The sequence below is a fragment of the Artibeus jamaicensis genome, unplaced genomic scaffold, assembly GCF_021234435.1.
Source record: "Artibeus jamaicensis isolate MK-2021 breed Jamaican fruit bat unplaced genomic scaffold, CSHL_Jam_final scaffold_833, whole genome shotgun sequence".
NCBI classification, from domain to species: Eukaryota; Metazoa; Chordata; class Mammalia; order Chiroptera; family Phyllostomidae; genus Artibeus; species Artibeus jamaicensis.
Window position 1 is genome coordinate 8,695,716 of NW_026522056.1, and position 58,474 is coordinate 8,754,189.

The 58,474-nt window shown below is 54.4% G+C and overlaps 2 protein-coding genes across 2 annotated transcripts; one reads left to right on the plus strand and one right to left on the minus strand.

Moving 5' to 3' along the window:
- The first annotated feature begins 5,119 nt into the window (after positions 1-5,119).
- Positions 5,120-8,925, plus strand: BRF2 (BRF2 RNA polymerase III transcription initiation factor subunit). The gene is made up of 4 exons (XM_037166893.2): positions 5,120-5,388; positions 6,123-6,182; positions 6,638-6,959; positions 7,798-8,925. Exons 1-4 carry the CDS (start codon positions 5,235-5,237, stop codon positions 8,507-8,509), a joined length of 1,248 nt encoding a protein of 415 aa, XP_037022788.2. The 5' UTR covers positions 5,120-5,234; the 3' UTR covers positions 8,510-8,925.
- An 81-nt stretch (positions 8,926-9,006) lies between these two features.
- Positions 9,007-46,966, minus strand: ADGRA2 (adhesion G protein-coupled receptor A2). Its single transcript, XM_037166894.2, has 19 exons — positions 46,301-46,966; positions 34,020-34,091; positions 21,067-21,138; positions 20,713-20,784; positions 20,478-20,549; positions 20,019-20,182; positions 19,391-19,604; positions 18,677-18,841; positions 17,925-18,123; positions 17,052-17,201; positions 16,761-16,922; positions 15,811-16,035; positions 15,409-15,625; positions 14,542-14,750; positions 13,783-13,910; positions 13,340-13,463; positions 12,743-12,888; positions 12,145-12,234; positions 9,007-11,887 (listed from the first exon to the last, which is right to left on the minus strand). Exons 1-19 carry the CDS (start codon positions 46,561-46,563, stop codon positions 10,618-10,620), a joined length of 4,014 nt encoding a protein of 1,337 aa, XP_037022789.2. The 5' UTR covers positions 46,564-46,966; the 3' UTR covers positions 9,007-10,617.
- Positions 46,967-58,474: the final 11,508 nt, after the last annotated feature.

Here is a 58,474-nt window from a genome sequence, read left to right on the forward strand (position 1 = left end):
CCGCTTCTGTCCTTGCATATCAAATACTCATTTCCAGGCTGAACCTTGACTGCAGAAGGAAGGCCCATTTATACAGTTCTCACCTTTCACTAAGCACATCCATCCCCCAACTTGGTCTGTAGATTTCTGTAGGTAATGTTATACATATTCTTGGGGGCGGGGGGAGAGAAATCCTACATTCCTCACTACCAAGGGGTAACTACTGTTTTATATACAAACAGATACATTTCTAAATGAAAAAGAACACGCAGTAGAGTGTTCAGAACATTTCTGCTTGCCTTTAGATAATCTGCAACAAGAACCAATAGTGATTCTGGGGGAGAACCCACCCCAGTGAAACACCCCTACCACAGAAGAGCTGTGGCAGCTGCAGAGATGATCGAAGTCACTTCTGCCTCAGGTTACTGTCACAGCCACCTATGGGGAGAATGAGGACTTGCTGGAGGGGCACCCTGTCTCCCACCCCCATGGAAAGCCGGCACAGGGTGTAGTTACCACTCTTTGATCTTGGCCAAAGTGTCAGCAGCATCAACCTAGTCTCTAAGCAAATGGATGCCATGCCTGAGGCTTCATCAGTTAATGTCTTTTTGTGATCTGTGGCCTTTTCTGTGCAGGGAGGGTGGGACCTGTCATTCAAGGCTGGCTTCCGTGTGCTCAGTGGGGCCAGCATATTCCAGAGCCACAGAACCTCCTGAGGGAGAATGTCCTCACTTAACCTTTGGATGTTCAACTATTTTACACAGAAACCTGTACCCTGAGCCCTGGAAATCGTCACCTAGGTGACAGTGATAGGCTCTGGCAGAGTGGAGAGAAAGCTGCTTCTGACCTTGCATATCAAATGCTCATTTCAGGCTGAAACTTGACTGCAAAAGGAGTCCCTCCTGTTCACTAAGCACTGACTTCGAATTCTCATCAAAGTAGATAAGATCTCCATTATGCAGATGAGTCTTAGGCCTCAGAACTTTCGTTTGCCTAGGGTTACACAGTGAGCAGTTAAGGAAGAACTTGAACTCACCTGTCTGACCTGGAGGTCTGGAACGGGGGCAGCACATAGGGCCTGTTTCCTGTTTTTGTACAGCCATCCAGCCAAGAATGATTTTTACTTTTTTTGTTGTTGTTCAAATGTAGGACAAGTAAGTCTAGAGATCTAATGCACACACGGATAACCACAGTCAACGCAACCCCGATTACTGGGGATTTTTACATTTTTTAATGATGAAGATAAATCAAAATGACGCTATTTTATGACAGATGGAAATTACATGGAATTCAAATTTCAGTGTCCACAAAGTTTTATTGGAATACAGTCCTGCTCATTTTCTTGTCTACAACTCTTTCTACGTAACGGCAACAGATTAGAGTAGTTGCATCAGAAACTTTATCATACTTTAGGCCAAACCTAAATATTTGTTATTTGGCCCTTTACAGAGAAAGTTTGCTGACCCCTAGTCTAGGATCACTTTGAGGGGTCAAGAAGATGATGTTCTGCTTCACTTGGAGTCCTGGACAGCTGGAGCAGCCAGGGAAAGTGAAGACCACACAACTCAATCCTCCCTCCAGAGGAGGCCAGATAAGCCTCCCAGGCTCCTTGAGGAGGGAGGTTCTGGATTAGGTGACTGGTGATCAGGCTGTCAGTCTATGCCGTGAATGGGGGTCCCCCATGACCACGTCCTTAAAGCTGCCAGATGCTTTAGTTCTCAGGAGTTCGAGAAAGTGGACACATAAATCCTCATCCCTGGAGAGGGCCAATGTATCGGGGTCACAGAATAAACAACGCAAGAGGGAAGAGTGCACGTGAGTGAGGGAGTGAGTGAGGGGAGTTCTTCGGCAGCAGGGTTTAGGAAGTCCTGGCCGTGCTCTGCACCGTGGCTGTCCCCCAGTGAGCGTTGGTGGAGAATGAGTGTCCACGGCAGAACTGAGGCGCCGGGAAGGGAATCCTGTCAGAACAGCGTGAAGGCCCAAGCCGACCGCCAGGCTGAGTGTGACAGAGCAGAGAGTGTTCTTGGGGCTCAGAGCGAAACTGGTTTAGAGTGATGTTTCAGGCAACTAAGCTGGGAGGAGCCCAGGAGCAAGGCCAGATTAAGGACCCGAGAGCAGCCCAACTCTCCCTAGTTACTTGCTCTGGATTGGAATGATTCTGCCTCTGAGAAAGCCTGTGTGTTGCCTCTGACAGGCCCGCCTAGGACAGCATTCCCAGGAGCTGAATGGCTCTTTCCTGGGCGCCAGCTCTCACTGTAGGAGGTGCTCCTGGGACCCAGGGATGAAAAAGCAAGATCATTTCCTCAGACTTGCAATCAAAAGGCCAGTCATACCGGCAAACAACAAACTAGAATACACACATCTAGCCATGGGAGGACCGGTGGAGAGCTTCCTTCGGGTCCCTTACCACCACTGCCTTTTTTTGGGTTTCCTTTCTAAGAAGAACTCTGGCCTTAAGGTATTTCCCATCTGAACCATGGCTAGGGTGGCCTTTCCAAAAGCCTCCCCTCCACAGTAGCTTTCTGCTCAAATCCAACCCATTCTGGGCACTCAGCATCCTGAAAGCCTGTGTATCAGGTACCAGCTGAGCTCTGGTGATTTGGAGATAAGAAACACGATTCAAGTTTCACAGATGCAGGTGGGGGAGCAGGGCTGAAGGAGCATTTGTTAAACAGATCATCTCTATCGTTGAATGATGGTAACTCTTAGAAGTGTCTGTAGCAATGGGAAGGGCACTGGGGGTGATGTATCTATCCTGGTTTTCCAGAGGAAGGCAAATCAATTTTCTAAATAAATCAATTTCTTCTTGGGAAAGTGGAGAATCCTGGACTTACACATCTTGGTGGAGTGCGCCACCTTCTGGCCTGGGTCCTGCTCGCCGCCCAGCCTGTCTAAGGGCAAGGCCCTTTTATGCTATCACACACTTGTGGATGGGAAGGAAAATCACCCCTCCCCCGCGACAGGTGCTGGTTGGTGGATCATAAAATTACTCTTCCACTTCACTCTAAGTCATGTGGGAGAAAGCAGAATTTTAAGACTTCTGTCATGTGTAGATGACTAATAAAATCCCACCCTTAAAAAAATGCAGTTATGTTCAAGATCTGTACAAAACTAAGGATGAGAGGAATCATATGCTGTTCTTGTCTGGTAATGTAAAGAGCTATTCTCATTGCCGATTATGTTGTTTTTCGGGACATGTTTGCTTCCTCAGTAAGAACGTTGACTGTACCGCCTAAAACTGACTCAGAAATCCTGAAGTGTGTGTGCACACCAGAATGCAAGTACATCTCAATGTTTATCTGCTGGACAGCCAGGAATAAATCCTCATCACATACATCACACTAGTGGGGGAGTCTATAAGAGAGGGGATTTGAAATGCCCAAGGCTGATGCATGGATTATAGACAACATGGTATCTTTTTTTGTCATGTAAGTTCTTGTTCCTCATTGTGGTCTAGGGAATTCACAGCCTCATCAGGCACTGATGGAGCCTTCTGTATCTGACTAACCACTGATTATAGCTTTTTTTCAAAGAACCTATAGCTGTCTGATGAGATGTCTTGAGGACTCGTATGCTGTTTGAGGATTAACTGGATGCATGGCCTTGACACCTCAGATGAATAAGCACCATTTTTCTTTAGCATTTTTTTCAGCTCTAGGATGCATGATAATTTACTGATCTTCTAAAGAAATCAGCTGTAACCTGTATCTCATTCCTCATGGGAGTGTGTAATCCCATTTGTTAAGGGGCTCACAAGACACCCTCACCTTTCGATTCACTCTGCATAAGTGCTGCTCAATGGTTTTCTGTTCTCAACAGGAAGGGATGAACTCGTTCTGTACCCCCAACTCCCAATGAAGATGGAAATCTCACCCAGAACATCTTCTACAATCTACTAATGCTAGAGGCCTCCCTGAAATTCTCCATTATTAGACTGAGAAACAGAAATGTTCCACACTTGCTGTAATGACTCCCATCTGCTTTCTTGGAGTCATTAGGACAGGCCTCTGGCTGTACTTTTCATTTAACTCAACTTCCTTATTTTTCAGACACAATTGATTCTAAAACTCCCAAGCATTAACATATTTATTATTAGAGTGCAATACAGATTTACTTCTAAAAAAATTAACTCTTTTTGATGACTTGATTTATACTCAAACATGACATAATTTTTAAGCTTGGTTGTTGTAACAGTATCCAGTTTGCTTAAGATTCTTTGATCTATAGTAGCAATTTTCAAACAGCGTGCTACGATAATTTTTAAAACATGCAACACCTGACTATTTAGTTAGGGCTGCTGACCTCTTTTCCCTTAGACTGTCAAATAAGACAACAGCCAACACAACAATAGCCATCCAGTGTGAATGAATCAAAATTATACCTATTTTTTGTTGGGTCGGCAAAAATATATTTCCTAGTGTGCTGTGCAGTTTTAATAATTCATTTATGTGTGCTATGAGATGAAAAAGGTTAAAAACCACTGGTTTATACTATACCAAGGAATTTTGGAGCCAGGATTTTGGAGCACCTTAAAGCTCAAGCTTTTAAAAACAACTACATCTGCTTGAACCCTTCATTTTGCCACAGGCTACACCACTCCATATTCTTTCATTCCAACTCCCTGACTCATTGCTTGCCTAGCCTCTGAAAACCTTTGAGTTCGCCACCCTGGATTTTAATATTATTTCCTCTTTCTACAGCTGAGAAAAAACAAACTGCAAAGAGGGGCAACAAATTGCTTGGGGAAGCCGCTCTGGAAAGTAGAACGCAATTTCCTACTCTCACTACACTACTCTCCCTTTTAGGGACTTACCGTACTTTGTTCCATGGTCAAAATCAACATTCATCACCCATTAGAAATGGAGAATCTCAGATTCCCCCAGCGTCTTAGAAAAAAAGAGTTGTTTGGGGACAGCAACAATTTCTTGTCTGTTATGTGGGTCCATGTAGGCAGAACATTCACCCAAATTCAAACCCCAGTCTGACCCGGCTCAAACCACCTGAAGATAACTGGGAACCCAAAGACATAGTCCAGACCAGGAACCTCCTCTCCCAGCTTACGTTTTCACCCGAGTCTTCAAAGGAACGGACCGGAAGTAGCGTGCCGTCCCAGAGTAGAGAGAACCTGTGCTGTCCGGAAAAACAAGGTGCAATACTTAAAAGGTTCCCCTCTTAGTTTCTGCTTCCGCACAGTTGCTGTTGGAGACGTTGGGCTGGGGAGGTGAAAGCTTTTGCGGCGCTGGGCAGGCTGCGAGATGCCAGGCGGAGGCCGCTGCCCCGACTGCGGTTCCGCAGACCTAGTGGACGACGCGCACTATTCGCAGAGCCAGCTGGTGTGCTCTGCCTGCGGCTGCGTGGTGACCGAGGGAGTTCTCACTACCACCTTCAGCGACGAGGGCAACCTCCGAGGTACCTGTGCTGTCTTTTCTAGGGCTCTGGGCAGTGGAGGGGATGAAATCAGATTTATCTCCTGCCCACTCCTTGTCACGTACACACTTAAAATACGTGAGAAAACAACCTAAAGTGAATGAGTGAGTTGCAGAAGGTTAGGGACTACCGTTCACGCGTGTCTTCCTAGCATCTAGTAAAATAACGGGCACGTATAGTAAATATTAAAAAGCTCAATAAATAAAACAAAGAGAAACAAAGTTCCGCTCAATTTATTCAGTCTGGTCGTGATGGAAATATTGTGGCTCAGCTCTACAAATACAGCACATGCTATTGCCCTGAAGTAGTTTTTAGTACTAATTGGGAAAGCATATTTTTTTTTCCCTTTAAGTTTGCTTGCCCAGTCCCTGATTAGCGCAGCCCTCAAGATCTGCAGCCAGGAAAATTGCCCGGATTGGATGTGTGGGAGGGTGCAAATTCGAACTGACGTTTACAAAAACTTGGAACTCCTAGAACTTCAGTACAGTCCTAATCATCCTCAGTCTCTGCGAGTTTGGTAGTGCTTGTGGGCACAGTCAACCAGGTGGACCTTTACTATGCGTAGATGGGCACCTTCTGTGAGACAGCAAGCAGATACCGAATGATCTGAATTCTGCTCCCTGGTATTGTGTAGTGGGAGCGCAGGGATCTGGTGGATAAAGGCTAAACAAGCTATTTGTTGTCCCCTGCCCCAACCCCCTCTTTTTTTTCCCCAGAAGTAACATATTCCCGAAGCACAGGGGAAAATGAACAAGTTAGTCGCAGTCAGCAACAAGGTAAGAATCAACCTTTTACGACACAGTGGCTTTAAAGCACATTTGCCTGATGTTCCTGCCCATGTGCTTGCTTTCCCTGATTTCAATGTTACCATGCGAGGTAAGAACAGAAGAGAGTGGTGATTAGACATAAAGGATGGGGATGGTTCTAGGAGAGGCAGTGTAAGTTTCGGGTTTGCTCAGGGCTTTGTTTGAGGTAGACTCAAGGAGTCTAGATCAAAATTTGCCTTGACCCTGAATTAAGCCAGCCTCTTGGATTTGGGGGGCTGAAACGTGACTTCTTCCCATGAATTTCGTTGTGCCTTTAGAGTGATCTACTAGGTGGTGTTCGTGTTATCGTAGGAAGGTACTGTGTTACTTGTGTATCGCACATCAGAGGTCAGGTTAGCAGAAATTGATAGGAGCTGCACAGTAGCTCCTTTGACCCCTCTTACTCTTGCTGTGGGCTTTCCTAGGTCTCCGCCGAGTGAGGGACCTCTGTCGGGTTCTGCAGTTGCCATCCACATTTGAGGACACAGCAGTTGCTTACTACCAACAAGCATACCAGCACTCTGGCATCCGTGCTGCCAGGATGCAAAAGAAGGAGGTGTTGGTTGGGTGCTGTGTCTTAATCACCTGCCGGCAGCATAACTGGCCCCTAACCATGGGGACCATCTGCACCCTGCTGTATGCAGATTTGGATATGTTTTCTGGCACCTACATGCAGATAGTGAAGCTTCTGGGGCTGGATGTGCCGTCTCTGTGCTTGACAGACCTGGTGAAGACCTACTGTAGCAGGTACCTGCTTAGTGGGAGATGTGGGGATGGGATGGGTCCTTAGACGTGAATCCTTTTACCTTCTGCTGTCTCTTTTTGACTAAAGCCCATCTAAAAGGATGCAGGAGAAAAATCTGTCCTCCCTCTCTTGTGCCTAGTACTACCAAGGTTAATCTATTGTACTTTTCTAGAAGGCTATAATTTTCAAAATCCTTTGTCCTCACAGCAACCTAATGATGTAGGAAAGTACAGACTGGCCTTGGCACAGGGCCCTTGAGTTGCACCACTCGTGTGTGGCCTGCGTGGCTGTAGGCAACACCCCTGCCTCAGTGGGGTCAGCTGTGAGTGGAGCTGAAAGAATATGAAGTAATATCAGTAGAGAACAGAGCTACAGTTAGAAGTTAATTCTGTTTTTGTTTTGTTTTGTTTTGTTTAGCAGTTGTATTCTTTCACTTTTTTTCTGACAGATGTAGTAGAAAGGAAAGGCTGTCAGGATCAAAATAGTCTTGGGTTTGAAGCTTGGTTTCTTCCTAGCTGGGTGACTGTGGGCAAGTTTTCAACTATAAATGCATATAACAAGGTGTAGAGAAGGCAAAAGAGCATCTTTAGAGCACTCAGAGGCTGACAGGGGTTGCTCAACAAATGTTAGCTCCCTTCTGCATTCTCCTGCCCTTGACCTCACAAGCAGGACTCACTCAGTCTACTCTCAGTGCCTGTATGAAGCTTGCTGCCCAGCAAGCTTGAGTGTTCCACAGAGGCCAGAAGGGCTTGTCCCTCTTGAGCAGACTGTTCTTCCTCACTTTGGAAGAACAGCCTCCCCATAGGCACTGAGACCAGACCCTTATGTTGGTTATTTCAGCTTCAAACTGTTCCAAGCCTCCCCATCTGTGCCCGCCAAGTACGTGGAAGACAAAGAGAAGATGCTGTCCCGAACACGGCAGTTGGTGGAGCTGGCAGATGAGACGTGGCTGGTGACTGGGCGGCATCCCTTGCCTGTCATCACTGCTGCTGCTTTCTTGGCTTGGCAGTCACTGCAGCCTGCAGCTCGTCTGACATGTTCCCTGGCCCGATTTTGCAAGTTGGCAAATGTGGACCTGCCCTACCCTGCTCCCTCCCGCTTACAGGAGCTGCTGGCTGTGCTGCTGCGGATGGCGGAGCAGCTGGCCTGGTTGCAGGTTCTGAAACTTGACAAACGGTCTGTGGTGAAGCACATTGGTGACCTGCTCCAGCACCGCCACACTTTGATCCGCAAAGCCTTTCGGGAAGGACCAGCAGAGGTGGAGGCTCGGGAGAAGGAGCTGCAGGGATGGGGACAGGGGCAAGGGAAAGGGGAAGTGGGCAGTAGTCCTGTAGATTTGCCAGCGGGGAAGCGACCAGCTAGTCCTGCCCTTCTCCTCCCACCCTGCATGTTGAAGCCCCCAAAGAGGGTTTGCCCTGCCCCACCTGCCTCCACGGTCACTGGAGATGAGAGCATTTCTGATAGTGAGATAGAGCAGTACTTGCGTACCCCTCAGGAAGTGCGGGACTTCCAGAGAGCCCAAGCTGCCACAAGTAATCCTAACCCTCCTTGATGCACTTTGGGGGTTGAGAGGAACACTTCACCCCATTCTGACAGCAGCTTGATAAAAGGCTGTCATATGGAGAGAAATAAGAGTGTACAAGTCCTTATGTGTTGTCTTTCCTGTTTGAAGGAACCAAGAGGGGCTCTGCAGCTCATTGGAGCCCAGGTCCTGGAGTAGAAGTCAGAAGGAATGTAGGGACACCTGGGCTGGGGAGAGTCCCGTTCTTGAGTGTGTATGTTCATACTCTGTGGGAAGGCTTTCCTCTTGGACTGTTGGGAGAACGGCAGGCTCTGTCCTGCTCCCGATTTGAACTGGATATGCTGCTGCTGCAGGGCTGACGGGCCTCCCGACTGGCGTGGAGCAGTTGGCATTTCCATTGTCCGCCCTCAGGGCAGGGACTGGGCAACTCGTGGCCCTGTGTCCTTTCCCCAGTGTTGGTGGGTTAGTGGGTATGGTATCAGGAGATCCTCTACCTCATAACAAAAGGACCGTGGGTGGACTAAGGCTATAGCTCAAAGGGCTTTGCAAAATTTTAATATATTAAAACAAGAGGCATCTGCTAGAAAACATTCTATTGTATAAAACCCGAGCTTTTAAAAACATGTTTTCTTTGGCACTTCTCATCCCCTCCCTCCCCTCTCCCCAGCGTATTGCAAAAAGCTCTCCAGTGCTAAGGCATTGGCAGGGTATGTAAACAGCAGCCAGCGTATGTGGAAGAATAATACAAAGCTTTTTTTTTCCTGTCTAATATCGTCTGTGCAGCAAGCATAAATAACAGGATCCATCCCAGGGCATGTGGGTTTCTTTTCCTCCCCTGTCTTGGTTCACCTTGGTGATCAGATCAGGCTGGGGAGATCTAGAGACTGCAAGGGGACCTGGACCAGGTCATGTTCTCATGATGCTGTTTACAAGGCCCCAGGCTCCCCCCACTTTCACTGGGTCCTGTAGTAAAAGGCTGGTGGTTGCTTTTCAAGTTGGGGGAAATAGGAGTGCTGGTGTTTAAAAGTGGAGGCGCAGGGCTCAGGGAGCCATCAGGACTGTGCCTGCCACCTGGAAGGATTCGGCCTGGGCTTCTGTGCAGTGGGAAGCTGGTTTGATATTTTGGAGGCTTCCCCCTAACGGAGCTAGAGGTCAGATGATTGGGATGGGGCTTCACGTGGCCTCGTGGAGGCAGGGAAGTACTTCTCTTTTTAGTGCCTTGGTGTTGGGAGGCTGAGACTGGGGGCATGGGCTTGTGTTTGAACAGAAAGTGCTTCTCCGATAAGTCTTGCGGTCCTGTCCTGGAGCCCCTCTTCAGTGCATTGCTTATAGGACTAGGTGTGAGGCATGACTCACGTCAGCCCCTTAGCAAAGCACTACTCCCAACCTTTTAGGTGGCCCTTAGCTTTGTCTTCAAGTGCCACCTTGGAGTCCTGCTGTAAGGTATGTGTACCACTCATACCTCCCTAAGCGTGCACCTGCCCCTCCCCCCACCCTCTTGATCTCCCAAGCTGCCTTTCATACTGTCCCACCTTCTCCTCTTGCATAGTTAATCTGAAAAGCAGCACCTTGTCACCTCCAGTTGGTCCTGGTCACTTGGCTCATCTGCTAAAGCTGGCACCTTAGCCAAAACCTGGGTGAGGGAGAGACCCTAGAATTGACGCATGGAAGGCTGACTTCAGAAGAGTGCAGGGAGAGAACACTGTTCTCATGCTCCCGTCTGTTTTCCTAGTAAGGCCGGCGACTGCTGGTGAGGCAGGTGGACGAGATGCAGGAGCACCTTTGGAGGAGCCTGTGCTGTGCTGGTCCACGGTTCATCACTCCAGGCTGACAGGCCCTCCCCTACCCTGGACGGCTCGGGAAATTGCCCAAACTAGCCTGGGCAGGGACGGAGATTATCCTGCCTGTGGCTCTGGGATTGTCTGTCGCTACGCCAGAGGCATGGCCCTCGGCGGTGGCAGGCTTCTGCCGATTCCTTCCCCCAACATCCAGAACCAAAGCTGGCGAGCCTGGGTGCAGCCCTGGGCACTTCCACCTCAAACCTGTTGACGTACCGACAGACGTCTTTGAGGCCTCCCAAGAAGGCGGGCTAATGAACCCATGTGGCTAGCATGTCCTAAAGTGTCACCTGACCCACCCTAGACCGTGGTCTCGCTCTTCCAGAGGCCGGTCTTCATGCAGCCGCCCCCGGCCGCCTCGGCGCCAGAGGCCATGGTGATGTCGTCGTACTTGCCGCCTTTGGGGGCGCCATTCAGACTGGCGGTGTTGAGCGGGTAGGAGCGGCGCTTGCTCTCCTTCTCCAGCACACCCTTGAGGTTGTCGCGACTGGCGCTGCGGCGCTGGCCAGGCCGGCCGACCTCTGGGAGCGGCGCGGCGCTCGTGTCGCTGCCCTCCGACAGTGTGAGCGTGGGCTCGCCTTCCAGCTGGAGGCGGGCGCCAGGGCTATTGCGGCTGCTGCCCGGGAAGCTGTCGGATGGGCTGTTGTGCAGGCTGCCACTCTCGCTGGACAGTAGCTCCGGCGCCCCGGCCGCGGCGCCCCGGCGCAGTGCCTTGAGCCGGTTCTTGCCTCCCGCCTCCCCCGTGCGGTGCCCCTTGGCCCGACTCTTGTGCGCTCGGCGCCCGTGGGGCAGGTTGTTGGGGTGGCGGGGGGCGAGGCTCCCTCGGGAGCCCACGGGCTCTGGCTCCCCTTCCCCACGGGCCACCACTGCTGCCTCGCACACCTGATTCTGGGCCAACTGCAGGTTGGTGAGCTTGCAGGGGCCCAAGGCTGGCGCATGGCCCCCGCTGCTGCCACTCGGGGATGACTTAAGGGAGGCGGGTCCCTCTCCAAACACCGGGGAACCATCGTCTGGGATGGAAGCAGGCACGGCTGTGGGAGAGGCGCGCGAGGGCGAGGCAGGGGGGCAGCAGGCGCGCCAGGAGGCCCTAACGTCCCTGCGCCTGGCACAGTGGTGGGTGAAGACGAAGAGGCCCAGGGCCGAGGCCGCCACTCCATACAGACAGCTGCACACCACCCGGGGCAGCCAGCGCTGGGACACCGCCAGAGCCCCGCAGGCCCACATAGCCAGGTACAGGAAATGCGTGGTCACCAGCGCCCCCAGCTGGACTCCCGGAGAATAGAGGCCATCAATATCCTCTGGGGGTCCAGGCGTCACCGCCCCCACGCTCCCGGTACCCAGAAGGGAACCCGAGTCACTCAGGAAGGGGCCGCTGCTCCTGAGCCTGGTGGAACCTCTCAGCTCCTCCCCTGGGTCCAGGGAGACCCTGCTTGTGCCCCCCTTTGAGCTCTGTGCCAGAGGACCCCTCAAACGCAGCCCTGCACACAGGAAATAGATCCAGGTGATCAGCAGAATCAAAGCCACGGGGATGTAGAAGGCTCCTAGGCTTGGACGCCACACCAGCCAGCAGCTGAGGGGAGACACAGGCAGCGGTTGAGGAAGGGGCGCATGTCTGAGGCTGGGCCCATAGACTGGGTGGTTGGGGACACAGAGGATGCAGTGAGTTGACAGGCAGAGACTGACTTAGTCAACATGCAGGGGCCTGGGTGGGATCACTGGCTGGGTGGGCCCAGCAGGCGTCCCTGCCAGTGGAGTAGAAGGCAGCTGGTGCCGGGGCGGGTGGGTTTGGGGCAGGCGGGCGGGCAGGCAGGCAGGCAGCGTGCTCACTAGGGGCTGTGGTCCCGGTAGTTGTGGATGTTGACAGCAGCCGTGATGCCGCAGATGATGAGTGGGATCCCTCCAGCGATTAGATAGAACCTGGAGAGGAATGGGTTGGGGCGTCAGAGAGATAGGGAACAAGGGAGGGGAGCCAGATGCTCAAAGCCCTTGACCCAGGGTCTCTGTCCCATCTCCTTTCCCCTTTAAATTCTATCAGATTTCCCCCCCAGGGATGCAGGCTTGGTAGATCCCTAGGGGACGTGGCCCAGACTATTCTCAGGGCCAGAGGCCAAACTGCTCTCTCTCACCCTAAGCGTAGAGGTCATAAGGTGCCACTCAGGTTCCTGGGATCCCTGCCCAGTGCCCTTCCCTGGCATTGTAGTTACTTCCTTCCCTGGCCTGTCATGCCTCAAAAGCCCTAAGGACACACCCGCCACATGACCTTCAGCAACCTGGTGCAACCTAGTGCCTTGCCTCTCTTGTCTTTGGAGCTTGGTTTGCTGGGACCTTGGACCCACCCTGCATCCACCCAGAGAGAATCGATTTGGTGTCTTAACCACCCTCTGAGTCCTTTCCCACTGCAAAGCTGACATCTGGAAGCATGTACCGGAGCATGGGGCGGGGAGCAGATGGGGCAGAGTCCCCTTCCTGTGGAGGGGGCGCCCTCCAGGTGAGCTCCTTGTGAAGGACGCGGGCCTTCACACCCATCCAGAGCAGTGTGGACAGTGAAGAGTAGTGCAGGGTGATGCCCACCTGTGGAATCGAGGTGCTGAGGCTGGGACTGCTACCGCTGGCGCCAGGCCAGAGCCTCAGCCCCGCAGGGTGCCCCCCTCCTCCCACAGTCCCAGGCTCCAACTCCACCCAAATCCTCCCCCAGGTTCTGTCCCTGCTATTAACTTCTACTTCCACCCCAGATGTCCCCCCCACTCCGGTGACTCTCCATGGCCTTGTCATTGCTGTCTGGTTTGTCCTCGGCCTCTCTTCCATGGCAGGTCCCCACTTTGAAGTCCCACCTCCTAGTTTCTCTGCTTCTTACCCTCTCATGCTCCCCTCCCCCTACAAGTAAGACTGGACACAGAACGATGGAGCTGGGGCCTGCTGGTGTGAGCCCCTGTTCCCTTCCCCCACACCTCCCTACTGCCTAGGCTGCCATCACTGATCTTGGAGCTCCCCCAGCCACCACTCCAGTCCCCTCTCCTCTTACCGCCTGGCAGACCATCTGGTAGTTGGTGAGGGTGATGCCTCCTGCAAAGACGGCGGAGGTCATGGCCATGTGGAAGCACAGGTTCAGCAGCATGTGCCAGCCCTTCCTGGACACGTGGATGGAGCTGCCCCAGAAATAGTAATTAATGGGCCACCTTGCCCAAGGTCAGGCTCATGGAGTCTCAAGGCCATTGGGAGGGCCAGAGAGAGGGTGCAGGTGTCTGTGTGCGTGCATGTGTGTGAATGTGATAGAGGCCCCAGGGCAGGATGGCCTTAACCCACAAAATGTGCTGTCCAACCCCAGAACCTTCAAATAAAATTCTGGGCAAGAGCCTGGGAAAGTGATGTGGCCCCATCTGGCAAAGGAACACCTGCCAGTGCTTAGTGAGACCATCCCTGCCCCAGCCTTCCCGCCACACCCTCCCTTCCCGCAAGAGCTCTCACCTGTGGTTGAGGATGTAGGTGATGATGGTGGAGAAGAGGCAGAGCAGCAGCAGGGCTGTGCAGGGGTACACGACCGGATGCAGCCCTGTGCCCGAGCCCCCCACCTCCCTGGGAAAGGCGCTCAGCTCCTGGAAAGAGTAGGAAAGAGGAAGTGTGTACTAGGAAGCCAGGAGTGGAGGCTGTCCCATGGAGTCCTGCCAGGGCCAGTCCCCCGGCCCAGTTTTCCTCTTCCCCAGCTCGGTCGGCTTTGGTCCTCAGCTTAGTCCATCTGGGTAGGCAAAGATGTATGTGCCAGGCATCCACTCTTAGAAGGTCGGCGTATGTAGCATTAATAATCTGCTGCCTACCTTTCTGGGGACTTTTCAGAGGCAGCAGTCTCTGTCTATAATACCGCTGCAAGCCTGCTCCAGGTCTGGGAAAGGGGTGTGTGGATGTGGTGAGGGGGGGAGCTAGATATGGCTGAGTGAGGAGCGTGGCCAGAAAGGAGAGCTGTAGACAGATTTTTTTTTCCATTTGAATAATCTGGACCTCAGGGAGTACCGACTGGGTCCCAGGAGACCAGGCTGGGTAGTTCTGGCTCCTGCTCTCTCATTTCAGGAGAGGAAGCAGGACCTCCCAGTCTTCTGAAAGGTGAGAAGTGTGGGGGAAACCAGAGGGACGTTTCCCTGGGTCCTCAGGTGACCAGAGAACCTGCCCCCACCCCCCAGCATACCTCCCTGGTGCCCTGTCCCTCTCACCACCCAGCCCTACTGCACTCACCATGAGCACGGCCACGTTGCCCAGGTGCTGGCAGTGCAGAGAGCTGACGTTGGGGTGGCTGGAGCGGAGCTGGCAGCCTTCGGAACTCCAGCCCCCGGTCCCACCTGGCCCCTCCTGGCTCCACCAGGCTGCTGCAGGTTCAGCCCCTTCAGCCCAGTGGCGCAGTGAAATGGCCACTGGCTCCGTCAGGTTTCCCACGCCACAGCCACCTACGGGGGAAGAGGGGTCCACACGGGCACGCGCAAGGCCACGGGAGGCTGGCCGGGTGGAACTGAGCAGCCGCCGAGCAGGTGCAGAAGACCCGTGCGCCAGGTGTGCCCTGGGCTTGGTGGATAGAGTTGGATGCCAATGCGGGCCTGCCCTTCACATCCTCAGTCTAACTGAGGAGACACCAGGGTGAATCAGAATGAAAGCACTGGGAGGTGGCCCACTCTAAGTGCCCAAAGAGCGGTGGTGACATGCCCTAAAAGAGAGGAGTCCGGGGCTGGAGTCAGGGACATGAAGGTAGAGGCAATGCTGTGGGAGCAGAAGCCCAGGTGAGCAGAGGACTCAGGAGGGCATCCTGGGGGCGGAGGTGGGGCAGAGGGAGGTCTGGGCGGGCTGTCGGTTTGTTCTCATAGCCCTTTCGAAATCTGACAAATCTTCCATGTACAACCCGGTGTCTTCCTGAACCTTTTCTCCAACAAGCCTTTTCTTTATGGGATGGCCGGGTCCCCTCTCCTTCTCGGAAAAGGTGAGGGCCACCATCCTCTGCCACCTCCACCAGGATGTTAGGGGGCATTGGGGGTGAGGGGAGAGCAGGATGAAGGGTCACAAGGCGGACTCTGAGGAGGGGCCCCGCGCAGTACCTGGAGTTCAGCCCCTTACTTGTTCCTGCAAAGATGACAGGGGTGGCCACACCGCGCCTCTTGCCGGGTCCCACAGCTCCCGGGCGGGAGGTGTTGCCATGGCTGCGGAAGAGGCGGCCGTTTCGGAAGACGAGCAGTTGCAGGGTGCAGTCTGGGGGTGCCGGAGGTGCCAGGGCAGCCGGAAGGGAGGAGAACAGACTGGGCGGCAGCTGGATGGAGGCCAGGGCCACGCTGTTCTGGGGTGCGGGGGAGGACACAGGATTTCCTCAGAGAACTCCTCAGAGACACCTGGAACCTCTGGGACTGATGTGCCCCAGCCCTTCCTCCCACCTCTCCCACCTCCATCCCTGGGTCCAGCCTCCACCAGGCTCCTGCCTCTTGGCATCTCCCCTCTTAGTGTCTTCCCTGCCCTGGTGCCCACCTTGATGTGGAAGGACGACAGAGAAACGTTGGGCCTTCCGGTGGTACAGCGGAAGCGCAGCTGTTGATCAGCCAGGGGCTCTGGCTCAGGAGAGGGGTTCTGGCCAAAGCCTGCGGGCCGGGCGCCGGGCCCACTCGCCTCCCTCCTCTGGAAGGCTGTGCAGGTCAGGCCCACGTAGCTGTTTGGCTTGATGAGATAGGCCTCCAATGCCACGTTCCTCGAGTTCTAGGGACAGGGAGCTTATCACCCGACCCTTTGAGATAGGTGGCTCCCTTCTGGCCTTCTCTTGCCGGAGACTGCACAGTCCCTCTCTGCAGGTCTGCTCAGGCCGGGCCCCTGTGCCCTTTACTCCTCGCTGTCTTCTCCAGGCGTGGCCAGTCTTACGTCTGCCGTGGAGTCTCCCCAGTCCCTGGCCACGGTGCCTCCTTCCTTCTAAGGCTCTTCCTCCCACACTTACATGCCCAGCTTGTATCTTGCTCGCCTCTTAACACAGACTAGTTCTGCTTCCCCAGCTCAGCTGCAGAGCAGGGTCCTTGTCTCACCTCCCGTGTCACCCAAAGGGACCAGCACAATACCTTCCATGTAGAAGGTACTGTGTTGTGTTGTTAATTGGTTCATGACCCACCACAGGGAACAGAAGTCTCCATTACCCCACAATCCGTCATCACAGTGTTGCCCTCTACAGTTTGGTTCCCCACCACAACGCCTGCCTCACTTCTCCAGGGCCACTGGCCTCCCTCTCTTTGCACTTCTCCTGACTATTCAGGATTTGATTCCACTCGACTGAGAGTCTAGTCAAGTCAGGTGTTCATAGCAGGTGCACAGCTGGAGGACCTGCTGCCTGAGACTGAAGTGCCTCCCTTTGGGGTGACGGGGGGGGGGACACGACTCTAAGTCCCCTCCCAGTGCCTGGCCCCCTAAGGAGCTCCCTCCCAGCTGACCCACATTACCACAGAGATGTGCTGGGAGTGGGGGCTCAAGGCGGCGCCCCCAATGCGCTCCAGGGCACCCACAATGCCGCTGCAGGCCTTGTCCTCGCGCTGGGCCAGCCACAGCAGGTGCTCGTCGACCAGCATCAGGTTGCTGGCCATGTCCACCATCACCTCCACCAGCTGGGGAGGGGTGAGGGGAGTCACTGAGGCACAAGTGGGGTTTAGGACCCGGGGGCTGGGGTGTGAAAGGCTTGAGCAAATGGGGAGCAGGAGGTTTCCGGGGGCCCCAGAGACCTGGTTGAATCTCACCTCTTTGATCTGGTCGACGTAACCCAAAAATTTCTGGATCATTTGAGCCACGTAGACTACGTCCATCATGTCCGAGAAGCTGGCAGCCTCGGCCGTGTACACGCGCAGCTGGTGGGCCAGGGTTAGCGCGTTGGAGGCATTGATGGGCATCTGGGAGTGTTAGGGAAAGACAGGGGACAGTCCGGTCGTTCTCCTTCCTCAGAACCGCCCCTAGAGGCCCCTCCTCTGTGCTAGTGCTTAGGGCACAGTGCCTGGGGTAGGGGTCTGGCCCACCAGCTGGGTCTCATCGAGACAGGAGGCAGGTAGCCCTCAGCAGTGTGGCTCACTTGGTTGGGTGTCATCGTCCAAAGCAAAAGGGGACCTGTTTGATTCCCAGTCAGGGCACATGTCTGGGTTGTGGGCTTGGTGCCCAGTAGGGGGCGCATGCAAGAAGCAACTGATTGATGCTTTTCTCTCGCATCAATGTTTCCCTCCCTCCTTTTCTCCCTACCTCTCTCTAAAACTAAGTAAAATAATTAAAAAAAACAACAACAACAAAAAAAATGGGGCACTTGTAAGGAGTGAGCCCATCACAACCCGAGGCAATCCGCTCCTAGCACCACTGGCCCAGGGATAAAGGGATGGATCGTGTGTCCTTGTTTTCCCCGTAAGGCTGCCCTGACAGTGTTAGGAGATCAAGATGCTTGGGGTGGCCCGAACTTCCTGCGTGTGGCCTTCAGGGTCTGAATCCCCTGGAAGGAGGGCAGCCGGGGAAGAGTGAGAGTTCCTCGTGGTGTATCCCCAAGGAGCAGTGGGGCGGTTGTGAGGCTTCTCCCATCCCACTCCCTGGTGCCAGAGCTGACGGGGCACCCCCACCCCCTGTCCTGGCCTCACCAGCACGAAGGTGTAGAGCACCCGGGTAATGTCGTTGGTATACAGACAGTGGGAGTAGTCCCCTGGCTCCCAGCGGCCAGCTCGGTCACACCGGCGGGAGGCCCGGGTGCCAGGGGCACCCTCACTCAGGGGCACCGAGGTGAAGGGATACTGCAGGCAGGATTGGTAGGCTGTGATGCCAGCCAGAGTTCGAGGCCACCTGGGGGCAGAGGCAGGAGTTGCCGATGACACAGGCCTCTGGAGGCAAGGGCCCCTCCCCTGCCCTTGAAACTCGGATGTTAGAGCCCTTGAGGGAATGATCCAGAATAGGGGCTTGGGGCTGGCCTTCAAGGAGTTCCCAAGCTCCACCTTCTTCCTAACTGTATTTTTACTGCTAATGCTGTCATTGGTGCTATGGGGGCTAGACTCCAAATCCCAAGTTCAAGTCACTTATCCTTTCTGGGCCTCAGTGTTCTCAGCTGTATGATGGGAAGAACCCTACCTCTTTCCTAACTGAGAAGGCTACTAGGGTATTGAATGTGTATTCCTGTGGGACAGCTTTGTACACTATAAATGTAAGGAAGCAAATAAAAACCCTTCACATTTCAGAAGGTATAATCTCGGGGCTGACACAGAAGGAAGTGTTCTTTTCGTTTCGGAGTGGGGGTGAGACCCTGGTCACCCATGGGCTCAGAGGTAGGCGCTAGGGGTGGGAGGGGGGGTGCTGGGTTGGGAAGGTGGTCGGGTCGCCGGGGCAGCAGGGACCACCGAACCTGAAGTCCCCGCGGTTGTTGGCGACGCGCTCGGCGGGGCAGTAGGAGGCGGAGGTCTCCAGCACCACGATCTCTACCTTCTTGCTGGCGTTGCCCTGGACCGTGGACACGGAGCACTCCCATTCGCCCGAGGCCCCCACACCGATGTGAGACAGGGTCAGCTCACTGCAGGTGGGCGGGCAGGGCTGGCTTGGCAAGGCACTCGGCCGTGCCACCCCCAAGCGCCCCTGGCTTGGCCACTCACGGGCGCCCTGCCCCGGGTGTGTGGGATGAGCTTAGGTTCTTTATTCTTTAATTCAGTGAGGGATACAAGCACATACTCCTTTAATTGTGACTGGCCTTGAGATAGGCCTCAGAATTCTGGCCTCAGAATGCTTTTCTGAGCTTTGGTTTCCCCATCTTTATCATGGAGAAAATACCTCCCTTACAAGTCTATAGGAGAGACTAGGTCTGATAACTCAGGTGCGTATACATTGTAAAATCGTTAAATTTAGAGTTGTCAAGTGTAATCTTTTTTTCTATCAGGCATAAATTTCTGTCCCTTAGCTAGGCCACTGATTTAGTCCTGGATTTTTATAGACACGCGCGTGTGCACACCCTCCCACAGATGGCATACTCCCGGGACTGTGAATGGGCACAGCCCCTTTGGGGGCTGGGAAGTGGGTGCTGTGGCTCCCCTCTGCCCTGGCTGAGAAGGGGCAGTGGGGCCTGTACCTGGTGATGAAGGTGCAGTCGTGGATGAGGCTCTCAGCCAGCAGGATGCCCGCCTGCTCATCGCCCTCCACCGGGGCCCGGTTGTGGTACCAGCGGATGCGGGTGTCGTTGCCCAGGTAGCTGGCGGAGCACTGGAAGGGCAGGCGGTCACCCTGGAACACCACTTGGCGTAGGGATGGGATGAGGTGGTGCGTGTGTAGCTCCAGGGCCCCCTCTGCGGGAGGAGACACGCGGCGCAGCCTGAGTGCGCCTGCGCCGGTGTGAAAGAGCCCAGGAGGCCAGGGCCCAGCCTTGCTGTCTGGGGCCTCAGGAAGGAAAAGGGGGCAGGAGAACGCGCCAGCGATAGGAGCAGGAAGATTTTACACAAATAAGTAAAGGTGCTGCTTTCCACCGCATACTCGTTAACCGAGATGAAAACATAAAGCAGCGGCCCCAGGAAAGTTTAGAAGGTGGTAGAAGATGACCCCCAGTGAGATCTGAGGGAAAGGATACTCAGAGAGCTGCCTACCACCCAGGAGCACCTGAGGCAGAGGGAGCCCTGAGCCAGCCAGGCCCCTCACAAGGGTGTCTGGGGCCCAAGGGACAGGGAAGATCCCTGGCAGGGTATGCAGGGAGAGGATTTGCTCACCGCAGCGCAGCTGGGCCTCCTGGAGGCCGCCCAGGGCCTGAGCGTGTAGGGCACTGGGGTAGGCACAGAGCGTGCGCTCAGACAGCTGCAGTGAGTGATTCCGGGCCCAGGACGGCAGCCAGCGCAGGTGGCAGTCGCAAGTCAGGAACTCGGTGCCGAAGTCCCTGCAGAGGGCAGGTAGAAGGGCCATGGAGTGGAGCAGAGGAGTGTGGGCTCACGGTGTGGGGTGGAGCCCCAGGAAGGCACTGAGGCTGGAGAGGGCAAGCTTGGGTTTGTGTGCAGCGGCCTAACCAGGGAAGGCATATATATATATATATGTATATATATGGTGGAGTTTTGGCCACTGGATGTCCTGCCTACTCATGAGGCTGGCCACCGGTCACAATGTGTAGGTGTCTCCCTCCTGGGCAGAGGAACAAGGTGGGGGTCTTAGTTCTTGGGCCGGGGAGAGATACTCACACAAGCTTAAGGGCTGGCAGCTCATCAAAGACCCCAGGTTGCAGACTGGAGAAGATGTTTCCAGATATGTTTCTGCAGGGGGCAGGCAACAGTAAGACGAATCTTAGGGTCTCCTGGCACCAGAGGGGGTAGGGGGTAGGTCTCCATGCAGAGACCTGGAAGGGTTTGGGGCTGCCTTTCTCCTCCCAAACCCTCCTTTGGGGTGAGCCTTCCCTCTCCCCCTCCCTTCACTCACAGGCGGAGAAGCTTGGGGAGGCCTCGGAAGGTCTCGGCGGTGAGACAGCCAATCCGGTTGTTGGAGAGATCTCTGGAAAGGCACACACAGAAACCACAGTGAGTCGGCCACACGGTAGCACACGGATCGGCTTGTGAGGGACCCACAAGTGTGGCTGGGGCTTGTGTGGGAAGCGGAACGAAGAAGGAGATGGGTTGGGTGTGACATTCCTGCTCCCAGCTAATATGCTGCGTGGGGCGGGGGCACCTCTGGGTGGGGGTGAGTAGGAGGGGTGGCCGCTCATGGAATCCATGGGACCTTCTCCTGGGACAAGGGGAGGGCCGGGAGGTTTGGGGGGCAGGACATGCCACTCACAAGCGCTTCAGCTCCCCCAGGCCCAGGAAGGCCCCGGGCTGCACCGTGCTGATGACGTTGCTCCTCAGGTCCCTGTGGAGGAAAGTGGGGAGGCCTCGCACCTCTCCCGAGCTGGGGGCTGCATGCCCCCCGGGGCCTGCTGGCCTCACTCTCACCACAAGTGTTGGGACTCAGTTTCCTTCTCTCTTTAGAAATCCCAGCTCCCTTTAGCACGGGCTGGGGAGTTGGGTGAAGGACCTCCCTGCCTGACCCAGGGGGCACTGGATGCTGCCAGAAGGGAAGAAAAGGCCTCAGGTGAGCACTGGACTCGCAGTCAGGAGGCCTTGGTTCCACCTCTGAGCTGCCCCGAGTGTCTCACAGGGCAGGTGTGAGAATCATTTCAAACTGGGTGTTAGTCTTTTGTAAGTTGCTCTACAAAGGTAAAGTCTTCTTCAGCCTGGCTGCTGAGAGGTATTTTTATGGCTCTGCTGTGAATCTCTCCATTTGGCAAGTGAGGAACCAGGGCAGGCAGCGGGCTGCTGACCTGGTCTTGGGGTCCGGACTCCAGGGCAGGGCTGTAAGTCACCTGAAGGCCGGCCCCTCAGGACAGAGGTTTGCTCACAGTCCTGTGTCTGTCACCCCCCCAGGGCCCCTAGGAGCCCACAGCGCTGTGAGAAGGTAGCAAGGAAAGTGTACTCAGGGCTGAGGTCCATCAGGTCGTAGACAGGACAGAAGATGGTGACGTGCCCTGTTACCCAGCCCAGACTGAGAAGGGGGCTCTTGGCTCTCCCTGCCAAAGCCTCAGGGGAACCTCTGGATTGTGGGCAGGAGGGGGTTAAGGGAGCCAGCTCCCTGCTGAAAGGAGAGGAAATGGGTGTCCAGGATGGGGAGGTGCTGTCCCACCAGGGGGCCTGTTTTCCCACTGACCGTCCCAGTTGGGGACGTAAACAGAGAGAGAGAGAGAGAGAGAGAGAGAGAGAGAGAGAGGAAGGAAACACCCTGTTCAGCCCTGCGCATGGCCCGGGGTCCTCATACCTCAGCTCCTTATACTGAGGACTCTGCCGGCCTCCATAACCCTGAGTCTCTTTGGGAAAGAAGGGAAAGCCACCAGAAGGGGCCAGCCTCCTAGAGGGGTGGCTTCCATACCCAGGCGTGCTGGGCGGTGCCCCAGTGCTGGGTGCAGGCCAGGAATGTGTAAGCGTGCAGAACCCAGCACGCTCCCGGAGAGTGGAGACTGCAGAGGACTGGATCAGTGCCCCGCCTGGTCAGGGCTGCCCTTCCTGCCTGCCACCCCCTTTTTGCTGCCCAGACACCCCCTTCACAGCCCCCCTCCCCTGTGCAGTGCTGTTCCAGCATGTGCCCCCTGGCCCCTGTTGGGGTCTGGCCATTCTCAGGACTCTGTATCCCACCCCCATGCGGGGGGACAGGCAGAGGAAAACACATTCCTCATTGTGTCACTTCCCTTCATGGGCTGCCAAGGGGCCAAGGCTGCAGCCCCCCGCCCCTTCCCTCTAGTTCACTTGTGTTTATTCTCATTTCCTCCCTGGTCCTCCTCGAGAACCCCCACCCCGCCTGCCCCACTGATGCTATGCAGATGGGAGCAAGGCGGCCTGCTTGCTCGCCCCAGCGCCTTCCTGCCCTGTATCTCCTGCAGCCTAGCCATTCCAGGGACTAGTGAAAGGGGAGCTTCCACCAAGTGTTGGCACTCCTTCCCCATTGCCTCATACCCGCAGAGTGGCTTCCTGGGTGACCAAGGCCACACCTCAGTTGCCCCTGGGATTTGGCCTGCTCCCCTGGACCAGCCAGTCCTGGGTGCTTTCCTGAAGGGCAGGGGCTGCTTCTCACCGGGCTGAGCTCTGACAGGCCAGTGGGGCTGGGCCCACACACAGCAGCTGAGTCCTGGTCTCTGGTCCCTGAACAGCTCTGGGGCGGTGCCCTCCTTAGCAGCCAGAGGGTATGCTATGATAGAACTTTTTATAGAAACTATGAGGCCCTTATAGGTTGGTGGTTCTCTGCCCTTTTCTTGCTTAGCACACATCCTTTTGAAAATTTGATGATGGCTATGCTATGGACTCCTGCTGCCCTACCCGCCCCACCAGTGCATACACCCAACATTGTGCATGTGATTTCAGGGGCTTGTACAGGAACCCGAGTTTGAACCCCTGTTCCCCTATATAATCAGATCCCTTCATTTCTTGGGTGAGGTCATGAGGAGGCACAGATGCTCCTGTGATGTGGGCTCTCCCTCCCCTCTCCGCCTCCCCAGAGCTGGGACCGTGGAACATGGAGGAGGTGGGCACGTGGAAGGAGCCTCCCCCCGCCGTGCCCCTCGCCCGGCTCAGACTAGGCCCCCGACTCAGCACACCCTTCTCCCTGTGTCTGCGCTGACACGGAGAGGGAACCCCCCAGACAAAAGTTGGGGCAGGGGAGACTTCTGGGAGCAGATCATACCCTATTCCCTTCTTGAGAAAACAGCTCAGGAAGCTGAGTGTGTAAGAGTGCGTGTGTGAACACAAGTAACAAAACAGCAGACTGGTAAGTTGGACTTAATAAAAAAGTTAAACCTTTTGATTTTTAAAGGACACCATTAAGAAAGATGACCCATGGAATGAGAAAACAACTTCCATAATCATATGCCTGAGAAGGGACTTTTATCCAGAATTTATAAAGAACTCTTACAGGTCAGTTATAGAAAGATAAATAACCCAGCTGAAAAAATAGGCAAAGGATTTACATAGACATTTCTTCAGAGGATATAAAATAAAAATGACCAATTAATGCATGAAAAGATGCTTAGCACAATTAGTCATTATAGAAATGCAAATCAAAACCACAGTGAGGTTCTGTTATCATAGACAGTCATTCAGAGTGCTGAGGAGTCTCCCCATTGGCCAAATGGCACAGGGGAGGTTCTTACACTGAGCCCATCAAAAGAAAGATGAATGGACAGGGCCCAAGCACCCCAAAAGCTAGAAAGATGAGGGGAGAGGACCTGAGTACGCCGAAAGCTAGAAAGGTGAATGGATAGGGCCCCGTGTGCCCAAAGCTAGCAAGATAATTGAATAGAAAAATAAGAGCCCACCCCTTCCCTCCCTAATCCCTATAAGAACCATGGGCTTGAGCAGGAAGGGCTTGATATAGGCTTTGAGATGGGAGTCCACCATCCTCCTAGGTAACAGCACCTGAATAAATCTCCTTCCTTTTACCAGCACCTCTCTCAAGAGTTCGGCTTTCATTGTGGTAGGCAGCCAAACCTGCATTTTCAATGACAGTTTTGGGTGACCCAGATGGGACAGTGTGGACCTCAGGAAGGCCAACAGGGCCCAGGCTGGGGTCCCGGCTGCCTGTGGCAGGCTGACGCCAGGAGCGCACCGTGAGGACTTCTCGGCAGCTGCGGAGAGCTTTTCTCAGGGAATTTCCCTGCACTCCTCAAGGCATCAGCCGTCTGAAACACTCGGCTGGTGAAAGGAAACGAGTTTGGGGGGAGCAGAGGGAATTTAAGACTGGGTAAGTTGACCCAGCATGCACACTGGAGGTCCTCTACCCCTGCCGCTTGGGCTTCGTGCCACCTGGGCTTCATGCCATTTGGGTCTGGTCAGGACCACTTGCGGTATTGGTTGGCAGGAAATAAGATGCTAGGGCTTGCTTGTGAGTGCTCATTTGGACACATGGAATTATGGATCCAAGTTTGGTTCATATGTTCCCGCTTTGTCTGGGTCTTTCTATGGTTATGGTTTCGGGTTTGTACTTTCCTGCCATTCGTGTTCTTTTTCGACTCCTGAAGGGAACCCACCGGGCCAAACTTTAACAGATTTATCCATGTACAGTTATGATCCAATGACAAAGAAGGAATTGGTTTTTTATTGTAGCACTGCTTGGCATATGTATACTTTATACCATGTGGAAAAAATGGCCCATAAATGGTTCCGTAAATTACTACACCATCATACAGTTGGAATTGTTGTGCTGACAGTCAGGGAACTGGGACAGAATCCCTTATGTCCATACATTTATGTCTTTACACATTAAGGATTCAGCAAAGGGAACAAACTAATCACGCATAGAAGGGAACTGCTTCAAAGCGCCTACCTGATAGTGAGATACAGGAAGAAAAGGAGGAAAATGGAAAGATGAGTGAGTCTCTTTAATGCCCTGAACCCAGGGGACAGAGGATTAGCAGCAGAAAGATTTCTCCCACCACCACTCTTGCTGCTAGATACCCCTGAAATAGGGCCCAGAGGGGTAACAGCAACACCTCTATATGATAAAAGAACAGTCTCCCCATTGAAGATCCAACAGGGCACACAACTTGGCCAGGGAGCAACCGTATCCAGAGCAGGACACCTCCCTTTAAGGTAACACCTTATAAGTGGAGTGAATCAGGAAGCCCAGCCCTCTGGCTACTACTGGGTCAATACTCCATTTTCCACTTCAGATTTACTGAAATGGAAGAATTCCAACCCCTCATGTAGATCCTCAGAAAATGGCAGATCTTATTACCTCTGTTTTTGCCACACACCATTCAAGTGGGGCAGATGTACAGGCTGTCCTTAACATCTTGCTAACAGCAGATGAAAGGTGGCTAGTTACAAATAAGGCTAATGAGAGGCTTATTACCTCCATCAAGAAAATCCCAATGGGACCCCCAACCCAGCCAGAACAATTCCCTTGACAGATCCCAACCGGGACCTGAATAGTGGGGACCTAGCCTTCCTTGAACATTACAAAAGGTGCATATTGGAAGGGCTTAAGGAAGAGGTGCCTAAGTAAAAGAGCCTGAATATGTTATAGGCCATTCATCAAAAATCAAACAAAGATCCTTCTGAATTTTTATAAAGGATCTGTCAGGCCGATCGAAAGCACACTGTTGCTGCCCTGGATGGTGTGGCTCCGTTGGTTGGGCATTGTCCTGCAAAGTAAAAGGTCACCCGTTCGGTTCTTACTCAAGGCCCATGCCTGAGTTGTGGGTTTGGTCCCTAGTCTGATCATGAACAGGAAGTAGCCAATTGACGTTTCTCACATCGACATTTCTCTCCCTCTCTTTTTCCTTTCTTTCCTCCTTCTCTAAAAATGAATAAATAAAATCTTAAAAAGCAAGCAAGCACTGCTTGCTGATGCTGACCCACAGACACCAGAAAATGTCTAGAGGGTAAATATGACTTTTATTGGGCAAAGTGCCTTGGATATCAATAGGAAGCTCCAGTGTTTAGACAGGGCATTGGGAATGATTCCCTCCCAGTTGGTGGAAATAACCTTTAAAGTTTATTATGCCTGGGAGATAAGGAAATTAAAGGAAGCCACATTTTATTAGAAACAGTGTGGAAATAGCAGAAGGAGAGGCGGGACCCAAAAGAAAAGCGAAAGACTCACTAGGTGCCAATCAATGTGCCTGTTGCAAAGAAGAAGGCCATTAGAGAAAGAACTGCCTAAAAGTTTAAAAAAACTCTAGAAACCCTCACTGAGAAATGCTAGAAAGGAATGGCAAACCTGATGACAAATGAGGAGACCCAGGGGCTCCCCTAGACAACTCCCAACCAGTACTATTTCCCCACAGAAGCTTGGGGTACCAATGACAGTGGGGAACAAGCTAATTGATTTCCTCATAGATACAGCGGCTACATACTCAGTGCTAAATACAAAACTAACCAAGAAAGTTCAGCTATGGTGTTGGCGACTATAGTCACCAGAGAATTACAAAAACAGGCATTCCCTCAGCCTCTAGAATGCCAGCTTGGTAATCGAAAACGTATGTATAATTTTCCAATATGCCAGACTGCCCCGTTCCATTGCCGGGCCAAGATTTACTTTGTAAATTGCATGCACAAATAACCTTTTCCCCTGAGAGGCAGCAACTGTGCTGAGGAGTCCTGCTGGAACATGCCCTGCAGCTCCAGGTGCTTCTGACTCGCCCAGAAGGGCCCAGAGGTGAATTCTTCCCACCTGAGATCTATGAGTAGGTCTACTGAGCTGTTTGGGTTGATAGAACCCTGGGTCTCACTTTAAAAAGCCACCTGCAACACCGCCTCTTAAAATATAAAGCAGCCTACCAGCTTCTCTTGTTCAGCAGTGCCACCCTCTAGGCACCGCATATGTTGCCTTCTGAAGACAGCAATTCTTTCCCCCTCACATAAAGGCTTCCCTCCATTCTTGACACCCCCTCTTCCTTTAGTAGACAGCAAGAACCTCTGGACCTGGGGATAGGTTAGACTACATCCCTTGACAGCAGGAAGAAACTATAAAAGATGAGACCTCCATCCATTTACCCTTGTAAGATTACAAGGGTCCTGAGTTTTGAAGGGGGTAACTATTACACGTAGATGGTTGCTCAGAGCACTGAGGAGTCTTCCCCATGGCGGAGGTAGCACAGGGGGAGGTAGGGATACTTACACTGAGTGGTGCCAAAAGCTAGAAAGGTAAATGGACAGGCCCGAAAGAGCCAAAACCTGGAAAGATGAGTGGAAAGGGCCTCTGTGCTGAAAGCTAGCAAAGTAGCTGGATAGAAAAAAGCTCCCCCCTCCCTATTCCTGTAAGAGCTAGAGCTTGAGCAGGAAGGAGAGATGGTCCTTGAGACGGAAGTCCATCATTCTCCCAGGTCACGGCACCTGAATAAACCTCTATCATTTTGCAGCAGAACAAGACTCACAAGTCTGGCTTTCATTGCAACAGGCAGCCAGACCAGAGATTTTGGTTACAAGCACTTCATATCCAATAAAAAAGACAGACAACAGCAAGTGGTGATGGAGATGTGGAGAGATCGGAGACCTTGTACGTTATTGATAGGAGTGTAAACGGTGCAGCCACTCTGAAAAACAGTGTGGCAGTTAGAGTAAACACATGACCCAGCCTTTCCACTCCTAGGTAGATGTCCCTGGTAGGTGAGCATACATCCAACGAAGATCTGTACAGGAGTGTTCATAGTAGCATTATTCACAAGAAGCCCCAAAGTGGAAAACCCCTAAATATCCATCAGCTGATAAATGAATAGACAAAATGTGCTATAATCATACAGGGAATATTTCTCAGCCATAAAAAGGGATGAAATACTGATACACGCTATTATATGAATGAACCTTGAAAACATTATGCCACGTAAAAGAGTCCAGTTACAAAAGACCACATAACCCCATTTACACGAAATGTCCGAATCCACAGAGAAAACTATGGAGACAGAAAGTAGATCAGTGGTTGCTTGGGGCTGGGAAATAGGGGGCGGAGGGATGGGGAGTGACTGCTAATGATTCAAGGTTTGAGGACGATGAAAATGTTCTAAAATTAGATTATGATGATGATTGCACAACCGTGTAAATATACCAAAACCATCGGATTGTACACTTTAAATGGGCAAACTTTATGGTATGCAAATTATAGCTCATTAAAGCTGTCAGAAGAGTGTGTGAGTGTGTAGAACAGTGTGCATGTGTGTGTTTGTGTGTGTATACCACGTTTGGACAGGGTGGGGCGGCACCAAGTCGGCTCCGTCTGGCCCCTGCAGACCTCCCTGCTTGTGGGTTTCAAAACTAAATTATTGGTTCAGAGGCCGCAGAGCGGCTTTCCCTGGTTCTTCCAGGACTTCCAGGGTTCATTAGAAAGCAAGGGCTGGCTGAGAAGGGGGCCAAAACACCCCCGCAGGTACAGAGATGGTCTGCGGGGAGGACAGGGAGAGCTCCTGGTGGCTGAGAGGAGATCCAGGATGGTCCTAGGCGCCATCTCACCCTCAAGCCCTGGGCCCTCTCATCTCTGATATCATCCAACAGGTATTTATTGAGCACATACCCTGTGCCAGGCATTGGAGCTACAACAGCAAGCAGGAGGGCTGTCCTAAAACCCATCAGCCTCCCTTCCCCGCCTCCAGCTTTGCCCGAGCCTAGGGCAGCCATTCCTCCCCACTGTCAAGGGGGATGGAAAGGGGAGGAGGGACTAAGGCCCCTTGGCCCCGCCTACAGATTAATAGAAACCACCTGGCTGGTGAGCGGCACTCCTCCCGCCAGGCCCCCACTTGCCATCATTCCCATGACCATCTGCTTCTAATGAGTGTCCCATCCCCCTGCATACCAGCCCCCCTGCCCCACCCCAGGCTTATTAATCTCATTAGGCAATGACAAATCATCCTGGGCTAAGCAGGCTCCCCGCCCGGGGCCCTTTCCTCCAGGCGCACAGCCTCTGGGGGCGGTGTCCACACACATCCACTCGCTCCCTCCCAGGCCAGCCTTGCTCCCGAGGCCTCTTCCAGGGACTGTCTGCCCTGTGGCCCACTTGGTCCCGGGCAGGGGCTTCTCACTGTGCCCGGGGCACCCTTGGAACCCTGGGAAGTCTTCTGGTGGCCTGCTCCTTGCTGAATGCGCGTGGGTGGGGGAATGGGGCAGAGATGCGAAGCCCCGGAGAAATAAGCCTGTCTTGGCTACTCTCAGCACATCCATTTCATCTACGTGCCTGCCTACTCCAGGCTGGGGGACTCTGGACAAAGCCTACGCAATGAGGGGCCGTTGAACATCTTGCAACTTGGAACTCTTCCGAGGAGAAAGAAACGGCCATTTACTGATTGAAAGTGCATGCTGTCTGGGGCCCTCTTCTTACACAAACCCATCCATTCCCTTGGCAACCTGCCCAGGGGTCATACCTTGCCCCGTTTTCCAGGTGAGAAACCTGACCCTTGGGCAGGCACCCAAAAGGTAAATGGTAGAGGCAGGATTCAATCCCAGGCCTCTTTTTAAAGCAGAGGAAAGCTCTGTGTCCCTGCATAGCCTGCCCATGCCCACCCCAGAAGGCTTTCCTCCGGGCAACAGACTTGTCCTGCGTAGGGGTGGTGGGATGCAGAGCAGAGGCCCTCACCCACGTCTGGGCCCTTCTGCACACTCGGGCTGGCCACCAACTGCTTCTGCTGGACGCTATTTCAGGTTTTCTTGTCCATCCCACCTGGCCGATAAAGGTGTGTCCCCTGCATCCCCACCCTCACCCCCAACCTCCCTGGAGCACACATGGTACTCTCATGGGACCAACTCAGGCACATGCCAGCTCCTCGACCTTTCTGTCCCCCCCACATGTGAGCCCCCCCCCCCACGCAGCCCCACATGTTTACCCTGGACCCCTTCTCAGAGGCCAGAGGGGTGCACAGCACAGGGAGGCAATGCCAGCATTTTCCAGAGCAGGCCAGACCTGCCCCTTCAGTTATCAGACTAGGGCCCAACCCTCCCATGGGACTTGCTGCTGTGGACTGTGGGACGTTAAGCTGCCACAGCTCTGCTGCCCAAGCCTGGATGTCTCAGCCCGACAGCACAGAGAGATCAGTGTTTCCTGGCACCAACTGCACGCCCAGGCCGTGGCGTCTCCTTTGTCATGAATAGGCCCACAGTCTAGGGGTCATCTGGTCCACTGGTTCCCAACCCCGGATGGGCCTGAGAATCGCCTGCATACCTTGTAAACAATTCCCAGGCCCCTTCCAACCTGATGAATCAGCATCTCTAGGAGCCGGGGCCCAGGATCCCCCCCACCTCTGGGATAGTGGGATAGTGTAGTGATTAGTTTGAAGTGTCCCCCAGCCCGGGCTGTGGTACCAGGCAACTTAGTCAAACACTGATTTAGTGTTGTGCCTGCATTTTGTGAATGTGGTTAACATCTACGACCAGTTGACTTTAAGTAAAGATTACCTTTGATAATATGGGCGGGTCTCATCCAATCAGCCAAAGGCCTTCATAGCAAAAAGCAAGGTTTCCCATAGAAGAAATTCTGTCTCAACACCACACCGTCGACTGCTGCCTGACTTATTAGCCTGTGGGTCTGCCCGACAGATTTTGAATTTGCCAGCTCCCACGTCATGGGAGCCATTGCCTTAAAATGCATTTCTTTACAAAGGAATAAGCCCTGGCTGGTGTAGCTCAGTGGATTGAGCGTGGGCTGCAAACCAAATGGCTGTCAGTTCAATTCTCAGTCAGGGCACATGCCTGGGTTGTGGGCCCGGTCCCCAGTGAAGGCCAGTGAGGGGCCATGTGAGAGGCAACCACACATTGATGTTTCTCTCCCTCTCTTCCTCCCATCCGCTCCCTCTAAAAATTATAAATAAATAAATAAATAAATAAAATCTTTTAAAAAAGGAAGAAAATAATTCATATGTGATGTAGACACACACACACACGCATACACACACGCACACACACCCCTGACTGATTCTATGTCTCTGGAGAGCACTGACTGACACAGCAGTGATCAGCCAGGCTGGAGACCCTGGGTCCTCCAGCCCCTGCACTGCCTTTCTGTCCCTGGGAGGCGCGAGCACCCGCTAAGCACAGTGGCCCCCTCTGCAATGACCGGCCACATCACTGTGACCTTTGAGCTTTTGTTTCACATGCAGTACCTGTGGATAACACACGCACAGGACAGCAGACTTAAATCCACAGTGCACGGTACAAATCACTCTGTCCCCACTTCCCTCTTTACAGAGGAGGAGACAGGCCCCAGCCTGGCATCTACCCCTGCATCTGTCTGACCCCATGGTGGACCGCTTCCGGGTCATGTGGCCCCCTGCTCCGCAGACTCACCAGGCACACTGCACCCCAGGGCCTCACCATGGCTGCTCGCTCTACCCTCCAGATTCCTCCCAGTGAGTTCGTCCCTTGAGGTCTCGGGCTGTCACCTTGTCAGTGAGACCTTCCTTGACTTCACTAAATAAAATAGCAACCCCCTCATTGCTTTCTACCCCCTTACCCTGCTTGGCCTTTCTCTGTAGCACTTATTAGCTCCTGACATAGGATACATTCATTTGCTATTTTCTGGGTCCCGTCAGGAGAGGGGAAGTTTCACGGGCAAGGGCACTTGTCTACTATGTTCACTCCCGATGCCTAGAACAGGCTGGGCACATAAATAAAGGAGACTCATGATACGTTAAGTGAAAATAAACTATAATAAATAAAGGGGGCTCAAAAACTTTCTCTAAAACGGATGGCTAGAACGCTCCCTCGCACAGAGCAGGGGCTCAAACTCAGGACCTTAAATCCCACTCCAGTGCTCTTTCTCATGCCCAGCACCCCTTCCGCCTCACGCGACTCAGGGTTTAGTCATTGTTCTCTGACCGTTCTCCCGCTTTTCTGACCGCCTCCCAAGCTTTGCATGCATCTGCTGTGTAGAGTCGTAGTGCTGGGGAGAGGGTCGGATTCAGTGTGCTGGCATGGATGGGAAGAAAAGGGCCATCTCTTTTGTCTTCGTCAGAAGATCTACCCTCATGAGACTGAAGGATGAGAAGCGGGCAGAGCCAGGTAGCTCTGACGCCTGGAGCAGGAGGGTGGAGGTGGGAAGATGTCAGTGAGGCCGTGAGGGGCTCAAAGTGGCGCAGAGTGGTGCCTGCTTGTGGGAAGAAGAAGGGGAACATCTCTGGGCGGTGACTGGCCCTTGTGGGGCAAAGCAAAGAGCTGGCGAGGCAGCTGCGGTTTGTCTTCCTCCAAAAGATCCTAGAAGGAGAGTCTGGTTTCCTGCCACTCAGCCCTCTAAGGCCGGGCCTGGGCCTGGGCCTGGGCCGAGCACAGGAACTGGTGCTCCCTGAACGCTAACTGCTCTGGGAGGGCAAAACCTGCCCCGTGAGCTGGTTCCCAAGGAGACGTTTAAATAGCAGCTTGGTGGCTGCTCTTCCTCCTTGATTGGGTCCCCCTGTCTGCGAGCTGCAGAGCAGATCATCAGAGGGACCTGGTCACAGAGCTCCGCACACACCAGAGCCAATATCCCAAGGCCCCCCTCAGACCCCCAGTGTGCCCAGATCAGAAAACACACTCTGCCTTCCCAACCCCACTAACCAAGCATGCCGTCGGGCTTCCCCCACCGTGTGGGATGGGCTGGGGAGTCTGGAGGACAGGCGTCCCTCTCCCCTGGGAAGTGGGTGTCATGGAGACAACCTTGTAAGGTTGTCATGGTTCAAGATCTAAACTCCTTGTCACGTACATACTGCCTCTCTCCTCCCCTTGAAGTTTCCAGCCTTCACTGATCCTCCCTTTGGACTTCACGTGGAGCCCATCCTACCTACTTCTAACGTATATGGCATTGTCTGGTCTCCAATAGATGGTAATCTCTTTGGCTCTTTGAGAGCAGGCTTCCGCTTTATTCTTTGCATCCTCCATGACACTGACCCAAGCATTTTAGGCAAAATGGTACTAGAGGGGGCAGAGACCCGGGTGGAGGACTTGGGAGCGCACAGCAGGTTGGGAGCAGAGATGGGAAAGGGGCGCTGGAGGAGGGAGATTGAAGGGCCTGGTCTGCAGGAAGAGCAGGAAGCCCACGTCTTCTACAGAGGAGACAGGACCCAAAGCCCTCACACAGCCTGTGGATCCTGGAGCCAACTCAACACGGAACTGAGAGAGGGCTGGTTCAACCCCTGCCATTTGGCAGGTTAAGTGAGTTCTTTTGGGCTAGCAGTGTCCACCTGAGTCCACCGCCAGCCCGCCCGGGTCCGCAGGGTGGGTCAAAATCGGCAGTTCTGTACTGGGAGGTGGGGGTGGGTTTCCATGTGATCAGTATCCCCACCCTCAGCCCAGGGCTGTGGCCCCTGGGGGCTCTGTTTGTTGATTTGCTTTTAGGGAAGGAGGAAGGAGGTCTCAGCCACACTAAATCCTCTCTCAGCCCTTTCTTTCTGTTGGGCTGCCAGCTGGGAGGAGGCAGAGGCTTCTGGCCAACTAAGGGGCTCAGCCCTCATAGCTAATTGCTCATTAAAGAGCGTTAATGAACTTTCCTTAGTTCCACCCTTGCCTATGCCAGTATCCTGGATATACTGAGGACATTCTCTACTTCTCTGTGCTGTCACTGGTGAAGGAGCTGGTCTCTCAGAAGAACCCCTCTCCACCTCTCACCCAATGGCCAAGTTCTGGGTAGGGTCCCAGTGGATCTGACTCTTGGCCAGCAGGTTGTGGTTTGTGGGGTCCCTTAGCAACTAGTGTTCCTCATCCCCCCTGGACTGAGCTCTTGCCCATGACCTCCACCCCACCTTGCCCAGCACTTACAACTTCTCCAGCAGGGACAGTCCCAAGAAGGATCCGTTCCGGAGCCCAGTGATCTTGTTGTTGCTCAGGAGCCTGAAGGCAGAGGGAGAACACAGGAGAATGTGCAGTTACAAGCTGGAAGGTGTCGATGGAGTGGGGAGCCAGCCTCATCATTGTAGCTGTGCTGCATTCTGTAGGAATGGCACTGCCTGAAGGTGTGCAAGGCGGCAGGCCCACCATCAGCTCCAGGAGACTGTAGGGAGGGGCCCACAAATGGTTCAGGTGGACTGCTCAAGCCACTGAGCCGCAAATCAGACACTTCACCTGCCCTGGGTGCCCCTACGCCTGGGTCTGACTTAGGGCTCTGAGTGCAGGTGAGCCGCGTAGGTGTAAGGTTGCAATGCTCCTTTACACCCTGGAACCTCAGGGTCTAGCCCACAGCGCCTCCTTCCAGCCCTCCACCTCTCTGTCTGGCTCAAGTCCTCAGCCCAGAATTCTGAGGAGGACAGTGGTGGGGAGGACTGGGTCAGGGCTCTGGCAGGTGGAACAGTAAGCCCAGCAGGTGTGGAGGCAGATGGGAGGAGCTGCCTCTCCTTGGGGTCTCGGACACTTTCTCCATGAGCCGAAGACCTCACTGGAAGGGGACATTCCCAGCCCTGAAAGGGTGCCAACTCAGGGGACCTGAGTGCCTTCGCCTCCCTGAACCTGTCTGCTGCCTTTAAGAGAAAACTGATAGGGCCCTGGGCTTCCCCCAGGCCTCAGCCCTTCTGCCCACTGGGAGCTGTTTATTTATTAGTTTGTATTTAGGGGAGGAGGAAAGAGGCCTGGAGCCAGCTGTCGGAACCCACTCGGCCCACCCACTCGGCCTTTCTCTGCCAGACTCCCCGCTGGGAGGAGGCAGTTCCAGACCGGCCAAAGGGCTCATCCCTGGAGTTAATTGCTTATTCAAACACGTTAATGAGCCTCTCTGCGCAAACTCTTGCCTGCCCAGGGATGATGCGAAGGGTTTTCCTCCTTTGCTCCGACTGGTGGACCTGGGAAGGCCGGAGGTACAGGCCTGGGGACTTCTTTCGAGTGGGCAGCCTTGGAGTTGGGCAGTTCGGGAGAGGGCAGGGGCTCGGGACAAGCATGAGAGGAGCTGCCCGAGAGTTCTGCCCCAAAGCTCACTGGAGCTGTGTGGGTGACTATACCGACAGGCACAAGAGGACCCCAGACACTGGGCGTTCCAGTCACTACGTGTTCAAGGGCTCGTGGAGGACAGACAATGGCCAGGAAGGGAGGCAAGGGTGGGAGGGGCTTTCTGGGTCAGTGGGAAGGGGTGGAGACCTCGTACCCTTCCTCCTTCCTCCCCTCTCCACGTGGACCCTTCCTACCTTTTTCGTCCCTGCCCATGGCCCCTCCAATGATGGCATTTCCCAGTAGGGCCTGAAGGGTGACCGTGTGGAAGAGTTGAGGGGGAGAATGCTGGGTTTCCAAAGTGCTTCACACACATACACACAATGTTATTGTGGTATTTCCACAAGTACATCACACATGTCACTATGTGAGCAATCAGAACTTTCACGAACCCCTTTACTCCTGTTTTACGGGTTAGGATAGTTTTATTTCACATCGCACGTGGTGGTGGTAAATCATAAATAGTCTTGTTAGTTCCCAGTGCCTCTAACGGTCTCATTCAGGCCCTGGTGGAGCTGGGCTGGCCCTCTTGGGGGTGACTGGCTCTTGATGGTATGACTTTTAAATCAAAGCCTGCCTCAGCCCTGGCAGGGTAGCTCAGTTGTTTACAGCGTCAAATCGGTATCTCCCTCTGTCTCCTCCATCTTCCTCTCTTTCTTTAAAATTAATTAAAAAAAAATGCCTGCCTTGCCTCCCCTCCAGCTCGCTCCTTTAGTACAGGTTATATTAGAAGTTGTGGATGGCAAGAAGACCCCCCAGGATCCTCAGGAATGTCACGGAGGGTCCTGGAGTATCAGGTCCTGGAGTATCAGGAAGAAGGTGAGTCCTGGCTGGCGGGGCTCAGCGACTGCATGCTGGCCTGTGTGAGCCAGAAGGTTGCTGGTTTGACTCCCTATTGGGGCACACACCTGGGTTTCAGGCCAGGTCCTCGGCTGGGGGCATGTGAGAGGCAACCGAACAATGTTTGTCTCACACATCAATATTTCTATCTCTCTCTTTCTCCCTCCCTTCCCCCCCTCTAAAAAAAATTAAAGTCTTAAAAAAAAAAAAGATGAGCTCTGGCTGGTGTAGCTCAGTGGATTCAGCACAGGCCTGCGAACCAGAGGATCGCGGTTTGATTCCCAGTCAGGGCACATGCCTGGGTTACAGGCTGGTTCCCTGCAGGCCAGTTCCCAGCAGGGGACGCACGAAAGGCAACCATACATTGATGTTTCTCTCCCTCTCTCCTTCCCCTCTAAAGATAAATAAAATCTTTTAAAAAAAGAAAGTGAAAAAAAAAGGCATCCCTTTCAGTCTCACCCCACCCCCAGGTATTTGTCCCACCCCCAGGTGTTTGTGGGGGGGGTTGGCAAGAGAGGATGGGGATGGTGACGGGGATGGTGACGGGGTTGGGGGCACAAGGGAGAGGTGGAGGGTGCGGGAGAGGGAGGAACAGGGCTGCGGATCTTCACGGCCCCGCCCAGGAAGCAGGAGGCCTGAGAACAAATGTCTCAAACTTGGGTTGAGTATGGACCTGTTAAAGGGATGAAAAAGGGTATCTTATTTCCTGTGAAAATGTCTGAGGATTCCAGTTTAGGAAACTTTGACTTCAAAAATGAAAATCTTATGCGATAAAAGTAGCTTCTAATAAAAAAATTATCTGCAAGAGGGTTTTTAAAAGATCATTGCATTGAAAACAGAGTATTTCAAAATTCTCCAACTCCCAAATCACTGAGATTAAAACCTGGGATCCTAATCTGAGAACCCTGTCCAGACAGGTCTAGGGTGGTGTTGGGGGGAAAGTACCCCACCTTCACCAGACTTTTCAACCTTTAACCCTTAAACTCCAAATTCTTTGACCCAGAGCTCAACAACAGAAGTACAATGCAAGCTGTGTATGTAATTTTAAATGTTCAAGTAGCCATTTTTAAGTTTAAAAATTAAATTAATTTTAATATTTTATTTCACACATATATCCAAAATGTTATCACTTCAACATGTAATTAACACACAACATTATTGAGGTGTTTTCCTTTTCCTTTTTGTACTAAGTTTTCAGAATCAGGTATGTGCACTCCTCCTCCAGCACGTCTCAGTGAACAGGCCCACTGCAGGTGCTCAGGGGCCCCTTGTGACTGGTGGCCCTAACCCTCACCTAGTCTCAGCGCCCAGTACCTGCCCTGGAGAACGTCTGCATTGCATGTGAGATGCTGAGTGGTGTGCGTGCATCTGCACGTATGTGCGTGTGGTGTAGGAACAATGCAAAGGAGCAGGGACCAGCCCAAGGCAGGCGAGGACCAGCCTCTGGCACGGAACAGCTCACCTCTTGCATCCCAGCCCTCTCCACCCAGAACCCAGGTCCCCTGCAGGCCGGAGCCCTTCACTCTCTCTGAGGCAGCCTCTGTTGTGCCGGGGAGGAGAGGGCAGAATGGGGTGGGGGTCTGCGGAAGCCCAGGCTTCCAGCTTGGCTAGCCTGGTGCAAAGTCCAGCCCTGAAAATCTTGAAATGAGTTTTTTCTTGTCGCAGAGAACCTGGATCCCACACCCTCTAAGCTACTCACAAAAGCAGGGACACCAGGCAAACAGCACTTCACCCTTTTCCAATGGGCCCCCTTCTCTCCGCATTTCCAGTTCTTGGACAGACTTTGGGCAGACATCTGTATGACTCAAGTCCCCAAATACCCAGAATTGGGTCTTCTGGCCTTAACAACCTAGGTAGGGCTCAGGAAGTTTTACTTGAGACTCAGACTCTCCAGAGAATGGCCTCACTTGTGCTTGTCGGTTTACTTCCCCAGAGGTACCCCTTGCGGATCTGGTGTTGTGTCATGGACAGGTAGGAAGCTGGCGGTCCCAGGGCTGCTACTGGGGTAGATGAAAGCACACACAGCCTTGAGCTGTGTTCCCACCACGCCAGTCTGTCTCATGGGAGGAAGAAGAAGACAGGCAGGTCGGTCCCAGTAATCAGGCAGGGAAGGTGGGAGCCTTAGCCTCAAGGCTCTTTGTAGCGTTGCAGACAGAGTGCAAGTCTTGGCCCCCATCTTAACAACCCCCTCCCTGCCCCCCAACTCCCAGACAGACACTTCCTCGGCCTGCACCAGCCTCTGGCCCTGCACCAGCTCAGGGAGCCAGCCAGGTGGGTTTCCTTCCCAACCACACTGGCCACCCCACCCCACCCGCCTCACTGACCTCTGGCCCGCTCAGCCCAGCATCTTCAGCTCCCTCTTCCTGCCTCCCCTCCCCACCCCCAATACTGCCACTCCAACATCAGATTTTCATAGGAAGGCAGCCAGTCCCTGGAGTCCCCTGTGTTCTACCCCAGAATCTGAGTCTGGCCAGGGAGAGGGGCACACTGAGTGCATTTCAGAACTCTCTCCCAGCTAGGGCCCTATTTTAGGGAACAGAAGCAAGCGGAGTTACCACTAATGAGGCTGGAGGCCAAGGGAGCGAGTGGCTGGCGTCTACGGAGAGGCCCTGTGGGCTCTGGGAAACCACAGGAACTCACCAGACCCCAGTCTGACATCAAAGATGACCCCGTGGGGGTCATGTGGGCACTGCTGTGTGGGGCGTGGGGCCAGCACATGCCTGAACCAAACGGTTCTCCCATGTGCAGGAAGAGTCGTACAGGTATGATACCCCACCCCAACGCACAGGGATGCATGGACCACAGGTCTGCACACCAGGGATCCGGCTCTCTAGAGAGTCTGGGCCTGAAATTCAGACCATCCCCAAGTCCTCCTGGGCTGGAAGGCCCACCTCCAGCACCTGCTGGTACCTTGGTGGTGTCTCAGGGAGACTGTCAGTGAGGGGGAGGGTTGGTCTGTTTGCTGACACCAAAAAGGCCTCAGGCCCACAGTGTGCCCTGAGCATTCAGGCGACTCTGGGCTCCTAGCTTCTCCGGCAGGTTTAGCGCTTAGGCCTTTGATCAATTTCCAGGGCTCACAAAGATGCCCAAAACGTAAAAAATCACTGCCTCTGAAACATAAACGCCATGAAATTGGAATTAATAAATGCTTAACTACATGACTACTAAATACCATCCCATGTCCCTGAGCAGTAACTGTCCCGTTTCCTGGAGGAGGGCGACACACCTGCAGGCCACTTTCCTGGGGCTTGCCTTCCTCTCCAGGTTGCACTTTATGTCCTGATTGCAGGGGACATGATTGTTGGAGAGGACATTCCATACTCCTGTACTTTCTGTGATCCAGGCCCTGGGCCGGAAGCCTCTCCAGTCAGCCCTGAACCATTGCTGGTTAGTAGGAGGCTCAGGTAGGGCCTTTCTTCCCTAGACTTTACAGGGTCATGTCCTGAGACAGCCGCTGACCTCAGCCTTGACACTGGGCTGTCCAGGCAGGGCCTGAGGTCAAGGTCAAGAGGACAGTCTTGCAATGGCTCCTGTGAATGGGGTTTTCTTGTCTCCTTTTCTCTAACCTGCCCTACCAGGCACCCTGTCTTGGTCGTGAGCTGGTGTTTGCGGGAGATGGACTGTGTGCTTTGATGGGGATTTGGGGGCCCCCAGCACCCTAACTTGGGCACATGGAATGGAGTCTGCTGTGATCATTCACACCGAGGCATTCATTTATGCATTTTTCAAGCCTACGCTAACACCCACTGTGTGCTCAGCCCTGTGCAACACGCTGGTACTTCCAATGTCAGTGAGACGGGGTATCTACATGCTTCTGTGCGTGGGAGGTAGAGGGAGGTGTGTCAGACAGAATGGGATGGTTGTGAGTGTGGTCCACCTGACTCGAGGAAACTGGGAAGTTACTCCCAATCCACCTGCACACTTCCTCCATGCATGGCCTAAAGTCTCGCCACTGGGGACAAGCTTTTGGGTGAGGAAAGTGAGTTTTTCTTTGAATACAAGTAAACTTGAAAGGATCGATCTTTTATCAGCCTTGCATACATAAGTATAATTTGTCCCTTAATCTTTCCATGCCAGGCCCTGATCCTGCCCTGCTTTGTGAGTCTGTATCCAGTCCCCACTACTGGACTGTAGGGCCCCGAGGGCAGACTCGGTCTCTCCCCTCCTGGCCTGCGGCTGGGCACACAGGCACTGGCTGAATGAATGGATGGGTGTGTGGAGGGACAGAGCTCCAGGGAAGGTGGGGAGCGGTCAGCAGACAGACTTCATGTCAGGAGTCAGGAGGCAGTTTCCTGCGACCTCCATCCCCAGCACACCCGCGCCCGAGCCTCCCTGCAGTCTTGGCAGAGCTCACTCCTGAGCTACCCTGGTCCTGAGCACAGCTCTCCAGGGACAGCCTAGGGATTGCAAAGCCCAGGAGCCGATGGGGAGAGGGACAGGGGACACCGGGAGAACGCTCCAGAGACTGTGGCCCCACTTTTCCTGGGTGGGTCTGATTTCAAATACTCTGGGCGGTGACAGTTTTTCCCCTAAGGACACGTGTACTCGTTAGGCTGTCGTTGGGGATGGGTGCCCCTTTTCCCTGGTATCCAAATTCTTGCGGAGGAAGTGGATTAGCATATTTCTCCGTCTGTCCCCAGGGACCACATCCCTGATTGGCCAGTGTGGTAAGAGGCCGGTGGGAGCTGTGTGACCTCAGGCAGGCCAGCCCCTCCCCCTGGGGTTTTCTTCTCGTGACAGAAGGGTCTGTCTGTACAGAAGACTCGCACTCTTTACGTTTGATGGCTTTTCCCGTCCTGGATATGCAGACCCTGAGAGCCTGAAGTCCAGGGTGTCTGCCTCACTACACAGTCCCCCCCCCCCGCAGGCAAAGAGCCCTGGGGGGAGGGGGCGCTCAGACCTTCCCTTCCCAGCTGGGAGATGTCTGGCCCCTCAAGTTCGGGCTGGAATTCCCTCCCCAGCCTGCTCCCTCTGCCCCATTCCCAGCTCCTCTGTGACAGATCGGTTCCCGTGCCCCTCACCTGGCCCCATCCATCTTGCACACCCTTTGCTCCCCCATCTGCCTCTCCTCACTCCCAGGGCCCGGGAAGATGGGTCTGGGAGGCTGCCCAGGGTTAGCTAACTCCAGTGTCTCTGCTCCCCCACCCCCACCACCCAGTCCTAAAAACAAAGGAATGTTCTGGAGTTTGGGAAGGATGCCCCCTCCCCCAGGAGGGAGGAAGGGGAGGAGGCAGCCTTGTCCTGCCAGTGTGAGCTCTAAATAGAACAGAGCGGCTGGGCTGGGGGAATGAAAATAAACAGCCCCTCTAGCAGCCCCTTCCTCGCAGATACCGGATTTTCCTTCTGGTTTCTCAGCTCAGGCCCATTTCCCTCCTCTCTTCCCCTGCTCCCAGCCTGCTCCCGGGGAGGCCCAGGGCAAGCTCTGTCTCGGGGAGGTGGGGGAGCGCGGGGCCCTGGTCCAGGCTGTGTGGCGTCAGGTCTGGGCTTTGGTGAGGAAAGCCCACTGAATGGAAGGCCGGGGATCAAACACAGAGGTGGCTAGAACTCCTTCTTCCTCAGGAAAGGGTTCTTATCCCAATGACTCCCATGTGGCTTAAACTTAGAATCACTCTCTCCCTTTAAAAACATGACCCCAAATTTAAGGGTCAATTTCTGGTTAGGTTCAAATTACGTTGGTTTGCTGTGCCTTTGCGGGGAATTCTCAGACTCACCCCAAGGACTAGGGATTGCTGCCCCCCCCCCCCCCCCCCAGCATGAAGGGATGATCCTTGGTAGTCAGCAGGAAAGGGCTGCCTTGAGGAATCAGGAGTGGCTGGCTTCGTGCTCAGGTTCTGAATAATTCAGGCCAAAGAACCCATGGTGGGTTCTGGACCCCACTGGGGTCCAGAGTTGTAGGGTGCTGAGTTGGGCTGAGTTGTAGGTGCTGTCTTTGGAGCTCAGTGCCTTGGCCTCCCCAGGCTCTCGGTGCCACGAGGAGTCAACAAGCGAATCCCAGAAGGCTCTGTTCTCTGCCCTGTCCTTGCCCCGCGATGGGGGGGTGGACTCTGCATTCTGCACCAGAGGGGGACCACAGGGGCAGGGGACCCCCGAGACCTCCAGGAAGCATCTGGCTGTCTCCACCTTCTCTGGCAGGTAGGTGGGAAGAGTCAGGAAAGGACCTGGACTCCCTCCGGGCCTTCATGTCAGACTGGCCGGGTTCTGGACCCTGCTGGGGTGTTGCAGCTGAGACCTTGCCCCACCGGAGGGTAAGGGAGCCTGCCGGAGTGTCCTGGCCTTCTCCCACCTCTGCTTCTTCCCTCTTTTCTCTCCTTCTTTCCCTTCACTCTCTCCCCCTCCCCCCTCCTCCCCTCACAAAAGCTCTCTGTACACAGCCACTTCCTCTGGCTGCTGTCTCTGAGCCCAGACCTTATGAGAACCATATGGGGGAAAGAGGCTGGAAGAGAAGGGGGTGGGGAAGCCAGCGTGGGCCCGCCCCTCCAGCCAGCATCGCTCCACTCCCCTTAGGCTATGTGCATGGCGGTTGGCACACTTTGCCCCAAACTGGAGGGCTCCATCCGGGGCTGGAGGTCCAGAGGGAGATCCGTGCTCAGTAACCACTTCAGTGAGGCTGAGGCGAGTGCCTGCGAAGGGGTGGGCCATCCCTCCCGCCACTGTGCTTCTGAAGACCACCAAACTCACAGCAAAAGGACCGGCCATGGCTCGGCACATCTGTGTGGCAAATGCCCCTCTCCCCTATGTGGAGGGCAGCACCCCTACCCCCCAGCTGGAGGGCTGAGTAGATGAGGGTGTGTTGGCTCTGGGACAGTCTGGAGTGACCTGTCCCATGTCTGGCTCCCTCCCCACCCAGCCTTGGAATGCTCCCAGGTCAAAAGGGCCTGGATCCTGCTGGGAAGGAACTGGGCTTTTTTAAAGCAGCTTTTGTGTCCACTGGGTCCCAAGTCCAGCCAGGTGAACCGTGAGTCCCTGACCTGAGAGGAGCACTAAGAGAACCTAACCAGCTAATCCTGAGGCTGGTGTCAGCGAGCTGGGTGACTGTTAGCAAGTGCCCGGACTGCCCCTGTCGGCCCCAGCTTGCTCAGCTGTGACCTGTAGGTGTAGGGGTTGGACTTGCTGATCTCTAAGGCCCTTTTCAGCGCATGCAAACAGTCTAGGAATTGATGACACTGGCTGGTATCCTCTGGGGGGCCGCTCAGATGTCCTGGGAGGTCCTCCTAGGAAATTTCCTTCTGGAGTTCTCTAGTATCAGTCCTTCCTTGGAATTCCTTATAATGCCCCTCCCTCTCACTCTAACTGCCAGAGCTGAGAACCAGCAGGCAGGCCCATCCACTGCCGCCTGGGGCGGGTGGGGGCTCACAGTGGGCAGCATCTCCTTCTCACACCCAGGTTCTCCCTGTAATAAGCCACTCTGCCACGAGACCTTCCCCCATAAAGGACGGGAACATAAGTGCCCACAGCTGTCCTGTGGACTGGGCCCCGATACTGGGGGTGGGGTGGGGTGGGGCGGGACAGATGGGTCAGGAAGGAAGCCAAGAGTTCTGCTTTCCTGGAAAACCTCGAATAAAAATCCATGTGGGGAGGGGGCATGCAGTTTACAAAAACAGAAGGCGGCAGTCGAGATAACAGGGTGGAGGCAGACGGGGTTTGGGGAGGTAAACGGGGCTGGCTCTTCACAGCAATGCCTTGGAAGCCTTGGAAGCCTTGGAAGCCTTCTCTGAGCAGACAGGCACCTAATCGAGCACTTTCTTTGCCTGAACAGTCCCAACACCCAGAGCCTACCAGATTTCCCCAAGGTGGAGTCCCCCATGTCCTGGGGACCTTTCCGCAGGATGGTGTGTGGAGGGGACTGGGGTCTGGTGGCCCATTCTGGAGGAAAGCAGGGGAGGAGGAGGGAGGAGAGAGCCACTGCGAAAACTGTTGGCTCAAGTCCTGTCGTCGTACCAGGTGACAGGCAAAAAGGTGAAAGGGGAAATTTGTGTGGAAAAAGAAAAAGAGCAAGGAGGAGGAGTTTGGGAGGGTGTGGGGGAGGTTTTCAGGCTCTTAGCCTCTTGCTTTGCTGCCAGGCTGAGGCGGCAGCCCCTTTCCAGGCCTCTCTTCCTCCTCCCCTCGAGATGCATGGGGGGTAGGGATGGGTGTGCTGGAGGGACTGGGACCAGAGAAGAGAATCCCGGCCAGGCTTCTGGTGCAGAAGAACTTGGCTTCTTTTTCCTTCACAGCCAGCACCGTGGGTGGGTGGGTGGGGGAGGGCAGAACTCAGGATTACGCTTATTTGGGGTGAGGGGAGAACCTAAGAAATATGCCTGCAGCTGGGGTTCAGTCACACTCCAGGTTGATGAGCTCAGGGCCTCTCAGGCTCTTCTCTGGCCTGTCTGTTGTCCCCATGGGGAGGTCCAGCCAGGCTCAGGGGCCTGTTGGTTTGGAAGGTATCTCAAACCAGCTGGATCAGTGCCCTAAGGTGAAAGGGGGTCCTTCCCCTGGGGATGGCTCTGAGATGGGAAGGCGAGCTAGCAGTCGAGTTTGCTGCTGCCCTGTCATAATACACTCTCTCACCCAGTATTGGCCCCGCACTCTCTTTGGAGTGGCGTCGATAGGAATTAGCCATGGCTGGAAAGGATTAGTTGCCAAATCATTCTAAGATGTACTGCTAAACCATCTTTTAATGTTTTGCCCCTTCTTTCTGCCTTCAGTACGTTAGGATGTCCTAATCCCAGCAAACAGACACACAGAGAGACAGTGACCTTCCCAGGTGTGTGAGCACCGCCACAAGATCCATTATATACACACATACCGCTCTCGGAACTGAATTGTCATGGCCCAGCCTCTCGCACTGCAAGCATTTTTCTCCTCCAGAACTGAGTGGGCTGGGGAATGCTGGGCCTGTCTGGACCCTTTGACACTAGGGGACACCCAGCAGGAACTGGAATGGGCAGTCACAGCCGCCTTCCCAGGCCATGGCCATATCCCCGAGGCGCTGGGAAGTGAGAGAAGGCAGACATACCGCCTTCACCCACCGAATGCACACACGCACGCACACACACCCCAGCTGGGAAAACGCAGGCCAGGCGGCCAGCGTCAGAGGCTGACCAGTCCTGTCAGGAAGCGGGCAGCCTCTGAACTGACCCAACCAGAGGCGTTACTGTATTGTTCTGGACACAATCGGACAGACTGTGAGCCAGACCCAACTAGGGCGAGGGGCGTTGGGGAAACGGTGGCCACCGGGGTCTGGAGGACAGGGAAGGGAAGTCGCTTGCAGGCTGGATCCAGAAACGTCAGGAAAGGAAAGGGCCGCAGCGAGGGCCCGAACTTCCACTTCACTGCGTGGCGTGCGTGGAGTGCCAAGCACATGCTCAGCGCAGGAAATCGCTGCGGTGGGGAGGGTCACTAACTCCCGCGGTTTCGGGACCTTCAGACCCCCGTCGAGGAGGCTTGGGGTCGGGTTGCCAGCAAAGTGAGGGCTAAGGCCCTGGCTGGAAAGGGAAACTGGATGACGGAAGGAGGCTGGGAGGCAGCCGCCTCCCACTCCGCCAGGTTTCTTTCTTAGCAAAATTCAGTAGAGAGACGGCCAAAGCTGGTGTCCCATCCGGAGGAGGGAAAGAAGAGGGAGGGATGCGGGACCCAGCGCACCTCCCAGGTGCGCGCGGCGGGAGAGGGGTGCAAGAGGAATCGGGACGCCCAGGTCTCATCCAGACCAGAAGCGCCTGCACCCCAAGGGCAGACTTTCCCCCCCAAAGGCAGACTTTTCCGAGCTCACCCTCCTGCCTGTCCTAAGTACACCGACCGGCTGGAAGCCGCGAGCGAACGGAGCGCCCCCCACTGGAGGAGTCTGGCCCGCTGGTGAGCCCTGCAGACGCCTCCCGTCTGACCCGCGACGCGTCCGCGGAGCTGAGGACCACGGCCACACAGTGGGCGGTGGGCGTCGGTCCTTCCTGAGACTTTCCCCCATCCCACCCACCTCATGTCCCCGAAATTCTCAACACCAGCCCAGGCTGGAAACTCAAGGGGCGTGGGGTCCCGCCAGCGAGCATTCTCCTTCACCTGTGCAGGTGAGTGGGTGCCCGCGGGGCCTCCCTCCGGGTCTCGCCCGCCCCCCGCGGCCCCTTCTTCCCCCCACACCTCCGGAGCCCTAATCTCTCCCCTGGTTCTCCCTTCTCCGCGCCTGGACTCAGGCCCGTCCCGAAGTCTCTGAAGTGTCGGCGCCGTCCCAGTCCCCCTCTTCCCGCCCCTTCCGTCTTGTCTCCTTTCGTCCCCGGGTCCAGGCTCCGGCCCGGCCGGCCGGGTGGGGTACTCACAGGGTAACGGTGCCGTTAGGAAGGAGGCCAGGCTCGGGAGGCTCCGGGAGTTCCCCGCCGCCGCACACCACCCTCCTGCGCGCGGGGTTGGGGGCGCCGCCGCTCAGCCCCTTGGGCCGCTCCCCCGAGCACTTGCAGCTGCGGATGGGGACAGGGCAGCCGGGCGCGCCCCAGGTCTCGCGCGCCAGGAGCAGAAGCCACGGCAGCAGCGGCAGCAGCAGGCGCGCCGGCGCCCCTCGCATCCTGCGTCCCCCGGCGCCCATCAGCCCATAGCCCCGCGGGGACCGACAGCGCTGGGGCGGCTCTGCGCGGGGGCCGGAGGGACCCAGGCCTGCGGGAGGCGTGCTCAGCAGGGGCCCGGGGCGCCCGAGGGCGGGGCGGGGGGCCCTGGGCGGAGGCAAGCCCGGGGGTCCCCGCCGCCGCACCCCGGGGGCATGTCCGGCGAGCGCCCCGGCGGGGAGGACGCCGGCGCGGCTGTCAGCGCAGAGTAGGCGACCCTCCGCGGCGCAGCCGGAGTCTCTGAGCGGTGCCCCGGGGCTGGTGGAGGCCAGGACCCGCCGCGTCGCCTGCTCTGTCGGCGGTGGGCTGGGACCTAACGGATTGCGCCCGGCTCCTGCCGCCGCCGCTCCGTGCCATGGATGGAGGCTACTCTGCGCGGCGCAGCTCCCGCCGCCGCCAGACCCCGCCCGCCCTCCCGAGGGTGCGCCCTCCCCTTGCCAGCTCGTCCGCTAGGCCCTAGCGCCTCCCGATACGCAGCCAGGCCAATGCCCTCCTCGGCCCGACAGCTGGCTAGCTGACTTGAGGCCTCGCGTGTCCCCTGCACGCTCCCTGAACCCAGGCTGCTTGTCTCTCCCGCCCCTCTCCACAATTCATCTTAGACCTTCAAGCCCAGCACCATCGCTTCCTCGAGACCCTCCCGTCCTCTTGCTCATTCAGCCCACACCCTTGTGCTTCTGGGGCTTTCGTGGACCTGCCGGCTTGACCAGAGAGGTCTCGTGCTCCCGGTTTGGGACTGAACTTTGATCACCGCCCTGGGGTTGCCGAGACTCGGCTTCCCTTGGCCCCTGACCCGATGCGTCTGTCTGGAAGCCGGCTCTCACCGTCGCAGCCCTACTCCAGCCCCGCAGGGCACAGCCGAAGGCTAAGGAGGCCCAGACCCTCCTCTGCTGGTGTGACCTTGCCCAGCGGGGCGTGCACGTCCCTCGGCCAAGGAGGGGGCAAAGGCCAAGGGTAGATCTAGCTTCTTACCTTTTCGGGCAGGCAGTGGCAATGGGGGAGCCCAAGAAGAGAAAAGCAGAGATCCGTGCCGCGGTGTAGAGGAAGCATTGTGCCCTGAGTCAATCCGAAGGCTCTGCGTGACTTAGGACAGGGCCGCTGACATCCTGCAGGAGTTAATCTCGAGTCAAAATGGGGCCCTGCCTGCCCCCTCGTTTATGAATGCCAGTTGTGACATGAGAATCAGTGAGTGGGCAGCGGGGGGAGGGGGGCACCCTCCAGTTACTGAAGGCAGAGGGCTGGTGGCTTTTGGAGGGGGTCTGACCTTGACAGCTGGGGATGGGGATGAAAATCGCCTGTGGGTCTTTGATGGACTGTAATGCAAGCCCAGACAGGGCTGGGTACAGAAGAGGAAAGAAATGTGGCCCAGTATGTCTGCTTCCTCAGTTTCCGCACAAAGCCTGGCTTTTCTGCCACTTAACAGCGCCTTGCTGCTGAGGGGCCAGTAGCCCGGGATGGGGGGTCCCTGAGCAGGACTCGTGTTCTCTGTCCTTCACTGTGCTACCCAAGTGCTTGCTGCGGTGACCAACACCTTCTCTGTGTTCTTGGCCCTGCTGGTGTGTGTGGCACCTTTTCCAGGCCGGTGGTCTTTTAGCCAGTCTCCCACCCCTCCTCTGCAGGGCTGCGACTCCTCCTCCTCACGCGGCGGCAGCAGACACGGGCCCAGACGCTTCTTCACCTTCCCTCTTTGGCTCCGCAAGTCTCTCCCAGTTGCAGGCTCTGGTTCCTTCAACTTCCAAACATAAATAAATAGTGATTGCAAATGGAGGAAGAGAGAAGGGCAATGGACTCCCCCAGCAGGGGCCCTCCGCAGGCGGCAGGCAGGCTGAGGCTGCATTCCTCAGGAAAGGTCAGGAGAGCGGAGTGTGTCGCAGAGCCGCTGCCCAGAGACGGGGTCTGCCGAGCCGGGGTCCTGCGCAGGGGAGCGCAAAACTCGGAGAGGAGAAGAGAGGAGAGGAGAGGAGGGCCCTGGCCCGGGTCACACAGCTTTTCTGTCGTTTCTTCTTGCTAAATGAAGAAACTCAAAGTCTGGAAAGGAGTTCCACTGTAACACATATCCTCTGAGGCTGGGTAGGGGCCAAGTGACATTTAATAAGGGATGCTTTCCCACAGGTGAGAACGAGGTGCTGCCGAAGAGTTTACACCACGCTGCCATTTCTGTCGGTCATTGCTTTTGGCCTCTGTCATCCTCGGAGGGAGGTGGATGGGCTGGGCTTACTTCCCTGTTTTGTCAGTGCGCATGAAGAGCCAGGGGAGCGCACGTACCCCCGGTCCCTTTCTGGGTGCTCCTTTCTCCCGGCCACTCAAAGCTTTTCCGATGGGAGCTCCTGGCTGTTTGTCCTGAGGCCCAGGCAGAGCGAATGAGCGGCCTGCAGGAAAATCTTTTTGTCTTGAGGGTTGTTTGAGATAGAGGATGACACAAAAACTTTGCTCCCAAACTCAGGAAGTCTACCTGGGGAGTTGGCTCAAAGTCCCTCGTGTGTGATAAGCACCCGAATGGAGTGGTGATAAGATACCAAGATGGTGGGGACCAGGCTGAAGTGACCTTGCCTGAGGCCAGGGAGTGGGGCTGACCACAAGTTCTCATCTGATCTAGGGCAGCAGCCTAACCCACGGGACTCTTCTAGATCGTAACTATTCTCTTCAGGGTGGGCGGGGGGTGGGGTGGTGGCCACATCTGCTGTGCCCCCCCCTCTCAAAGAAAAGCTTGTCTTTGCCAGGTGCTAGCTTCAGGCCAGCCTCTCTCTTTTCCCAACTTCAATGTTGATCCATTCCCCCTTGTCAAGGAGTGACCGGGGGCTTTCTGCCAGGATAGTCCAGGCCCTTCACTAGGAGCAGCTGAGAGTGGAAATGGGGTACGGGTCACTGACCCCTCCCTCTGAGACTGGAGCAGACCAGGGCTGCCGCGGACCTGCGCCTAAGGAGGGTAACCTCCCAGAATGCGTGTCATGCGCCGGGCACTCGTTGACTGCATTTTGTAAGAATCAGCTCAGTTAGTCCTCCCGACAGAGTGAAGATGACTATTTTAACAGACAGGGAACTGAACGGTGAAGAGGTGCCTTAAGGGTAACTTGCCCAGTGACATATAGTGAGCAATAGAACCAGCATTTGGACCAGGTATTTGGGACTCCAAAGTTTTAGCTGACGTGCTCTACCATTTCTAGGGGAGAAAAGGGACTCTCAACAATTCCCCCAGGAGTTTTACTCCCCCTGAGGTTTCCTTATTGTGATTTTCTGGCCCCTCTCTGACCTTTAAAGATGTCCTCTCCCAAATCAGAGCTGTGAGTAGGACTAGGATCCACTCCCCTCTTCTCCCAACGAAATCAGGAAAGACAGGCACCTTTCAAAGGAGCTTCACTATGCATCTAGGAGAAAGTGAGGGGTGAATAAGGGCTGGCCGGAGGGCATAAACAAGTACAGAGTCAGAAGGTACCCCAGCTCCAGGCCCTGCCGTGGAGGCCCCACCCCGCATGGTCACCTTCATTTCTTAGGGTGTCCAGCTCCTTCTGTGCCTTGTTGCCTTTCAGAGGCAAGGTCCTAACACAGACTGAGGACAACAGTGGGTAAGATCATAACCCATAACTGAATTGACAATGCAAATGGGACATTTTTCTAGGGCTCCATTAGCTTGCAAAGACAGTGGAGTCACTGAGCCCACGACACCCCCTCCCCCCCATTCTCGCACCTCCCTCCCGGGTTGGCTCTACTGGGCGGTCTTCTGAACACTTTGTCCCCCTCTTTCCTGCCTTGTACCTCCCTGTGGGGGCTGTGCTGGGCTGCCTGCCCTGTTGGAACGTTCACACTAAGCGCTCATGACCGATAGTTGTGCCTCGACCAGAAGGAATGAATGAGAATTCATTCCTATCTAGAGTATCTGGGGCTGCGAGGGCTTTCCTTTGGTGCTCAGGTTTCACTACATACCAGACACCTGCATATAATCTAGACATTTCCAGGGTTATAAGCTCTGTCTCCACTAAAATGTGACTCATTCTCCGAATGAGATCTACTCACATTTTTCAGATAATGGAATATTTCCAACACTATGAACACAGTGGCTAAGAGCATGAACTCTGAAGTTGAAGTCCAACCCTATCTCTCCATTTTACTAATCGTGTGACTTTGGGCAAGTCACTTAATTTGCCCAGGCCTCAGTTTTCTCCTCTGTGAAAGGTGAGATAAAGCCATTTTTTGCTTCAGGCGACCATGATGTTGATCTCAGTTACATATATGGTTGAAAATGGTGCCACATACCCAACCCAGCAGCCTCACAGACTCAGACGGAAAGTAACCATATAGCGTGGTCTGAAATGAAAACTTCCGAACTAAAAGTGAGTCATGGCAGGTAGTTTGGTTCTAGGCCTGTAGCGTCCTTGACAAATGTCAGTCTTTACCTTAAATGAGCCTGTCTATTGTCCATTTGCATGTAAGATAACTTGAAATGACAGAGTAATCTTGTCCAGTAGAGCACAGAACCCCTCATTATCTTGTTCCCTGAATGCCGTCTCTGCTGTGCTGTAAATGTTAGGTATTAACTATCCTCTCTATCCACCAATGCAAAGGAAGTATGTGTCTCTCCATGTTGCTTTTTATCCAATCTCAGGAATTCCCTGCCTCTCCAAAGTACCACCAGGATTTCATGGAACTTCCTCATGTCTCTCCTTTTATTCTAGTGTATAAAATAAGCTGCAAAACTGCCGGTCTCCAGAGCATTATCTCAACCCATTGAGATTTTTGGTGCTGGCAGTTGTTGTCAGTTTGGCTCAAATAAACTCATAAAAATTCTCTATAGGTCTGGACCTTTCTTATGTTGACTTATGTAAATGAAGGGTGGGTGGTATGGTACAAAAGTATATTTGGTCTTTGTCTCTGGTTCCTGACCCAGAGCTTCTAAAACCCTTGGCATTTCCTGAGTAATAGGAGCATGTTTTATTATCCCTCAGGACCCTTTTCAAGCACACCTGTATTTGTGCTAATGAGGTAGTTTAGGATGCTGCTTTTAGATAACCTCAGGGTGGGGCTAGTCACCAGAAAGAGCAAGTGATTGGAGGGCTGGCACTTTCAGCACCACCCACCAGCCTCCGGAAGGGGAGGGGCTTCCGGAGGCTGAGCTTTCTGAGCGCTCTTGGGCCAACGGCCTTTCAGAGAGCTTCTAGGTGGGTGACCTCCTCAAGGGGCTGGGAGGTCCATGCCCCTCCCCCTATCTTGCCCTACACATCTGTTCTAGTTGGTTGTTCCTGAGTTATTTCCTTTATGATAAGCCAGCGAATGTAAGTTTTCCCTGAGTTCTATGAGCAGTTCTAGGGAAATTAAAAAAAAAAAAGAGAAGAGAGAAAAAAAAACAAAACCAAAGAGAGCGTTGTAGAAATCTCTGACGATTTATAGCCAGTCAGTCAGATGTCCAGGGGGCCCGGGACTTGCACCTGGCATCTGAAGTAGAGGAAGTCTTGTGGGACCCAGCCCATCACCTGGGGGGGGTCTGCACTAACCCTGAGTCGTCAGTGTCAGAACTGAACTCAGTTGCAGGCACCCAGTAGATATCAGAGAATTGGAGAATGGATTGGTGTCCGAGCACACCCCAGTCTGGCACATACAAGACCTCAGGAAATGTCCACCTGAGAGCTAACCTGCAGCTCCTAGGGCTCGCTGCTATTTTTCTTGTTCGTACCTACACAGCTCTGTTAGGTACGAATGTTTCTTATAATGGACCTACAGGTTATAGTTCACTGCCTGCACAGTTGACTCTCCCATTAGAACGCAATGTTCCAGAAGAAGGAGTTCTTTTCTGCATTTCTCTGAGTCTCAGCCTGTGTTAGTGCCCAACAAATAGAGGAGACATTTATTTAACTTGTTCAACAAAGTGTTACTGAGGCCTTAGTCATTTATTTAAACAAAATGTATTGAGCATCTGCCATGGGCCAGATACTGTTTTGGGCACTGAAGATACAGCAATAAACCCAAGGAAAGTGTGCGGTTTCATGGCGCTAACACAGCAGGGGGAGCCAGGTAACGCGTGCGTAAACCAACACGCCACGCGCATGTGTAATCTAGCGGCGGCGGAAGACCAGCGAAGCACAATGAGGTAGGGTGAGGGAATGAAGATGATGGGGGCGAGCTCTCTGGCAAGGTGCACTTTGAGCAGAGTTCTGAAGGAAGGGGGGAGCAGGCCCCACCGGTTTGGGGGGACAGGGCATTCTGTGCAGAGGGCACAGCGAGGGGCAGCAAGGCAGGAGCGCACTTCCTGTGTTCAAACAAGGAAGAGTTAGGGGCCTGTGTGGGCGGTTGGAGTGCAGCGAGCAGGAGAGACGAGCGCCGCTCCCACTCCACCTGCCACCTTGCGTGGGGGGACAGCGGGGGGTGGGGTGGTGGTGAGCGGGTGTGGCTCCCTGGTCTCTAGGACACTGGGCCCAGGCTCACACACCCTGGGGGAGACCTAAAGCAGCGCTGAAGATAAAAGAAGAGGATCAAAAAGCTGTTTGGGAAAGTGGCAGGTGTTGTTCTGGGCTGGAGGAGAGGGGAAGGACAAGAGCTTTGGGGTCACCCACACCCGGCACTGGGCCCCGGAGTGCTGGTCAGGCTGAGAAGTGGGGTCTCCTTTTGCAAGGCTCAAGGCTGGGCCAGTGTTGAGGCAAATGTGAACATCTCCTCCACAGAGATGCCTGCTTCTAGCCTCACCACTACTGACAAAGAGTATTTTTATCAAAGCCGTGCACGCATATGGTTAAAAAAATGAAACAGTGCGGAAGAGCCTAGAATGAAAAGCAATGGTCCCTCCCAGCCCCGTCCCTCAGAGGCGGCCTTTACCTTGTCCTGCTTTCAGTTCCTGGTTCCCAGAAGGAGGCTCAGTACCTGGGAGAGCTTCCTGTCTGGTGGTGGGTTTGCACACCCAGCCTCCAGGAGCTCTCCTCCCTGTGGCTCTCCACAGATTTCCAAGCCTGGTTTTCTGGGTCACCGTGGCCCTCTCCCAACACCATGGCCCCTTCCCCCATGGGTCAGTCACCAGGCTTGGGACAAGTTGGAAACCCCTGTAGTCACTGAGGTGTCTCAGAGAAACACCCTCATTTATACACAGTGGAGGTTCATCAGCAGCCTGGCAGGTTGGATTTCTAATTTTCTGGAGAAGTCTGTCTGTGCGTGGAGCCCTAAATCCCTGCAGCAGCTGCTGTCTCGGTGCATCGTAGGCGTGCAGCGGGTCTCTGGGGCCAGCCCTCTGGAATCCATCCCTTTTGTCATCTCCTTCTCCTCCTTTCCCTTTCTCTGTGTTTTTCTTTCTCCTCTGCTCTCTTGCCCTCTTTGTGCACCCTCCCCTTTCTCTTTCTCTGGAAGGTCAAGGTCAAACTTCTGTGCATTACCTTAAGACCTACTGGGCTGCCTCAGGCCCGGGAAGGCCATGGTCATGGAGGGGAGGCTGGGAAAAATGTAAGAGGAGCCCTCTTTCTGGGCCTGAGGTCCTGGGGACGCACTCAGGCAGCTTGCGTGTCACTGGAGTCTTGACCTCCAGAGGGTATGATTTAGAGTATCCAGTTTTGGTTTCACTCTGGGCTGATTTTGCTGTGTTTACGCCTCAGTCCCTAGTTAGGTCTTTAGTTTAAAGCTGGGGGGCGGGGTGAAGGGAAGGTTTGGGTGCCCATGTTTGGGCAGTGTGTTAAGGGGAAGCTGGGCTTTTCCACCTCCCCATGTCCAGCCCCGTGTGCCAGCTGCACTCAGTGAGACAACCCACGAGGGAGCTTGTCGTGGGCACCCAGGGCTTTGGTTGCTTCTTGGAGGGATCCCTTCCTCCTTGGCTTTATACTATCATGTTTCATTTACACAGGAAGGCAAGAGTGTTCCCAACAGTCCTTATCTGCTCTGTGCATCAGTGCCCCGCCCTGTTTCTGTGGGGAGACTCAGACGGACTGTACAGGCCAGCTGGGCTGGGTCCAGTGCGTGGTCTCTAACCTTGATTAAGCTTGCGCTTCGCACCAGGTTTTGTGTACAGCACTTTACATGCTTGATCACATTTAAACTTCACAATAACACCATGGGCCAGTTGCTCTTAATATCATCCCTCTTTACAGATGAGCAAACTGAGGTGCCAAGGCATACATTCTTTAGCCCAAGTTAATTTGACGGGTAAAGAGCAGATTTGGAATGCAAACCCACACAGACCGGGGTGAGGGTCCTGGGGCAAGCACCGAGATGCTGTGCGTGCTTCCCGCCTCCCTCCGGTGGGGACCTCCTTTCACTCCTGCAGCTCTTCTCCCTGTATGATCCTAAACTCACTGTATAAAGTCCTTTTGATACCTGGGTTCCTTGAAGTGGACACAGTGGGAGCCCTGTTCCCCACTCCCTACCCCGTGCCCCAGGCTCTGGGCCTCAGCTCAGAGTGCCAAGCAGCGCCGTGGCTGCCAAATTGGGCCTGGGCCTCCCAGGTGAGCAGGGCCACGCTAGGGACAGCCAGCCCCACAGCCGAGGCGCATGCTCTATCTGGAGACAGGCCCGTGACCAGTCCCAGTCCCAGAGGCACACACAGAAGTGCCTGTGAGGGCCCACACCCACAGCGAGGGAGAAGGTGACTCCCACCTGGACCTAAGTCCCTGGTCACAAACCTGGAAAAGAGAGGGGCTGCCCTCTACAGTCAGTGTGGGTCCCCGAGTCCTAGCACCCACAGCAGCTGACCCCTCCCTCACTGTTTGATACTAGACAAAGCATGGGATACTTAGAGAACCGGCTCCAAGGGCACAAAGGAGAAAGGAAGACGCAGAAGACTCAAAGGGAGGGACATTCTCCTTCTCCAGGGGTGTAGATGCCCGCATTTAAAAGCCAGCAGGAGGCAAATGAGGCCGGCTGGGGCTCCAGACCCCGAACAGCGGCCGCATGTGTGTGGAGGTGTCTGTGGGGAGCTCTGGGGATCAGCAGCAGCTCTGCAAGCCTGGGGCCCAGCTGGTAATCCGGCCTCTGCAGGGGCCAGCCAGGCCCCAGCCAAGGAGGGCTGTTGGCAGAGGCTGCCTCTGTAGATCTCTGGCTTTATCTTCCTCACACATTGAAACCATCAGGTCAGTCCTGACTGCAGCCTGCCCGGCTCTGTCTGCTGGAGACACTGTGCTTTCATCCAAACCAGGCCTTCCCTCCTCCAGGTCCCCACTCAGGGGAAGGGGGGCAGTGAGCATGGCCTCCCTTCTGCTCCCCAGGAGCCAGTTTCAGAACTTTGTACCTTTGCCCCCTATTTGGCTCTCCTCTCTGAAATGTTTAGGAGGCCACCTTCCACTCTGGGACCCCAGCTCCACCCTCATACCCCAAAGGGAGTTTTAGTCGGTGCTACAGAAAGCAGGGAGTTCTGGGGGCCCCCAAGTCCTGAGCTGCTCCATCAAAGCAGCGAGCGCTCTTCAATGCCTCATGTTCTGGGGAAGCCAAATCAAAGGCAAAGCCTGAATTCCTCTTGCTCACGGCCAATAAAAACCTTGCTTCAGTGCCGGCTTCCTCTGCTGAAATCAGATATCCCAGTAATAAACAAGTCCGAAAGGCAGGGAAAGACTCTTGCTTCTTTCTTCTGATTAGTTTTTATTCCTTTTAAAAAAGTTCTCTCTTAAAACAGGATGCCTGCCCCAGAAACTTGAGCACAGAACTGTACCCTCTCTTTCCCTGCACCCTCCACTCCAGAGTCCTTACCCCCTGGGTGCCTGCAGGAGAGGGTGGGGCCTGGCTTCCCTAACACTAGCTGGCTTAGCTCAGAGGCAGGTCAGAAAGGGGCTTGGGGAGAATGGGCCTTCGCTGCAGGGGGAGCCAGCTGCCAGCTGACAAAAATAGCTTGGTTCTGTGGCTGCTGGTGGTGGGCAGAAATGGGAAAGTGAAGTTAGGACAAATTGGGACCACTTTTTAACTATAGCAAACCTCCTGGATCCCCTCAACGCACCATGGGGCCATAAGAAACCCTGTACCACGGATTTACATGTTCCGCGTACAGTTGAGAAAGCTGCACAAGGTGGTGGATCTCGAGGCAGCAGAGGGGCTGGGAGGGCAGAGGACTGGGATCTGTGCTTCCTGGGGCTGGCCTTGCCTCGCACGCAGCCCTCTCTGGGGCTCCCCTCCCCTACGGGCCGTGGTGTCTTCCTGCAACCCCTCCCTCCCAAATAAGCTTTTAAGTGACTTTGCTGCCAGAGATGCTATTCTCTTTGTTTTTCCTTCTGACACTATCTCTCTGGAGAGTTTCTGGTCAAGAGAATTATATCGAGGCTGCAGATTGCAAGAGAATTGCGCCTAATGGGGAACAGACAGACAAGACACCTTTCATGTCCAGCCAAGATTTCCCCCCTCCCTTTCTCTCCCAACATCTCATCTTCCCTTTTTGGCTTCAAAGTTGGCCCTAGTTTGTGCTAGTTTCTTCGGTACAGCTGGTGAATAAGGTCACACATTGATTTTATTTTGGAGATTGGCAGCTGGGTCAAGCTCAGCTCCGAGGATGGAGAGCAGCGCTGCTCACTCCCTCGGCCAGAGCACATGCCATGGGGCGAGTGCAGCCAGTGCCCGTGGGGGGGGGGGGGTCTGTTTAGAAGGCAACTCCGGCACACCAAGGGTGGTTTCCACTCCTTAGTGATCTCAAAGCTCAAGAGCTTGAGCTTGTAAAATTTATTTTCAATATAAGGAGGGACCTAAAGTGTCCTCTCAGTCCCCACATGGGGCCATTTCGACTTATCTGTGCTGGACTTTATAGGAAAAAAGTGTTAGTTTTGAGGTTCCTGGGGACCTTGAAGTGATTATGGGAGAGAAACTTAAGGTTAAGGGCCTCTACCTTGTAAACTGCTACTCAACCACACAAAGCTGTCCATGCAAACTGGACGGGAAAGAAAGCTCTTTTCTTTACCTACGTGCTTCCTGAGGGGAGAGGGCAGATTAGTAAAACATCTTGGTAGATGGTTTGGATTCTTTTGCCTTTAGTATGAGGCTGATGTAATAGTCCACTGATTTCATGCTAAAGACAGCCACAGTTCCCAGAGCAAATCATTTCCAATTGCACCATAATGACATCCACCCTTATCACAGCCCTTCAGGAACTGGTGGGCGAGCCCTTCCTCCTTCAGAGCCTTGGTAGGAAGCACGAGGCCACATTTTTTTTTTTCTGGAAGGGCAAAGATGTCTTGGATTTTAAGAATGTCCCATTGGCCCTGGCTGCTTGAGTGGCTCAGTGATTGAGTGCCTGCCTGCGAATCAAAAGGTCACTGGTTTGATTCCCAGTCTAGGGCACATGCCTGGGTTGCAGGCCAGGTCCCAGTAAGGGGCGTGCGAGAGGCAACCACACATTGATGTTTCTCTCCCTCTCTTAAAAAATAAATAAAATCTTTAAAAAAAAAAAAAAAAAGAATGTCCCATTGGACGTCATTCCTTCTTGTCCAGACTTGGAGGACAGAACTTGTCGCCAGTCTCCCTCCAGGGCACGAAGGGCACACACTCGGAGCCTGCAGACTGTGGGGCAGTTTGACTGTGGGGGAGCAAGATGGGAGTTGGGGAGAATGGGCGACAGGAGGGAAGGCTCACTCCACCCAGGTCAGGTGCGATTCTCTCCTTCTTTCTCACGCCCACTGCTTGTAGTTTGGAGTTTGTTCTGCATGAGGATGTGTCAGTTCTCAACGCTACAATAGACTAAAAACACACACTTCTTTTATGTTAGGAAGTTTCTTATGAATTAAGCCTGTAAATCTAAGAATATGCCACTTACCATTGTTGAAGCCCAGGACAACAGAAGGTGCCAGTGTGGTGCAGTGGCCAAGCTCTGGACTAGGAATTAAGAGTCTCGAACTTACTTCTTGCCCTGTCCCCAGCCAGCTCCGACCTCAGACAAGTGCCCAGTCCACAAAGGGGTATTGGCAAATAGCCTACATTCCCCTACCAAATGCTGTGGGCAAAAATGAGAGGCTATACAAGATA

Bases quoted from the DNA above. Each gene is read 5' to 3' on its own strand.
- BRF2 (XM_037166893.2), top strand. From the start codon at position 5,235: ATGCCAGGCGGAGGCCGCTGCCCCGACTGCGGTTCCGCAGACCTAGTG. The intron at 6,183-6,637 runs GTAAGAATCAAC...GGGCTTTCCTAG, and splicing joins TAGTCGCAGTCAGCAACAAG to GTCTCCGCCGAGTGAGGGAC. The intron at 6,960-7,797 runs GTACCTGCTTAG...TGGTTATTTCAG, and splicing joins GTGAAGACCTACTGTAGCAG to CTTCAAACTGTTCCAAGCCT.
- ADGRA2 (XM_037166894.2), bottom strand. From the start codon at position 46,563: ATGGGCGCCGGGGGACGCAGGATGCGAGGGGCGCCGGCGCGCCTGCTG. The intron at 34,092-46,300 runs GTGAGTACCCCA...CTCTGCCTTCAG, and splicing joins CCTAACGGCACCGTTACCCT to GCTCCTGAGCAACAACAAGA. The intron at 12,235-12,742 runs GTACATGCTTCC...ATTCCTCTCCAG, and splicing joins GCTCCCCGCCCCATGCTCCG to GTTCTATCTAATCGCTGGAG.